Source organism: Scardinius erythrophthalmus (assembly GCF_964197995.2).
Source record: "Scardinius erythrophthalmus genome assembly, chromosome: 21".
NCBI lineage: Eukaryota > Metazoa > Chordata > Actinopteri > Cypriniformes > Leuciscidae > Scardinius > Scardinius erythrophthalmus.
Genome location: NC_138241.1, coordinates 18,364,569 through 18,415,475, shown reverse-complemented (window position 1 = coordinate 18,415,475; position 50,907 = coordinate 18,364,569). Strand labels below are relative to the sequence as shown.

The following is a 50,907-nucleotide window of genomic DNA, read 5'->3' as shown; positions in this document are numbered from 1 at the left end:
AAAAATCTTAAAAAAAAAAAAATATATATATATATATATATATATATATATATATATATATATATATATATATATATATATATATATATATATATATATATATATATATTATCTCCAAACTAAGTCAATAATCCTGTCAGATCTATAATTTATCGGGAGGCCCCGCCCTCTGACTATACTATTGGCTGCCGCAGACGTTCTACTACAGCTGATGACTTGCCAATGGTTTATTGAACTGTCAGTCAAGTCCGTTCAGACGTCTAGTAGTTAACTGATATAGTGAGAGCAGCGCGCTGGAGAACTGAGTGGATGTATGTGTGTGACTTTCATCTCATCTTCTGGAGATCTTGCGGAGAAACGAATCACTTTGTATGGCTGGATTTTTGTAGCCGATGCATATATTGGTTTTCTTTTTTTTTTTTAACCATGTCGTATTAACTTCATAGGAGTCATGCATAACTATTTTGGAGCTTGTTTCTCAATAGTGTTACTAATTTTGACGTTTTGGACTGAGGTGAGTTAAATTTCCTTTAGCCTTTTTTAAGTCCACTTTTTCCTTCACTATCTGTAAAGTCCGTAGATTAAACAGCCGCTTTACACTGAACTGAAACTCATTCATTTTTGTCAAATTAGATTTTGGGATTCTTGTCCTAATAGAATTATCCTTCTGTCAGTGGAATCATGTGATCCTCAAAGTTTAAAGCGTTTTTAAACAAGTCCGCGTACACTGTAATGCACCGACTTTGAAACTTTAAGCATTGCATATATTAATAATACGGTAAAGGATTTAAAGTGCATATTTCATTATTGCACGAGCCTGTTTATTGACGTTTGCTGCGAGTGCATTGGTATTTCTGCAATACCTGTAGAACCAAACAATCATTTCTTAACCACAAATCAACGCACTACTGTAGGCTATCCGTTATATTATTTTGTGTTGCATGTGCTGTTTTATTATTAGGAACAATACTCATTATACTGTGCAATAGTGTTTGTAATTCATATTTTAACTACTGTTTATGTTATTTTTAGGTGTGCCAGTCGTCGGGTTATTTAGAGCTCCAGTTGATCAGCGTGGAGAATGACATGGGTGAGCTCGCGAATGGAAACTGCTGTGACGGCGCGCGGAGCGCACGAGACGGTCTGTGCGACCGGGACGAATGTGACACGTACTTGAGAGTGTGTCTAAAGGAATACCAGGTGGAGGTCACCACATCTGGCTTTTGTACGTACGGCACTGGACGCTCGAGCGTGGTCGGAGGGAATACATTTCAGTTGAAAGGATTCAATGGAAACCCAAACCAGGCCAATGACCTCGGGACCGTTATCATCCCCTTTCAATTCGCTTGGCCGGTAGGTGTTTACCGATACGATCTCAACTAAACAAACAATTTTTTTGTGATACTTATACTGTGATACTTACTACATACTGTGATACACTTTCTAGATAGGCTATAAGTACTTTATAGACTGTTAAAAAAATATGCTCGATTTTGTGAACTTTCTTCAGTAACCTAGTTAAAAACAAGGGTGTCAGAAAAAAGGTTGACTATTTTAAAGGAGGCATATAAAGGTGTTCATATTGGAATTGAAAACACATGGGCTTGTAACATGACATTTGGTGTGTATCAAATCATACGTAGGCTATATTCCATCTTGTGTTAAGGGTTTTCCCCTACGCAGTATATTGATTTTGCATATTATCCACCTTAAGATGGTTGGCTAAATGTGAAAATATCGCTGGTTTAAATGGTTATTAGGTATTTAGGTAGGCTAAGCTATACACTTTACCACATTAAGATTATATAACCAGCTGGAAGCTTGTTTATTGATGGTCCAACATGATCTACTTACCTTGCACTGGCTAACGACCAGTTTAGACCAGTTAGAAACCAGCTACCATGAATTTACAGCAGATGGCCAAGACGCTCAAGTGAAACATGCTTGGTCTTAACAACACCAACTGGTAGCCTGCGCATTAAACACTCATTGCAAAGCAAATGTTTGACTCGGTGGAAAGAGGAGAGCTAGGTGTCACCGTGGTCACTGGCGTTAATCGTAGAGATGATGAGAGTAGGGCTTCTCCGGTTACGGCGCGCGTTTGGCTGCGCGAGCGGCGGCTGGTGCGTGTCTATCGCGCGCTGAGCATACAGTTACACGCGTAACTGATGGTGTCGTATTTATAGGACGTAGTGTGTTTTACTTCACGGGGCTGCATGAAGACCATCTATCTATCTATCTATCTATCTATCTATCTATCTATCTATCTATCTATCTATCTATCTATCTATCTATCTATCTATCTATCTATCTATCTATCTATCTATCTATCTATCTATCTATCTATCTATCTATCTATCTATCTATCTATCTATCTATTAACTAGATCAGGCTGCTGATTTAAGTTTATTCTCTTTTTTCCAGCAGGGGGTCTGCAGCAATTTACATTTACAACAAATAGTTGCTACAGTTGATTTGACTGTAGAAAGGAATCATTAATGAACCTGCCACCCTTTCAATAAAACACATCTTAGCTGCATCTTTTTCTTTCCTTAGTGAAAGAATCATAAGATATGATGAAGGGCAAGAATGCTGTTTTGGGCAAAAATGAGATGAGTATATTTTTTTTAAAGAAAGGCACGATTTACACAAGACTGAGTTCTTGACTAGAGCTGGCATGCTCATGGAGTGATATCACAACCCAGGAGATAGAGAAGAGAAAGAGAGAGGCAGTGGGAGTTGTCTGCACGATCATGTTTCAGATAGCGGCATTGTCGCTAAATAGACCAGAACAGATAGTTTGTAAGATAACGCAAGGCACATTACTGTGGGTAAAACATTTAACTCAAACCACACAGAGTTTACATCAGTGTGAGTTTTTTTTTTTTTTTTTTACCTGGTAAATCTGTTTTGTAAGTAGTGAAAACCACTGAATCGCTGCATTTGAGTCTTGTTTGCTTCCAGATTTCAGCCATGGTGATAACAGTTGCATTTGGTGAGAGCTGTCAGTGTATGTTATGTACACATGCCTTTTAAAGTGGCTTTTAAACATGCAATAATTGCCTAATTGATGATAAAATTGTGATAGAATTGTGACTATGCATGAATATTTTTTATATATCCGCGGTGGCTCTTCAGTTATCTATCTATCTATCTATCTATCTATCTATCTATCTATCTATCTATCTATCTATCTATCTATCTATCTATCTATCTATCTATCTATCTATCTATCTATCTATCTATCTATCTATCTATCGTTCTATCGTTCTATCGTTATATCTCATTCTAGCTACTATAGCATGCTCACAAGTTGTTTATTTTATTTTGTTTATTTGCTTGGTATGCTGAAGAACATCTGTGTTTTTCCAATCACCATATGACATTTTTTTCTATTCAATTTAGGACTCTATCACAGGGGACAAATTCTACCTTTTGAGTCTATAGGTTTAGTTTTAAGTGTAAGCTGTGTCTCAGAACCGTTATCCGGTCACCTGCTTACGAATAGGTCTATAAGTGCTGTTTCAACAGTCATTTGAGCAACTGATTTCACATTCAGCTGGTGCACATTTGAAGATTCTTCTCTACTGTAACTGTTGAAGTCTGTGAAGTCTGCAGTCTTGTGTTACTGTAACAACTCTGGTGAAGACAGCCCATAATAGGAAGGAAATCCTCCTGCTGTGATGTTTTATAGTTATTTCTGGAACTGGCAAACCACAAAAATAAACACTTGCTAATGGGAATAATCCTCCCATAATGTTCTTCTCTGCAGCTTGTCTGCCTTTAGGTCCTCATAAATTATTCAAAAACGAATAGGAATGATGGCACACAATATACTGTTTGATACAGTTGCATCAACGCACTCTGCACATCATCACTGTTATTTAGATCAACATCAGCTGATTTGAAATCTGCCAAGACACTTGCATCTGCCATTGTCCATAGTTTCTTAGCAAATCTGGTGTGCCAAGGGGAGGGACGCAGTTTACGGAAGGTGATGTTTATGGGCCTTATAAGTCCTGCTGTGCTTGACGTCCTACAGCTGTGAGATCTTTGATTCTCTTCCAGCATACAATCTTTTGTTTTTGGATAAAAAAAAATCTTGTCCCACTGAGCACACACACACATACCACTTTTTTTTTTTTTTTTTTTTTTTAGATTTTCAAAGTAAGAGCTCCCCAAGTTCATGTTCTGTTTTACGATTATGTTTTCAGTCTTCAATCTAAACCCTGAATACACAGTCAAGAAAAGAGATCTTTTTACAAACCAAACAGGAATGCACAATAACAATATATCTTTACCAAAGATAACATTAGCAGTCAGTGAATCTGGTTGTTTTGAGATATGGGGGTCAGGCCACTTTAATACTGTGTCTTTATCATTTATGTCTCTGTTTTATATCGCATAAATGTGGACCTGGCTGCCAAGAAGCTGCATTGAAAGTTTTACTGAAAGAGAGAGGGATGCTAGTGACAAAACAAACTTGATTCTATCATTCTTGACAGCAGAAAACGTTATGAGGGTCTGCATGACTAAATACTGGATCTCCTCTACTTTTTATTTTCAGATCTTTCCTGTCCTCCTTTCACCCCTTCCTGCTTTCTTTAAATCTTGGATGAGTGTTGGGTCTCTTGTTTCACGACTGTTTCTTTCTCCTATTTTCTGAGTGCTCTGTAGTTGGCTGAGCGTTAGAGCAGGTGTTTGATGCAAACCTGCATTGGGTTCTTCTGCTTCTATTTGACTATCAGACTTATTAATGCAAACATGTTCCTTTCTGGGTTTTGCAATTATGTAAAAAAGTATAGTAATGACAACTTACAGTAGTAAGATGAATAAATTGTATACTGTATCCACTGCAAGTATTGTACTGAATATTGAATAGTAGGCCTGTCGAATGTCTGTATATTCACCACTTGCATAATGTGAAAATACAGTGACCCAACTGCAAAAGCCAAAAAGGTTACAGTAAAAAACTCTAAATGAAAAGCATGTTACAGTAAAGTACACTCAGAAGAGTTGCGCAACTGCAGAATCAAGGTCAGTGAGAGAGATTTTAGTCTGCTTCAGCATCATGTCTTCATGTTGGTCCGGCCGGAGGAGTTTCTCCACTTCTCAGACAATGTCATCTCTGCAGGCAAAGGGAAAAACCCTAGCAGATCCAGCCTTGACAACACTCTCCACACCTTGCTCTTCCTCATCCTCATCCTCTTCCTGCGTGTTCACCTCCTCTTACTCATCCTCTTCCTTCTCTCCCTCTTGTATTGTTTCCATCCATTGTTGGTATCACTTTTTGAGTCGTTGTGTATAAACGATGTCAACTGTGTTGTAGTTGTGTTTAACTTTCGCCTACCTGGGCTGTAACATGATACAAATCAGTTCAGAGTCCCAAAATTTTAGCATTTTGAAACATAAGTGCATCACAGTGCAAAATGTGTTTTAGTGAGTGAGAATGTGTTTAGAGTTTTGAAAAAAAGAGTGCATGAGATTTGCAAACAGTGTTTTAACTACCTGAACTTGTTTAATGTTTTACAGAAAGAGTGATTTATTCGACAAATTGGTTTAGACTATTGAGAATTTGGTTCAGAGAATGTGTTTGAGCAATTCAGAAAAACTGTACGTTTATATCAGGGCTCGATAATATTTTTTAAATAATAAGATAGTGATGATATTGTGTAGTTTTGCAAACTTCAAGTATCGGTGGTAGACTGTGTATACATGTAAAAATGTACATCTAAATGTCAATAAAATACACCAGCTTAACTTGGCTTATTGCTAAAAAATAACCACCACCTCTTTCATTGAAAATTGCACACAATGGAATTGCATTGTTAATTCTGTGCCATGGAAACCCAAGCACATTGGGTATGAAGTGAATTTAGAACACAGGTGTGTTACCAACCTGCACATATCACATTCAGCTTTTAGGTGAAACAGTTCCTGTATGTGTGTGTGTGTGTGTGTGTGTGTGTGTGTATGTGTGTTATTGTGCATTGATTTGCATTTGACCTAAATCCTAGAACGATGTGTTCACACCTGGTGCGAGTGTTTCCCACGCAATGAATGTTAACGATGAAAGGCACATTCAGGCTGGACTCTTGCAATATACAGTACAGTACGTCCCCCTCACTGTCCTCTGATGTGTAAAAACTGTGGCACTGCCTGCTCAGTGTCACTTAGGAAGTGTAATTTATTCATTGCCTGTGTGTGCGTGTGTTCCTGTGTATCTGCTGGCATGTGTATATGCATGTGGGTGTCTTATTTCCCTCTAACTAAGGAAAGATAAAATCTTCCCCTCTCCTGCTCCTCCCTAGACTGGTGGTTGGTGTCTGATGGCTGTCTATGGAGATTAGTAACTGTGTTACACCACTGACCAGGTGCTTACATTAATATGCTCATGCTGCAAACTAATGCTACACAAAACCTTTCCCTTTCTTTAGTGTGCTGACACTGATTCCTCAACATCCTTACACATTTAATGGGGTTTGGATCTTATTCTGGATATTATAAAGCTGTACGCAACTCCTAGGGGGTCTGTGGCAGTACTACAGGGGGTCCGCCAATTATTGTTTCATGTCAAACAAAATGTTTGTGAAAAAAATGAATTGAGCATTAAACAAAGATACAATATTATCTTAACTAAACCAAAGATAAGTAAAAAAATAAAAATAAAAATAGATTCACTGTCCTTTCCAGTTCCCACAGTAATCATTATTTTATATTGTAATGTAAGCATCATAACAAAGTATATTAATACATTAATATGGCAGTACTGCATACACATAGTTGATTTTATTTTGTAAGATGATTATGATAGTGTGTTAACACATTTTGATCAAAAGAAAAAAGACATTTATAATGTTGCATAATATTTAAATTTCAAATAAATGCTGTTCTTTTGAAATTCATCAAAAAATTCTTAAAAAGTGTATCAGGGTTTCCACAAAAATATTGAAGTTTAATGATCAATAAATCAAAAAGTCAAGAATGGAGTCTGTTTGAAGTTTTCAGCAGGATGTGATGATCGCAAAAAGCTCCAGGTTAAATGGAATAATGAACTTGGAAATATTTTAGAGAAACAAAACGCAGAAGATCAGTATATATATATATATATATATATATATATATATATATATATATATATATATATATATATATATATATATATTCTTTTTTTTTTAAAGCATAGCCATGTACCTTTCACTCATTTCTCTAAGACATTGAAATTATGAACCCAACAAGACAAGAGTGATGGCATTTCTGGAGCAATATTACTGCCACACTCTTAAGTTTATATAACAGGACTTGATCATATTTTTATATTAAGATGATGATGGTGTTTTGTAGATGACCAGTAGTTGCCCATTTACAGTGTTAAATCTTTTCTTAATGAACATCCTTCAATCTCTACCACCATTATAGTTGTGCATACTTTACGTATCTGTTGTAGCCTGTCTACAGTATATACAAGTAAAAATGTACATAAAATAAATGTCAATGAAATGCCAAAAAGAACAAAGGATTGGTAAGATTTGTGAATTTTGCTTAGAGGTTTATTGAAAGGTTTGAAGCCATGCCTGCATCAGGAGTCTTTCCTTCTTTCCATTTACTGCATGCACCTACAAGTTTGAGCGGTTTGGCTTCACTGATGTTAGCGTGCTGATTCATGCTTCCAGAGAATAGATGCATGAGTGTCAGCACACAAAATCCATGGGCATGTTTCTCATGCCGTGCTGCTGCAGTAAACCTGATCTCTGCCCAAACCAAAAAAATTTAACTTCTCTGCAAAACATACGTAGACCTGCTAAAAACACCTCTTCATAAAGGTCCTCTGCAGTGGCTCTTTGAAACATAAAAAGCTGTTTCCTTGCATTTTCTGTCTCAAAGTATTGGAAATCTGGGATTTTAAACCAATTGCAAGACATGTGTACAGGCTTAACCCCTTAACTGTCACCTCCCTTTTTGAGAATAGTCAAAACTTAAATGGTTGTAAACCAAGAATGCTTTGGAACATAGGTCTAAGTTTGATCTTGTTTTAAAGAAGACACTCAGCAGATTATTGCCGAAGTGAAAGCAAAAATTAAAGAATGAAAAAGTTATGGAAGTTTAAATTTACTGTAAATCAAATTTACTGTAGTAAACATTTTTTATTTTATATAAAATATATATTTTACAAAATAATTTTTACTCTAAAATTACTATAACTTCAAAGCCATTTATATAACCAAGTTGTGTTCCAAATTTGAAGTTGATATCACAAAAATTTAAGTTCCTATGTTTTCCGATGCATTCTCCTGTAGCAAATTAATACATTTCTGTCTAAATATCACTTCTATCACAAAATTGTCTGCAAATATGGAACCTTGAGACTCCAATCATCCAGACCTTTCCAACGATATGTGTTTTGTAAGATTAGAAAAGGTTTTGATTATAAAGTAGTTCAAATTAATTTTGTAATATGAAACCTGACACCGCCCACTAGGGGAGGAGCCTGCTAAAAGAATTTAAAGTACCATTACCACAGTAAATCAATGTCCAATTTCAAAATGGTTTTCACAGGATGAATTTTGAGTTTGTAAACTTTCGAATTATACCTAATTAATGATGATTACTAAAATATGTGATACGAAAAAAAAGGAAATAAATAAAAAGAGCGCCCACCGTCACGCTTAGCCGGATGGTGACAGTTAAGGGGTCCTACAGAAGCTTATTACACGTATGCTATTCTGTCTTATGTCTGTGCCAGAGATTTCTTTCCAATGTTTCAGACATTTCCTGAAATGTCCATCCAGGACAGTGTTTGTAATCCCAAAAGCACTCAGGTTCTGTCAGATTAAAGGAAAGAAACGCTACTACCCCTTATTTGAGAAAGAACATGACCTCTCCCTCACCTCACAGTAAAATACTGCTGGTTCAGGAACCTTCTGAAGTCATGTTGTTAATCGACTTGACTTAGCAAAACATTTTCCCACGCAATGAATGAACTAAAGAACATTGTTGAAGCATGTGCAGTGTAGAAAAAACATGCATGCATAAACATCACACAATCATTTATGAATGTGTTGACTGCGGCAGTGACCTGATGCACACTCACACTAAAGTCCTTACATCTTCTCATTGCTCATCTGGTTTATAACCGGGCTAATCAGTCACCAGACTGTGGGAACCAGGTTATTCACATTGCTATTATGACTTGCATCCTGTTAAAAAGGTACACACACATATTCACATGCTATCTCAATGGACATAAAAAAAATTGATATTGTTTTATAATGGCTACAAACTAACCATATCCCTAGAGTAATAGAAAAAAATCCCTAGATATTATTATACTTGAATATTTTATTTCTTTTTCTTCTTTTTTGAGGATGTCTTTGGATTCCCTTCTATGTTTTGTGAGGTTAATGTGAATACATAAACATTGAACTTTTGGATGTTTGTGTAATCAGTCTTTCTTTTATTTTTTTCTGTGGGCAGACTTATAAGTACTGTGTATGTCTGTGCTTCTTGTGCCATAGTTTTTTATTTGTTTGTTTTTTGGACTGCGTATTATTTCATTGATATTTTCTGTTTGTCTTTTGCATAGACTTTGACTGTGGAGACCTATATGTCTGTGTATATTAGCTAACCAGCTCTTTCTCTCTATCTCCTAGCTAGCGTACACTTTGATCGTGGAGGCTTGGGACTGGGACAACCAAACGATCACTGACAGCAGTGAGTAATGATTTCCCAACACCTTGACAGTTGACACATACCACCATGCATTACTGAGTACACAATCTTTAAGTCATCAGGACCTGCAGTCCCTCTTGAGCATGTTTACATCCACAAATGACACAGAAAGTCAGATTTGTGCAGGCTGGCTTTGACATTTGACTGAACATTCTTGAATTAGCCTGGGTTTTGCAGTATGTTGTGCTTTATGTGACTATTAAATTATCTGTAAGTCTTTCTCAGACAGATTCATAGGCGGAGGGTGAACCAACTCCAGGTTAAGACTAAGGAGATGTACTTCCCCTTTAAAACATATTTAAATAGATTTACATGAAATGGTTTCAAGTTACGTGTTGCCGCACAACCTACAGATCTCAGCATAAATGCTCCTGATGAATTGTTTATTATTAAAGCATCTATGTAAAGCATCACTGCTAATTTTAACAGAAAAAAAAAGCATAGTGCAGGTTTTGGCATGGCAGAAAGCGTGCAAATTGCAAAAAGCTGTCACTCATTTTAGTTAATTGTGATCTCACAAAGTTCCGTTATAATCAATAGGCGCGTTTCCATTAACCGATGTTATGCGACAAAAATTTTTTTTTTTTTTTCTCACGATAAGTAAAATCATTCCAAAAACCATGGCAACGGTCGTTGGTTGGTTTATGTACTATATCCCAGCCACTGCACTAGCCATTATTATTAATCGAAGGGGATGTATGTGTGTTTTACTAGCATTAATGGTAAGGAATGACCCTTATTATACTTGTGAGCGGCACATATGAGGTGTTTCTGGGTGTTTCTCCTTCATATCTGCTTCGAGGTCTCTATTGTGGCATTTATTTGAGGTTTAGAATCCATTATTCCTGTAATTCTTTTGTCTTATATGAATTTAATAAAGAACTCTGTCTCGTATTCTGTCCAAATATACCACGTCAGGTGACCTGGAAATGTTTCCATTACAGGTTTAGGAAATATTTATTTTTCGAATTGCCTGAAAAACCACCTCTTGCGAGTGTAAAAACCTTTTTGCGATAAATGGGAGTTTTTACGAAATTGACGTGTTTCCATTGGGTGTATTTTCAATTCGCAATTTCGCAAATTTGAAGGGTAATGGAAACGTGGCTAATGAAGCTGACTGCACAATGAGTCTGTTATGTACAAAATGTCTGCATTTTGTTATAATGAGAAGATTTTGTGAGTTTGCAGAAGTCAGCTCTGAACAAAAACTGGTGGACTGAGTGGATTCTAACTTAAACGCCTCTGATTGGCCATTGCGTTCAAGAAATCAACAGACATGTTTGTGATTGGTTACATTGCTTAACGTTGCAAAACCACATTGTAAATAGAAATCTTTGACACTCTCCAGAGCGCAAATACTGGATCGCTTGCCAAATCTGTTGGCACATATGAAATGGCATATCAGTGCCATTTTGATCAACATGACATAAGCAACTGATAATTAATGTAGGAAACAGCAGACAGTTGTACATAATAAATTACACGAGTGTACCTTTTGCAATTTGTTCAAAAGAATGAGAAATTGCTTTTACGATGTGCACAATTGACTAGATGATGTAGAGGTTGAAGTAGTTTTGAGAATTTCAAATGTGATCTGAGAAAAGCACCAAAGCGACTGAGAAAAACTGTAATAAAAAAGCAGGTGGACAGGGTGGGCGATCAGAGTATTAACTCAGAGCTGGATTCCTGTGGTCTGATGTGTCTTTGAACCATTAAGAGGTACCCGCAGGCTCATGAAGAATGTGCATGCACAGAACTCAGCAGAAAATTACACAGGTCTCTGCAGAATCCGAACGCCCATCATTCACTTAATTCCAAATATACCCATGCTCACGTTTAAATATTTTGGCTAATTTGATCTACATTATTTTAAAAAGTAAAGGTCTCCATTATAGACACCATAGTATAGGTTTAAAAGTCTTTTTTTTTTCTCATTAAAAAGTGTCAGACATAAACAACTTGTCAGCGAATGGTTGAAGCAAAACAAAAATAATGAGCTGGATCGAATCGCAAAAAGTGTATTTCAATGAAAAACACAAAACTCAAAAAGCATTTCTCAGGCAAAATAGGAAACAGAACAACCTCTATACATGGACCATATCAAAGAACTAAGGGGCCGTTTGCACAACACCGTTTTCAACTGAAAACAGAATACATTTTACGCATTTTGGCCGTTCATTTACAGGCGTACGACAACAGCGTTTTGGGGGCCTGAAAATGCAAACTTTTGAAAACGGGTTTCAAAGTGCAAGTTTTTGAAAACAATGCTGTTATAGTCTCCGCGTAAACTACAAAAACGAGAATTTGTGAAAACTATGATGTCATGTGCATGAGACATCGTGACATCGGCAACTATTGGCCTGGCAGCACAATACAGCGTTTTTAGTCGTTTTCGCGGATCCGTGTGAACATGGATCGTTTTGTCAACTTTGTCGCCTGAACTCAAAAAATGCAAAGGTAAAACTTTTGTGGTTTTAGTACATCGTTGTCGTGTAAACGTACCCTAAAACTGAAGGCCATATACACTCACCTAAAGGATTATTAGGAACACCATACTAATACTGTGTTTGACCCCTTTTCACCTCCAGAACTGCCTTAATTCTACGTGGCATTGATTCAACAAGGTGCTGAAAGCATTCTTTAGAAATGTTGGCCCATATTGATAGGATAGCATCTTGCAGTTGATGGAGATTTGTGGGATGCACATCCAGGGCACGAAGCTCCCGTTCCACCACATCCCAAAGATGCTCTACTGGGTTGAGATCTGGTGACTGTGGGGGCCATTTTAGTACAGTGAACTCATTGTCATGTTCAAGAAACCAATTTGAAATGATTCAAGCTTTGTGATATGGTGCATTATCCTGCTGGAAGTAGCCATCAGAGGATGGGTACATGGTGGTCATAAAGGGATGGACATGGTCAGAAACAATGCTCAGGTAGGCCGTGGCATTTAAACGATGCCCAATTGGCACTAAGGGGCCTAAAGTGTGCCAAGAAAACATCCCCCACACCATTACACCACCACCACCAGCCTGCACAGTGGTAACAAGGCATGATGGGTCCATGTTCTCATTCTGTTTACGCCAAATTCTGACTCTACCATCTGAATGTCTCAACAGAAATCGAGACTGATCAGACCAGGCAACATTTTTCCAGTCTTCAACTGTCCAATTTTGGTGAGCTTGTGCAAATTGTAGCCTCTTTTTCTATTTGTAGTGGAGATGAGTGGTACCCGGTGGGGTCTTCTGCTGTTGTAGCTCATCCACCTCAAGGTTGTGTGTGTTGTGGCTTCACAAATGCTTTGCTGCATACCTCGGTTGTAACGAGGGGTTATTTCAGTCAAAGTTGCTCTTCTATCAGCTTGAATCAGTCGGCCCATTCTCCTCTGACCTCTAGCATCAACAAGGCATTTTCGCCCACATGACTGCCGCATACTGGATGTTTTTCCCTTTTCACAGAAAAAAAACGAGGTAAAACGAGGTAATTGATTAAACACAGGTGTGACACATGAGAGTAAATCAAATGATATGACAGATTAACAGAAACCAAGAAAACTTTGAATATCAGCAGATCCCATCTGGGCCTTGTTAACTCTGCATTTATTATTGTCGGAGAGACTAATTTACTGTTTTTTTATCAGAAAGCACTGTAGTCAACTGTCATGGTATGGGAACCCAGTGCACAGGACATGGTAACACATGGTGTGAATGTTGATGTGTGTGTGTGTGTGTGTTGTCATACACAGATGTGTCCTGTTTTCCTCTTCTCCTCCTGTGGTTCTCCTTTGCTCCATAATAGAGGATGACTCTGACAGGAAGTACCATTAACGAAGGAATTCATGTGCTAAATGTCATTGTAAAGTGAGAATTATAGATAGGTTAATCTGGAGGTTACCGCCCGATAGTGATGACTGGTTATTACAAGTTATTACAAAACTGAACTGCTCTATAATATGCAAATCCTGATCCATTATAACTAATAATGTCTTACTGGATAACCTATAATTATTTTAGTAAGAACAAAGTCTATTCTACTGCAGAGTAGAAGAAAAAGAGAATAAACGTAAGCACATGTCTCCTTCAATCTTCAAGCACAGAGTATCGTTTTAAACCTTTCTAGACACTTAACAGCAGATTTGAGTATTTGTAGATGTTAGTTTATGTTTATTTGTGTATGAATATCTTGTGTGGCTGTTTGTTGCCAGTGTGCTAGTGCCCTTAATGGGGAAGGGAGGTCGTTTTAGCATGCAAATGGAAACTGTTTATATTCTGCGTGTCATGTTTAAAGTCCCTGGAAAGAGTTCGGGCCTAAACAAAAAGTATGAGGTCATCGCCTCGTTAAGACGTTAATTTCTGTTACTGTTACTGCTGCTCGTTATTTTCCACACATATCTGAGCAGCTGCAATGCTACTATTCTTCACACGCATGACACACACGTACAAACAAATACACCACCGATAATTAATCATAAAGCAAAGGGCTACTGACTGGCATGATTATTCACTCTCACAAATACACACAACACTAACAAGGCACTGATATGTTCACATACACAACTTTGTCAGACAAATGTCTGACTCTCTGAAACTTAGCGCAGGGCTTTGCTTGGCATTTATTTCAAACAGACTAGATCTCACACAGCCAGACAATGAGCAAGATCTAGTCTGCATTTTTTTTTTGATGATCATCCAGATGACAAGATGTTGATGTTGAGACATGAACTGGTAAAGAGGCAGTGTGAGTTTGTGAATGTTCCTGATGCATTACTGATTACTGATGAGTAATTCAGATGAGTGAAAAATAACTTAAGTGTTAAAGGAGACATATTATGCACCTTTTTACAAGACATAATATATGTCTCAGGTGTCCCCAGAATGTGTCTGTGAAGTTTCAGCTCAAAATTAGCCTGACTACGTCAGACTTCCTACTTCCGCTCAATTTCATTTCGCTTCTGTAGTCAGTCTGAGATAGCATCCTATCTTTCAGTTTTCCAGCGGCCTTCGGACGGCCGGGCCAATCAACGAACAGAGGGCGGGCTGAGAGCCGTGACGTAGACGCTGATTGTACCGTGGATGTGTAGATTTACTTCACATAATCTGCAAAAGTCTTTCACAGCCATGTTTACTCCGGTATTTCGCTCGATGGTTTTGTTTTCGCATCATACATGTGTTTACAGTGGAAGTTAGATGCGGCTGAGCATGCGCATAACACACGCCATAACCAAAAGTCATGTGATTGGCTTACGGGTAACCAATGATTTTAAACTTCAGACAAGCGACCCCCCTGCGAGAGAGAATACACTTCTCATTCCAGACTCTGTATACGAAGCAAAGTGAAGTAGCAGAGTTTGGTATTACCAGGCTAGCTCAAAATACCCCTTAGATAATTTATTATACCATGTTGTAAATGCCCACTTTTGAGTGGAAGGAAAAACATACTGTTTTCGTGCACGTACTGTATCTTTAAATGCAAATGAGCTGCTGAGTATTAAACTAAGTTCTCTTTCATGGATTATGGCACTTAAACTGTCAAATACACAAAGTTGTCAAAAACATACAAAGTTCACATGAACACAGTTATGTCTGTGAATGTAAACATCAAGTAAAGAAATCGCCTGTGTATATTATATCTGTGTATTTAAGAGAAAGCAGCATAATATACAGTACCTGCTGCTAAATATGCTGTTAATATGAGTCAAACAACAATAGAAAAACAGAAAATCACTCACTGCTCTTGATTGAATAACTTTAGTCACTTTAATAAGAATACATTTCTTACTTGAATGCTGCTGTTAAATGCTCTGACGAGGAGATAAACATGGCGGACTGTGTACAGCTCACTCAGTCCATCAGTCGTGGGTGTGGCCTAAGCATTTGTGATGTCACATTGCATAGAAACTGCAAACGGCTTGTTCTGAGACACTGTTTATGATTAATGGAGATTTAAAAAGAGGAGTAGGTGGATTTTTACCATTATAGGGTGGTTGTGTACGCACTGCTGACACAAATTTATGTTCAAACACCATGTAAAAGTGAATTTAGCATATTAGGGCCCCTTTAAATGTGGTTGTAATTCCTTGAAGGCATTTGTTTTACTACCATTTTTTCTATGCATAAACATTTTTATTAATAATTTTGTAACATTAAATTAAAACTACTTAATCTTTAACATTATTATTTATTGATTGTTTATTATTATTATTATTGTAATTAGATTGTTTTTTTAATTTAATAATTAATTGTATTAATTATTTCATTATATATTTCATTATAAATTATATATTTAGTTATTTTTTGTAAAAAAAAAATTGACACAATTTACTCTTAACTGAACATGAAGGCAGGTGCGTTTTAGACCAAACATATAATGGTAATTGAGTGCGACCTGAAAGCATCAGTGATTGGTTAGATGTTTTGATGAATAAAATAAGAAGAATAGCGTGATAACTTTATGTCTGTTCCATCTGTATCATCTCAGTGAGCTTTTATAAGGTTTTATACATGCGCAGTAAGGTGAATTTAGCACTTTCCGACGTCTCAGTGTGGATATGAAACTTTTGGAAAATGCTTAAAAAGTTAAGCAGATATGGTAATAGGCGTTTCATTTCGGGGGACACTGTAAGCAGTAGACCAATCAAAACAGACTGGGCCATCTGACCAATCAGAGCTGAGTAGGCTCTCAGAAAGGAGGGGTTTAGAGAGACTGAATCTTTAAACATCTTAAATCATCTGGTTTCTATTTATATCTGTGAATGTTTTTGTTTCCTGGACACCACACATAGGCTATATATCTGCTGTCAGCAAGAGATCAGTTCGTCATCATTGCGTCATACCTGCCTCACAGTTTAATTTCTTTTACAGGTGTTTTTTCTACAGTAAGTCTAGTTAGTTCAAAGGTGTAAATCGGGCCTTGAAGTAGTAAAGAAGTCTGGCTTTAAATGCAAGAAGCCGGTTTTGCTGTTTGCAGAGCATCAGGTAGCGGAGGCCCTTTGGAGGAGAGGGTCCTGTGGGGCTGTTTACCTTTCAGGAAGTCCGTCTCTCCAGCTCTGCGTTTGGACTCTAAACAGCTCTTTCTGGCCAGCAGGTCAACTGCATTGTTCATGTATCGTCAAGGGGCAGAGAAAGGGGCGTTATTGTGTTTCACTTGTACTGTAGTGCTTGCTGGTAGATCGCTGGATGGTAATAAAGTGGATAAGTGAAAAAATGCAAAAAGGAAGTGGAAGTTAAGAAAGGTGGGGTACATTATAATGGAGGAAAACTTAGAAATGTGTGAGAGAGAGAGTTGTGTAGTTTTAAGGGAAATTATTTGGCCTTGTCCGATTCTTTGGTCTATTGTTTGTGATCTGTTATCGCCGTGGCAATAGGGGCCAAATCGCACCCATTGTGCTGGATGCAGTGAAACAGAGCAAACTGGAGACAGACTGATGGAGAGATGTAAATAGGACAGAAAGAAAATAATAGGAAAGAAAAGAAACTAAGAAAAGACGCTTTGTTTCTAAGCCTAACAGCAGCCCTCATCTGCATTTCCTGAGGTTTTTCTTTATCTAAAGCTGTTGTTTTGAGTTAAAGAGAGCCTCTCAGATCAAGGCTGAAGTTCTCGTGTTAATTGAGCTCACGGGATAAACTCGACTGATTACTTCGAGAGCTGTTCATCTGATTACCTGTTTGATAGTTAGGGCTCTTATCCATGTGTGTGACTGTGTTCTTGAGCTGGCTTATCTTTAGGGTCTCTCTCTCTCTCTCTCTCTCTCTCACACATACACACACACACACACACACACACACACACACACACACACACACACACACACACACACACACACACACACACACACACACACACACACACACACACACACACACACACACACACACACACACACACACACACACACACACACACACACACACACACACTACTGTGACTCTACCCAGTAACAGTCTCTAAGTGTCTCCTTCAGCTTACAGAGAGGGAGTGATTGGTGTGTATTTTTATAACTAATTGCAGTAGATGAATTAGGAGATGAGTACTATTTTTTTTTTAGGTTTATAAGTGGGGGGAGAGTGAGAGGGGGAAGAGAGTACAGCAAAAAGGGGGGATGGCACATTTGATTTGAAAGAGCTTGACAAATTCCTTTTTTTAGTCAGAAAGTAGGAAAGTATGTCATAGCTTTTGTTCCACTTCTAGAAATCGTGTGTCCATTTAAGGAAGAGAGCAAGTGGACTGAGATGGGGCGAGAGGGGTGATTTCGGCTGTGGGGAAGGATTCGTGAGGGAATGTGCACAAGGACGATTTATAGAGCACCTTGGCTAGCGGTCGAACATAACGACCTGTCAGAAATAACACTGCTATCTCTGATACATCCTCAATTTACTCTGGCTTTTTCAAATATTTTCTGCATTCCTGTGGGAGTTATATTCAAATTCTATATATATATATAAATTCAAAAGTTCGCCGTCGATAAAAGTCTCTTATTGCTGTCATATATAAACACATACTACCATTTTTCAAATGCAATCAAATTTTAGAAAAATATAATTCTTATGTGTTTGTTATTAATGATTTATCTGTGCACATCATGATTTATTTTCCATTGAACACAACATTATAATGTACAGTTTAAAAAGATTTTCATTCGGAGATTTATATCTCAAATATGAATATATATCTCAAAATGAAAATCAGTCTTTTCGAACTGTACATTATAATGTTGTGATGCCTAAATTCACTTTTACAGTTTAAAAAGAAAAAATGTAGTCTATCGAGGAAAAATAGTATTGATAGTATCATACCACCCATTCGTAATATGCAAATGAGTCTCTGATTCAGCCATATCCCTATCCCAATCCCTGTCGTGTCCCTTGACGATGATATTGCTAATTCAATCAGGTGTGAATTTCTTGTATGGAATGGAAAGTGCTGCAATGTGAGAATCTCAAGCCAACACCCACCTTCATGAACAGCATAGATAAGATTTGAATCATTGTTGAAGTTGTGTTCTCTCGCTCTTTAAGACGCTGTTTGTGTTTTTCCCACACACCCAGTCACCCACACACACTTTTCCTCTCCCCTACATTGTGACTGTAGTTGTTCGCAAGGTCACCATGTTTCTCTTCTCATCTCGAGAGCAAGTTTGGGTGTGTTTGTGTTTTCTTGGAGGGAGGGGGGGGGGGGGTCTTCCTGGTCTGTTCCTGATTGTATTATTTCCTCACTGGCTCCCAAGCAGTCTGAGACAAGTGTGTGTTCCACTGAAGCAGGAAGACCGACGTGCTTCATAATTAGCTCACACACACACACACACACACACACACACACACACACACACACACACACACACACACACACACACACACACACACACACACACAGATACACACACACACACACACACACACACACACACACACACACACACACACACACACACACACACACACACACACACACACACACACACACACACACACACACACACAAACCAATGTTTTTGTCTCTGCCACAGGTGATGATCTGTTAATCGAGAGGAGTATAAATCGTGGAGAAATGAACCCCGGAGAGGAGCGACGGATCATTCAGTACAAGGGCCAAACTGCCAGCATCAAGTACAGTGTGTGTGTGCGCTGCGACCGCAATTACTACGGCAACAAGTGTAACAAACAGTGTAGCCCCCGAGATGATTACTTTGGCCACTACACATGCGATCACTTGGGCAATCAGCAGTGCATGGACGGCTGGACTGGGTCAGACTGCAAGAAAGGTGTGCAAGTGTATACATGTGTTTATGAGTAAACAGACAGTATATTGATTTTGGTACATAATGCATACAGAGAGAAAGAAAGGTGGTGACAGAAACAGTTGATGTTATGACATGTTCAGCAATGCACCAGGGTTCCGTTAAAGTCACTGTGAAATCACAATTTTTTTTATGGAACATTGCATTGTTGATTATAAATGATTTATCTGTGCACATCCCAATTGTTTTATTCACGTACCCTCATAATCTTAACTTAATAAACGTACCCTCCCCTTCACAACAACATCTCTTCGTGTGAGGGCACAACAATTATCCCTTCTCTCCAGCAACCTGTGACTCACATGAGATCACAGCAATTAGCAAACGACAATAATCCAACAATTATCAATTCCTCCCTAGTGAAAAAAACCTATAGCAAAATGTATTTAAAATACATTTATTTCATACTAAGTATACTACAAATCCATTAATATATTTACTGATATATCGCTTGAGACTTACTGATATATTATAATTAAACTTTATTTTGAGTACTTCTCAACTGCCCAATGCACATTTCTTAATATTAAGCCTAAAATGTGTTTTAATATCACTATTAGTAAGGATAGTTTGACCACTGTATAATATCAGTCTTTAAATGCAAGGTATTTAAAGTGTACCTAAAGTATACTTGCAATAGTTCCACTTTAGCACAATCAAATACTTCAGTATATCTTTAGTTGAACTTAAGCACAATTTCTGGATAACTAAACTGCATTAAGTACAAAATTACTTTTTGCAATTCTGCAGACTTTAAGTATACCAATTTAGTATACCAAAAGTACAATTGCAGGGTATTTAAGTACATAAATGTGTAAATGTATTTGTAGTATACTTGTTTCAAAATTTCAAATACATTTTGGTATATTTATTCAAGTTCAAAATCAAGTTCTACTATATTTTTTTTTTTGTTCAGGAACCCGTTTCACTTGGATATACGTCATCTCATCGGAGAGAACAGACGATTGTAACATTCATTTCATGCCAACTTTAATTATATATAAACGAATCCTTTTTTTGCGACTTGAATTCTTTGTAATATCAAACATATTGTGCTCTTTATTTAATCATTCGTCCATATATTAATATATTATTAACTTCAAGCAGTTCTGCCCTTTGAAAGTTGTGAGGATATATTTACATACCACAATGTAATCAAAATAGCTAAATCTCTTTCAATTGACACTTGATATTGTTAATTGACATTTACACTCAAATATTTAAGTTAAGTCCAGTTACAGAATTGAGGAGTAAAAACTACATCCAACAATACAACTGTAACGCTGTGGTGCTGAGCGCAACAGAACAGAAGTACAAGGAAAAAAAATAGTCTTTAATATAATTCACAAAACGGAAATCTCAGGACATAGCAGGAATTATTACTCAAACACAACTACGTGCACATATACAATAACAGACAAAGAACTAAGGAAAACTCAGGGCTTGAATGCATGGGGATTAAGGAGGATACAAATTAGACAACAGGTGAATGAAATCAGCAACTATGGGAACAAACTAGTGGCTGGAAAATGAGAACAAAGGAAACAGGAACTAAAACCGAAACACAATGAACAGAACGTAATCCTGACAACAACCTCTGGGTAACCTCCTCCAGCAATAAAATCATTATATGTGTGAACACCTTATTAGTGCTGTCATCAGTCTCTGAATGTAAATCACATGTCTCAATGAAGGGAGAGCAAAGGAATATAATAAAGTTCATTCATACTTCTCTTTCTTTCAGCTATCTGTAAGCAAGGCTGCAGTGAGGATCACGGAAGCTGTGACGCTCCGGGAGAATGTGTGTAAGTGTTAGTTGATCTCTCTCTATTCTCAGAAGAGATGAATGAGTCTGTCTGTTAGAGTAAAATTGTTTCACACACACATTTGCTTGCATGCACAGCAGCTTTAAATAGTCCCGAGCAGACAACTGAAGGATAAAATGATAATATTAGCTCTGCCTCCCCTATGAATGTCTGAGCTGGTTGGCTATTTTCAGAATGGAATACAGTATATTTTTTAAATACATGAAAATGAATGCATAAAACACTTCAAAGAGTCTATTTGAGTCAAATGACCTCACTATGTTTGTCACATGAACTCTTCACATTTGCATGTTTAATTTGGCCAGTTATGGGAAAATGATTTAATGAAAAGAATTTCAATTAAATTAACTAATCAAAAAATAAAGAGATGCTCAAAATGGTAGTTCAAATTGTCACACTGGAAAAAGTGGACTCTGATTTACTGTAGTGTAAAGTGGCAAATGTAGTAGGTCATCTGAGTTGGACTGTACAGTTCATGCATACTGAAAGTTTACATAAAGTATGCTATACTGCAGAAATAGTATAGTATGTAGTTTGCTGTTTTGAATATAACCACTGATCCCCAGTTGTGTCTGAGTGATGTTTCTTTTCCTCTGCGGTAATTCAGAAATCTTTTAAAGTATGTGAGGTGGAAATGACCTTTGACCAGCAGTCTGACTGGAATTCATTGCTGTCTTAGATTAGGAAAGAGACAGAGGTCACGACCTGTGTGTACTACTGGAAAGAAGTTTACACTCCTCTCCCTGTGATACTCAGACTTCCCTCCCTCAGAATTACTGGTGTGGTGTACATGTGCAATGTGTGACAACATTTTCTCTGGAAATAGAAAACTTGTGTAAAAAAAAAAAGTTAAACACATTGTAAGTTGACATGATTTAATAGGTGTTCATTAGTATAAATTTCGTTCAGGGAGGCTCGTGCAGAAATATCACATACATTTTGACCCCATAACATATGGTTTACCAGGACCACACACACACACACACACTCCTGCTCATGCTCTACTGGTGTTGTAGGTGTAAGTACGGCTGGCAAGGTCCTCTGTGCGATGAGTGTTTGCCGTACCCGGGGTGTATGCATGGCACCTGTGTGAAACCCTGGACGTGCACCTGTGAGAAGAACTGGGGAGGACTTCTGTGTGACAAAGGTAATTTTTCAGCAAATATAGATGGAATTAAGCAACATATCATGTAATTGAAAAAAAAAAATTAAATATCCATTCAAAGCCCTAGTGCATCTGTATTAACAAAAAAGAAACACATACACTACTGCTCAAAAGTATTTTTTTTTTAAATAAATGTTAATAATGTTAATGTAAATAAATGTAAATCAATTCTTCTTTTCTGTTCATCAAACAATCCTAAAAAAATATTTTTTTCTAAATATTAAGCAGCACAAAATAATTCTTGTGAACCAAATCAGCATTTTATGATCATGTGACTGAAGACTGGAGTAATGACTGCTGAAAATTCTGCTTTGCCATCATAGAACTAAATTACACTTTCAAATATATTAAAATTAAAAAAAAAAAAATATTACTGTTTATATTGTATATTATAAATGCAGCCTTGGTGAGCATAACATATTTTAAATATTAAATATAATATATAATATATATATAAAAAAATTGTAGAGATGCCAAACTTTTGAGCAGGTAGATTACCCAAATATTTGCAAACATACACACTCACAAAAGAACCCTCTTACATGAGATTCCTGGTGCTATGACCTGAAACTTCTCATTTACTAAAAAATGTTTTGTTAAGATAGTAAATGAATGCTGTCGAGGCCTGTTCCCTCTCACATTAGACATTTACTGACATCCACACACATTTTTCTGCTCCGAATGGCATGCTGCAATTTTTACTGCCATATTCTTGCCTGTCGGAATAGAAAGATTGTATATAGTTTATTTGTTTGTTTCTGTACAGATTTAAATTACTGTGGCACACACAAGCCCTGTGTAAATGGAGGCACTTGTCTGAATTCTGAGCCAGATGAATATTTCTGCTCTTGCCCTGAGGGTTACTCCGGCAAAAACTGCCATATCGGTAAGAAAAAAGCTTGCAGTTGCAGTATATTTGATTTTAGGTATACCAAAACATGTGTGTGTATGTTTGTACCTTACAGCCGAGCATGCGTGCCTGTCAAATCCATGTGCAAATGGCGGGACATGTCATGAACTGGCATTAGGGTTTGAGTGCCAGTGTCCCCCAGGGTGGGATGGCCCAACTTGTGCTAAAGGTCAGAAGTCACTCGCTTTTTATCTAGTCTAGATGAAGTAGGTTCAATTATGGATATTTATTTTCATTCTGTGTACGTGTGTTTCAGACCAAGATGAGTGCATGTCAAACCCGTGCTCTCATGGGGGGACCTGCTTTGATCTGGAGAATGGCTTTGACTGTTTATGCCCCCCGCAGTGGACTGGCAAGACCTGTCAGATAGGTGAGACCTAGTATGTGTGTGTGTTTACTGTTATTCATATTACTGATTTTATACTAGGGCTACAAAACAGCACCACGTTTAACTGGATTGTATCACGTCTAAATAGGATGCCTCATGGCACCTCTCAAATATCAGCAGTTCTCTTGAGTGTGCATAGTGCTTGTTTAATGTAATGAGGTGTGTAACTGAATGTCGCGTTTACATCTTACATAACGAATTACTCACAGGTGATTGTGTTACAGCGCGAGCGTACTGTATGCTTGTGCCTTTGATTGTTTTTTGTGAGTGCATGAGCGTGTGATATGCCTGTAAATATGTATATATGTTGGCATTGCGTGCTTGTAAGTTGATTTAACCTGAGTTTGCGGGCATGTACTGTATGTGTGTGATATGGAATTTCGTCCAAGGCTGTGTGGTCATGGCACATAGCTGAATATTATCTGTAACCAGACCCAGGTGATTTAAGTAAAGCTAAATATATCAACGGGCCTGGCAACTGCCAAGACGGGGACTAAATTTATCTTTTTGTGGGACTATATTAGAGTGATCATGGGCTGGAGAAAGAAGCTCAAAAGGGGTGTGGTGGAAGTATTTTACTGATAGTGCGACAGGAAATGCGTTATAACCTGTAAACAAGTGCAGTGTGGAATTGTAGCTGTGGTGTCTTGTTATAAGGGCCGGGTCAGGTTTCCCGGTAGTGTTCCAGTCTCAGGTGTGGAGCAGGCACACTGTAAAACATTTCAAGTCTGTTAAACTTAGAAACGAAAGTTCACCTGCTGCCTTAAAAACTTGAGTTAACTCAACTTAAATATATTCTTTGTTTCAACTCAAAATGTTGTGTTTTACAAGTTAACTAGCTAATGAACATTCGTTGTTTCAACTTGATTCTCTGAGTTTAAACAACTTTGTCAAATGTTGTTTCAACTTGATTCTCCAAGTTAAGACAACTTACTAGGTTACATTATGAACATTCGTTGTTTCAACTTGATTCTCCAAGTTAAGACAACTTACTAGGTTACATTATTGAAAACTCATAATCAACAAATCATCTGCTCAAATATTTTTATTGTAAATAGTTCAATGTTGCATAAATTTAACATTGGTTTTATGATACAATTTATGTCAGGAAAACAGGTTCTAAGTAAGGAATTATTATTAAACGGTTTCATTATGTTACAAAATTCCACAACAATTTCATCTTTCACATACTTTCTTATAACAAAGAGTCTTTGCAATTGTAAATGACAACACCAGCAGTTAAACACTTATAATCAGCTAAATTAAAGAACAGAATGCAAAGTAACAATAAGTGTCCCCTCAGCAAAAGCTTCAGAAATTCTCAAAATTAACAACCTTGCATTAAAAACACATCTAAACATTTATAATTCTGAGATTTTTCAGCAGTACTTGGGTTTTACTTGAAATGGTCGGTAATATCAAAATTCATGTTAGGAAAAAAAGGTTTTAAGTAAAGGATTATTATTTAACAGTTTCATTATGTTACCTATTGTATAACCATTTAATCTTTCACATACTTTCTTATAGGAACAGAGTCTTTGCAATTGTAAATGACAACACCAGCAGTTAGTTAAAAACACTTATAATCAGCTAAATTAAAGAACAGAATGCAAAGTAACAATAAGTGTCCCCTCAGCAAAAGCTTCAGAAATTCTCAAAATTAACAACCTTGCATTAAAAACACATCTAAACATTTATAATTCTGAGATTTTTCAGCAGTACTTGGGTTTTACTTGAAATGGTCGGTAATATCAAATTTGAACAGTGTCAAGTAACTGAAGACAAAGACTGCAAATGTAACATGTTCCCTCCGATGTATGGTTTGAGACCAGTCTATAAATGATATCTCAGCAGTTTGTTTCTAAGTCCATGTATCTTGGCAGAACAGTGGTCAGTTTTAATCTTCATGATTACTTTCTGCAGGAATTCGAAGGAGTACCTCATACTGCGGGGATATTCAAGGTTAAGGCAGTAGATTGTGCCCATTAACAGAGCAAAGCCAGTGGGTATGTCTCTGAGATTATGGAGAACAATTGTCTCTTCTACCACCACAGCCACGTTGGAGACATCAAGAGGAAATGCATCATTCAGGACACCTTCGTGTCCAATCAGTAGTCCAACACGCATTCCCTTCATAATGACATCCAGGGTTTCACCATGAACCTTTAAACAAATGGACAGTATCAATCCTAATTCAAAAGGCATGTAATAGATTTGGTCTATAAAATTATAGAAATGGTGCAATAAAAGAATGACAATTGCACTAAGCCATATCATGATTTTACTTCATTTCAATATATGCTCTAAAAGGCTGGGATGACAGTCAAAACAAGCCACTGGAGAAGCACAAATTAGGCTAAAAGCCACTGTATGGGCAATTATTTATTATAAACAAAGACTAAAATGAAGCTAATTAATTATTTTTTTATTTTTTTAAAAATATATATCACAAAAACAAAATCATGACAGTTAAGAGAATCATTTTTTTCTCCATCCCTACTACTCTGCAATGAATTCAGTATCATAAGTGCGTTAACAATGTGTAAATATATTTTCTTACATCACACATCTTGATTATATCCGAAGTATCCTCTGTAAAGAAGTGTGGAAGACCAAGTAAGGCAGCTGTTCTTCTGTTCTGATTTGTGTCCTACGAACAATTGTAAACAAGACAGAGTGACTGGCATTATACAAATTAGAATCCATATGTTAGTAAATATTGATTAGGGTCAAATATCAATTTCAAAGATTATTAAAAAAGTAAACAGTTATTAATTAAAAAAGAACAAATAATTTAATAATAATGAAATAATCAGTGATTTTCAGGTAGGCCTATCAGTATTTTTTAGAAACCAAAATTGAATTAAGTAATAAAATGTAAAATAATTAGTTCATTGTTATTCATACCTCCTTATCAAGGCACTGCATAACACTGCTAAGGCTCAACCTCCTGCTTGAAGATACAGCTACTTTGTACAGCTCTAAAAGACTTGGCACCAAGGCATCTAGTCCATTTAAGAATGACTGCAGTAGATCGGTGGTGACTAGTCTATTGAACTCTCCACTTATCTGAAACAGACACATAAGACAGCAAAGATTGAGAGAGGGAAAAGAGCGACAGAGTAGTTAGGGACAGCACATACAGATGAAAATTATTTCACAGGCATATGTGAACCTCAAATTCATTTAAATCAGCCATGTCACTACCCATTTAAGGAAATACATAATTTCCTTGTAATTTATATTGCTGTGAATGTCTGAGTTGGCACTGGTTACCTGTCTCTCATTGAAGAGTGCAGGCCATCTGTCCCTGACTACAGAGATGAGCGGCTCGTCACCAATGATTTCCTTTCTTCGCTGAGAGAATGTTGCATTCATCAGTTCATCAAGAAGCTGCAGGTCTGGATCACACTTTTGGACCTCTAAAAGCATGGTCTTCCGATTCTCCTCTAAAGTGACTGCAGATTGTCCTTCAGGTAGATTTGGCAAATAGTGGATTTCTCCCTTCTTTGACTTCTTGACTGCCTTGCAGCTTGTCTGTCCAGGCTTTCTTTTATTTACAACAACTTCAGGGCATCCAGCTGCCATCAACTTCTGACGGTAATTGCCCATCTTGAATTTTAAACTGAACACCCAGCAGTACCATCCTTTGGCAGAACCTGGCTCTTGGAGACAAGGGTGCTTTGCTACAAGAGCTTTGGCTACACTTTCATACTGATCTTTACTAGGATATGGAGTGTATTTTGATATCATATCAGCTAGTTTGTCCAGTATTTCACTCTTAACACCCTTGGAGATAACAATGACTGTTCCATCTCTGGCATAGGAATCATTTGCTGCTCTCAGTTGAAGTTCAACATCATGGGAGAAGTCAGGAATTACAAAAGGATCAGGCCAATCCACTGATGAAGCATTAGCTGAACTCAAGCTTGCAGAATCTAATGTCGGGTGAGAAACTGAATCAGAAAATGTGAACAAAACTTTCAGTGTTGCTCGATCAGTTGGAAGATCTTTGATATCTGTCAAATTGCAGAGTTCATTTCCAAAATCTGGATCTTCAAACTGTAGAATGAAGTTTCCTTGCAAACCCAAACTGGTGCGTAGTGCTTCACATAATTTCTCAACGGACTCAGGCAAACTCTGTAGGGTAACACGCCTTATTTCTTGAGGTGACACAATAACTCTGAGAAGCATCTTGGAGGAATCAGCAGCTGTAACTAGATGACAATACAATAAAACAAAAGCAAAAGGTTGTAAAAGTATAGATAAAAGTAGGGATGGGCATTTTTAAAGAGTATTGTACTCAAATTAGTTTATTTAAATGACGTTTAATGAGAAATACTTTTTTTAATGCATCAAGTTATCCAATTCTGAACAAGCTTATGATGGTTAGTCAATTTCACATCAAGCTTACATTATATCTTCTTTTAGCTGATAACATTAAACAATATGTAATCAAAAACAAAAGAGCCAAAGTATTAAGCTCAAGCATAGTGAGTGGGGAAAAAAATGCTAATAAAGCAGACGTCGACATTTATCTTACAGAACGAACATATATACTCAAGTCGGTTATTGTGTTTATAGTTTCACGTTCAACAATATCCACATGCTCGGATGAGAAAACATGCTCCTCTGACAGACAAAAGCCATGAAATTGTACAATGAATAAAGAACAGCAATGACTGAATTAAACACATTGGGCCCTATCTTGCACCCAGCGCAATTGACTTTGTACACCGACGCATGTATCATTCCAATTTTGCACCCACGCAAAGCGCGCTTTTCCCTCCACAGAAGCACGTCGCTAAACTAGGGAATGAACTTGCGCTCCCTGCGCAGTTCAGCGCAAAAGAGGCGGCGTGTTCCGGCGCAAACGTTCCCTCATGCTATGGTTTATAAAACAATTGCGCCACTGGCCGAAAAAAAAAAAAAACAGTTTAAAGTCAGTGACGTATTGCGCATGTTATTCATGTGCTATTTTAAGGGCGCATGCTGGGCCATAATCAATCACTTTAATTCTCTCATCTACACACAGACGCAGCAGTTATTTTTGCAAATCATACATTACGATAGATAGATAGATAGAGTTTATTATAAAAGCATACATCTAGCTTACACATTTACCCAAATTATCATACGCCTGTTTCACCGAAGTTAATTTGGGTGCGTTTCTCCATCCCCAACGTCCCTGACGAGAGCGTTGCTCTCCACGGCTGTGAACCGCTCCTCGCGTGCGCCTGGCAAATAATAGGAATCCGCTTTAGAACAAGCGCGCCTGCTCTTAAAGGGAATGTGAGATGACGCTCTGATTGGTTTATTTCACGTTACGCCCAAACCACACCTATGAATAATGAAGCTACTTCAGACCAACACATTTTAGATTTGCGCCGGGCGCAAGAGTCATTTATCCCGCTGGTATAATAGCAACAGTGCCCGAGACCCGCCCACAAAGTTACTTGTGCTTTGCGCTTGACACTTGCGTTTCAGATCGTTAAAATAGGGCCCACTGTGTCATTGTATTAGGCCAGCAGTGAGTACACAAATAAAACAGTAAAAAATAAAAATATTTAAAAAAGTTCACCTTACCTTATTTTATCTTATCATGAATGTCCTTCATATAGCTTCCTGGCTGGCTCAGGAACACTCTGTAGGGTGACACGCCTTGAGGTGATAACTTCGAGGAGGAATCAACAGCATAACTGTGAAAAAATAAATAAAAACAGTAACAGATATCAGAAGCAGCAATATAAAGCCCATGAAATTGTACTCAAAGAACAGCATGGTCTGCATTAAATTTGTTGCGTAATTGCATTAGGCTTGGAGTAAGTAAACAAGTTAAACAGCAAGATTTTAAAGATTTATGTTTACTATACCTTATTGTAACATGAATGTCCTTGGAGTAATGAGCAGCTTTCCATCAACAAGGTATGCGACGAGGGGGATGTAGTCATTCAGCTCTTCAGGTTGGACAGCCACAGTTACTGCAGGGTCTTTTTTGGCGAGCTGGTAACACCTTAGATGTTCCAAGAAGCCAGCTGTGAACAGTTCAGTAATGAAAAGTATGCGACCATCCACTAAACAGATCTCGAGTACTTTCCCAAAATCTGGTAGTCCGCTTGTGTGCCCAACTGAGATCACCATTCCTTTGGAATATTTTGTCCCATTTAAATACACGGTGGATGTGAATGAAACAGTGTCCAGGCCTTTAAACTTGTCCCATATTGCCACCCTGATAGTAGCATCCAAGATGTCCACAGATACAACAGATACAGGACCAGTTTCAATGCTTGGTTTAAAAACACTTGGCATCTCCAGATAGTATGCCAACATTAGTTGATGTCTTGTGGCCAACGTATGCAGAACATTTTTGAAGTTGCCAGCATCACGGACCACCTTTTTAAAGAAAGAATGTTTTGCCTCAAATCTTAGCGTCCAAAATTCAATTAGGGGACCAAATTTTTGGATTAACATAGGATAATGTTCCAAATAATGATGTTTAGGACGCAATTTAGTACATGGGAAAACTTCTAAAAGCAACTGTCGATGGTCAGAGATTTTGGCTTGCAGGTAGCACAGAGTTTCAGTTGTGAATGAGGAGCTGGATAACAACTCAACAATGTCTTTTAATTCAAGAATTATATTCCACGTTTTTTCACCCTCTGGAATACAGTGGCCAACCAACAGTGGAAGAAATCTCAGAAGTGCCCAGTTCTCGTGTCCATTGCCACCGATAGTTTTGTTTTTTTGAAAGTTTTTTTGTATTGTCTGGGGTCTGTTAGTTTTGTCATAGAACTGAAAGGGGAATGTTTTTATTCTCTCATTAAGGTCATTCAATGTAAAATACTTCTTAGCAATCAGATCTGAGAGGCATATGCAGAGCTCCACGGGTACAATTCCTTCAAATGCATCGTGTAGAAAATCCGGTGGAAATCCTTTTGCAGCATGAAAGTGAGCCAGTCTGTTTAAAGGACAGTCTCTCTTTATACCATCAACACAAGAAAGATCACTTTGCTTTAGCACATTAATGGCTTCATCGAACAATCTTGGTGTTCTCAAGGTAAAAACCCCACTTCTGACATTATACTGCTGAAGATCTACACGATTTGCCGTACAAAATCTGCAAAACTTATCAACATTGAAAGACTCTTGAAATCCAGAAAGTGAGTGTGCACCCAAATTGTCTGCAGATACATACAAAACTGTCCCTTTGAGATTAGAGCCAAGACTCTGAACAAACACACCTTCTCTCTCAAGGAGCTCAAGATCCCTAATTAGAGGCTCTAGAACCTTGCTGTAACCATATTCTTTTATGTGTACAGTTTTGCACAACACAGCTAGATAAATTGATGATAATGTTGAGCGAAGTTGTATGGGTAAATTGGCAATCACCCAATATACCCCACAAATTTTGTGCTTTTTTTTTGAAGTACCTAACGGATTACAAATTTCAAAATCATCAATATATAGTCCAAGAGCTATACCCTTTTCTTCAGAGAGAATCTTGTTTTCTTTAAAATATTCTCCATCTCGAATTGAACCGTAATTACCTTCAAGTTGACTGGATCTTTCTAATGTCTGAAGTACCTCTTTTCGTTCCAAAAGTTTACTGAGCAAATCTAAAATAGGAACATAAACAAAAGTATGATTTTTTTCTTGTGCATTTAACACATACTCAACTGGTTCAATAACAGAAAAGTTATTTTTATAAAATGACTGTCTTTTGCGCTCCGTGCCAAGAGGCCCCTCCCTTGAGAGCAATCTGAGTGGGTTCAAAGTTTGTAATTCTTCAGTCAATGAAGTTACAACAGAGGGATCAACACTGCAATTGTTGTCTTTCAAAATGTTATCAATGACAGTCTTTATGTTTTGATGAGCAAAATCTCCAATGTCAAATAACTCATCAACTATTTCCTGTACTGCTGAATTAGATACATGTAAAAGTGTTTGCATGCGGAGAAATAGAGATCCCAACTGATTTTGGATGGCCTTGCCATTTTCAAGTCCAGATCCAGCCGCCTCAAATACAGACTCAGTTTCAAGTATATCTTCAGTGTCTGAAACAAAGTCGTCTTCAACAACAGGCACAGAAACAGCAAGCTCTGCCACAAGCTCTGGTCTGAAATTTTCTAAGGTGGAAGGCTTATGATAGAGACTTCTATGAGAAGTAAAAGTAGATAGCACACTAGACTTGAAAAAACAACCTGCAAATGGACAATTAACAAGTTCTCGGTTTCTCAAATGAATCTTCAGATGGATGAAATATTTGTAAATGTCACAAGACTCTGAGAATTTACATAAATCACAGGATAATTTGGTTAAAATCCTGTATCCTTTTTTATGTTCTTTTAAATGATTTTTAAGTTCGGCTTGGGTTTGAAAAGTTTTTAAACAGTCTTTATGAATACAGGTGAGGCCTGAACTCCTACGATGATGCCCATGAAACTCTTTGTAGTGCTGTAGTATTCTTCCCTGATGATTAGTAGAGAATGCACAAAACTTACATTTCCACTTCATTAAGGGAACATTCTTGAAATCTGTCAAGAGGAAGAAGAAGAAAATTAAGAAAAAATGTATTGCACGTTCTCAATGAAGGTCAGTGTAATACTTAAAATCTAATATACCCAGTTTTATATTACCCAGTATTATATAGATGGAAGGTAATATTTTAAGCACCTTTGCACTGCATTACTAATCTCTACGAAGATACAAATAAATCCAGTAACAGTTTAAAAATCAAGAGAGAGAGAGCAAGACAGTTTGAAGACGGTGAGAGGGCGCGCGCGAGGCCGGGGCTCTCTCTCTGGAGTCTCTGCTCGTTCTTTCAGTAATGCGCCTTTAGTAAGGTGCGCCTTTATTTCGGCTGTCACAAGCGCAGCAGTCAGTCATCTGTCACTTACCGATCAAAACAGGCCTTGGCGGGATTAAATTCGCTTTCGCGGCCGACCAAAAAAAATTAAATGCCTTATTAAAAACCTTATTTCATCATCTCTCTTATTAAGCCTTTTAAATTTCGCGTGATAATCAGCTCCCTGAAAACAGGTCGTGCCACAACCATTAGCAGCTATTTGCACTCGCTCCCGAATATATTTTTAGGTCGCACAGATTAAATTTCGGGAGCATATGCGACCAAATGGTCGCAATTTCGAGCCTTGTATTATGAATATATCATGGCATAGTTTTAACATGCTGAATGTCGTTAACTTACCGAACGCGACGCGCCGTTTGAATGCTGTAGCAAGTTATAGCAACGTTAGAGAATTATCGACAGCCGCAGCGGAGAGAAGACGAGTTTCCATGAACTTGAATTAAGCAATGTCAATATTCGTCTCTAACGCGCAAAAATGAACCTTCAGCTGGCATGATAAAAGTACTCGCGCACAAATTCAACAACCGAGAGGTGTACAGGTAGCTGCGAGCGAGCGCCTGCCATATTAATTTTCTAGGCCGGAAAAACCCTGCAGTATTTTCGGATTGTTTAATTCATATTAAGTCCTAACCTTACACTAGACATATAGGCCTAACCCCTCAAACACGATCATCACCATGTGATTTCCACTTAGATTGCCCAGAAATTAACTGTAAGCTGTGTAATGTTTATAAGTTAACTAACTTAGCTGGCAACGGACATTTGTTCAAAGGCAAACAATGATTTTCCGCTCCAGTAACGTTATAGCAGCTACGCGTTTACTACACACCCACCAACTAACAAAAAATACGGTATAAGCTGTGAACCAAAGTTATAAATTAAATTATTTTACCATTTGGTGTTCTGGTAAAAAGGTGAACTGGTGAGGGAAAACACCATGGTGTCATTAAATTCGCAGAGCACGGTCAATGTGCTGCTTACAAGAATTAAAACGTAATGTCCTTCATTATAATTACAAATTAAAAAGAAAAACTAACCTTCCACGGATATTTTGTGTTTTTCAGCACGAATTCACGTAATGGCTCCTGCTGGCAGCTGCGTCAACTCAAAATGGCGATAACTTCTCTCTGTGTTTCGCGGTATTGCTCTGTATCACCCCTCCCCCAACGTAACTTACAGCCACGAGTTAAATACGAAAAAATTACGATATAAGCACGAGTTAAAACAAAAAATACGGTATAAGCTATGAACCAAAGTTATAAATTAAATTATTTTACATTTGGTGTTCTGGTAAAAGGTGAACTGGTGAGGGAAAACACCATGGTGTCATTAAATTCGCAGAGAACGGTCAATGTGCTGCTTACAAGAATTAAAACGTAATGTCCTTCATTATAATTACAAATTAAAAAGAAAAACTTACCTTCCACGGATATTTTGTTTTTCAGCACGAATTCACGTAATGGCTCCTGCTGGCAGCTGCGTCAACTCAAAATGGCGATAACTTCTCTCTGTGTTTCGCGGTATTTGCTCTGTATCACCCCTCCCCCAACGTAACTTACAGCCACGAGTTAAATGAACTTTACAAGCCAGACAAAAATCACAGGTAGTCAACATAATGTATAACTTTAAGTTTAATTTTAGAAAACTTATACACTTGAGTTCAATTTCTACAACTTACCATTGCAATTTGAGTTAAAGACAAGGAGTAAGTTCATATAACTTAATGGGGCTCTCATGTTTTACAGTGCAGGGTTACCTGTGCAGGATTGAAGAGGGAGTCCGATTTCATCCAGGGCACAACATCGGTCCCATATAGCCACACAACTTTAATCTGTTCACTTAATACATACTGTACCCTCCTGTACACATTAAACCCATTTTCCCTGTTTCAGAGTAAAGCATGCAGTGCATTTCATTATTATAAATATCAAATACTATTTTTTTATAATACAGTTGTAATTACAACAGAAATATATTTCTATCTTTATTTTTTAGAGTTAAATTAGATAAAAAAATTGAATTACTACTAATAATAATACATTTATGTTATTATATATTATGTAATGTTGTTTTATTATTGTTTTATAAATTTTATGTATATTATTATGTTGTGTTGGTGGCCCTGTGTGTAGTGTATAGTGAAGCCAAAGACAAATTTCCACTTGTGGACAATAAAGGAACTATACTTAACTAAACGTATTATTATCGACATCAGAGAACCATGGATATACAAATATGTCATTAAATTAAATTTAAATTATTACCTTAAAATCTCAGCAGGTACTTCAAGTAAATATTTAACATCTAAGGGGGTAGGCTGACAATAAAGTTTGGGAACCCCTGTTTTAGGTCAGCTTTTTTCTTTTACTCCAAGGCTTCACCATTGTCCACAACAGTATTCAAAGGCCCCATGACTTTTTTAGTTGTTCATGATTTACTGATTAAAGATTTAAAGCCACACCGTGGACTTTGTGACCTAAAGAGTTGACGCATACGAGTTATTTTAAATGATTCCTCAGGCCAATATACAGCGTTTGACACTATTAATGCTCCGAGCGGGGCTGCCCTCTTGAAATACCGCCTATGTAAGTTTGGAGGAGACGGACCGTCGTTGAACAGGTCATGTGACCTGGAGAACGTATCGCTTTACGGCCGTCACGTGACCATAGGCTCTGATATACTGTCTTCTAGACTTTTGCGACAGTGCTGCGGCGCTTGTGGCCTCTAGGGGCGCTAGACGTGAAAGTTCCAGGTCTAGTGCCCCTAGCGCCCGCAAAAGTTCCGCGGTGTGGCTTTAAAAAAAAATATATATATATATTCACAATTTCTACTCTATAAAATATTTTAGAGCTTGTCATAACTAGGAAAATATAAATGTAATATTAAAATGCCCATGAAGTTATAAGATTTTATTTATTAACTTGACTTTTCCAGGTCTACAAATCACACATAAATACATTGTTGAGGGGGTTAATTAAAATTAGAAATATCTAGATTTGACTTGTTTTAGCTTATTTAATGGTAATGTCATGATGAGGTCTTCTGGTTGAACCTCCTTTTTCTCTTTCTATACTGTCATAACAACACACACAGGGGAATTTAAAGGGGTGGTATAATGCCCTTTTCACAAGATGTAAAATAAGTCTTTGATGTCCCCAGAGTTTGTATGTGAAGTTTTAGCTCAAAATACCCCACAGATATTTTAATAATAGCATGTTAAAGTTGTCACTTTTTGAGGGTGAGCAAACACGCACCGTTTTGTATCTGCTCCTTTAAATGCAAATGAGCTGCTGCTCCCGGCACAGAGGGCGGAGCTTCAACAGCTTGCACTCACACAGACATGCACTGAAAATATCAAAAACTTTTAGCCTTATGTTCAAACCGGATTCCGACAAAGATGGAGAGACTCAAGAAGAAGTGACAACATGTAGAGCAACAGGACATGTCTGAATGGTTAGTTGATGAATTTATGTAGCTTATGTGTAGTTATCTTCTAGTCATTGATTAGCATATTCTGATATTGATAATCTATAAATGGCGTTACCGGGGGCGGGGTTTATGCAAATTAGGTTAGTGATGTCACTAACTTTGGAGGAATGTCATGTAGTTCCTACCAGCCGTTTGTTGTAGTCCTTAAAAAGCAATTTCTTTAAAAGAAAATATCTCCCTTTGCTTTGAACTTTGAGCATTGTAACTTTGTAGATGTTGTTTATGCTCAAAAAAGTGAAATCATAATCAACCACCCCTTTAAATGAAAAGCTGTCAGCACAGAGGATGTGTATATATGCCACAGTGCATCATAAGAATCTGAGTTTGTTTACGGGGCTTAACACAACCGAGATCTTGTGCTTGGTGGTGGGGCTCGATCTTCCATGCTATCTCTAGCTCCCCTCATCCTCCTTTTCTTTCTCACACAGATGTGAATGAGTGTACGAGGAAACCTTGTCTAAACGCTTATGCTTGTAAAAATCTAATTGGTGGATATCATTGCAACTGCTACCCGGGCTGGGCGGGACCGAACTGTAATATCAGTCAGTATACAAACTCTATAAAGTCTATATCTCTCAAACTTTTCCCCCCTTTTTTGCAAAGCAGCAAACTTTTGCTCTTCTTCCTATTCTCTAACGCTGATTAAAGCTGCTTTGCTTTTTATTAAGCAGAAAAAACTGCTTTAAATGAATAGTGCACCCAAAAAAAAATACAATTCTGTTATAATTTGCTTATCCTAATGTTGATCCAAATCCATGAGAATGTTTCTCTTACACTATACAATAGCTTTGAATGGCAAATGGGCTGATATTTAAGCCAATTTAACTCAATATTTGCTGATTTTCACATACAGTGTAAATTGTTGTGACTGAATCATTGAGTCAATGAGGTTTGTGAACAAATATTTTAGACCAATTTTGTAAACTGGATCAAACAATTAATTTAACCGATCTTGTTCATAAATCATTTTGTAATTCAGACATTTTTCTGATGAACGTTCCAAGGAAAAGCACTTCAGTCTGCTCCAATTTGCTCTGATCATCACACAAGTTATCATAGAGCTATCAAAAACCACTATAATGATGCCTTTTGTTGTCTTTTTTGAAAGTTTTTTTTAATGCCATGTTAAAAAAGTGACCAGCACAGACTTTAAAATGTATGTATTCAACAGAAACAAGCCATGAGCACATTGTAAAGGAAGTGATGTATTTTCTGTCTTCAGTTATTCTGTATTTGTCTCTTAAAAGTTTTCTCCTAACTGTGCATGTGTTCTGTAATGCTGCCTGCTCTCGCATGTCTAACAGCTCTGAGTCATTTTAATCTCTTGTTTTCTTATTTTTCTTTGCTTTTACACATATTGGACCAGAATGTTATGTTGATTGTGTTAATGATTATTTCACAGATGTCAACAGCTGTTACGGTCAGTGTCAGAATGGAGGAACCTGTCAGGTGGGCATATTCTTGTTTTATTTGGCATTACTTTCTAGACATTCTGGGTTGAATCGGTTGCACAGCTTTTGTGCACTGTATATCGATACAAAAACCTGCATCTTTTTCATTAATCATGCACAATCTGGTTTATTTAGGCGCAATACTGTTTATTGTTCTTCTGTGGAACATAAAATAAGATATTCTGAGAAATGTATTTTTGGCCACACAATGGAAGCCAGTGGGCACCTAAACTTTTTAGTTTTAGTTCTAACATTCTTCAAAAAATCTTTTTTGTTCCGCAGAAGAAAGTAAGTCACTTTCTTTTTTCAGTTTTGGGTGAAACTTTTGGGATTATCCCTTTAAGAAAAAAAAATGCAATGACATTTATATCAGAGTAGATCTTAATATCTAAGTTTTACAAGCTTGCTTGGGCCTCTGCCCTGCACACCTGCGAATCATCTCCACCTTTGTGTGTATTTGTTAGGATGGTCGTCATGGTTATGTGTGCCAGTGCCAGCCGGGATTCATGGGAAGACACTGTGAAGTGCAGCAGAGCAGGTGTGCAAGCTCCCCATGTCAAAATGATGCACGGTGCCGTTCGCTAGCCATGGGCTATGAGTGTGAGTGTCTGTACGGATACACTGGAACCAACTGTGAGGTGAGGTCAATAATTCCATGTGCACACAAAAAACGTTTTCTCTTTCTCAATCACTAATTGCCTCTCTCATTCTCTCACTCTCTCTGTAGGTGCAGGTGGATCTATGCACTCCAAACCCGTGTCAGAATAAAGCCCAGTGTCGCTCTTTACAGGGAGATTTTTACTGCGCCTGCACAGATGAATATGAGGGGAAAACATGCAGTCAGCTACGAGACCACTGCAAGACCAGCACCTGCCAAGGTAGACAAATTACCTCACTGAAGGTCTGATCAAATTTATGTTATGATGTGTTCCTGTACCTCAAGTAGTAGAGCATGGTGCTGGCAACAACAAGATTATATTTAAGAATTATTCTTTTATTTTACTTTATATGATCTCTTTCAAAGATCCTGTTATTACACACAAACATTAATGACAATCTTTGTTTAAAGGGGTCATATAATGCCATTTTTGTACAAGCTAATATGATTCTTTTGGGTCTAAATTAAAAGTTTGTAATATACTTTAATTAAAAATTCTCATTAGTATTGTAAGAAAACACTCATTTTACCTGGTCAAAAACAGCTCTGTTTTCAGCACGCCGTTTCAGTGCATGTGTCTTTAAATGATAATGAACTTTGCTCACCCCGCCCCTCTGTTCTGTGCATACACCGTTTGTAACACAATAACCATAACGCGTTGTTCATTATAAACGTGGGATTATGAATTATATTGAGAACGTCGTACATAGAAAACATGCCGTAATGTACCCTGAGTGTAAACAGCCGCATTCATCGTGAAGCAAGCGATTTGCAAAGATTAATATAAAAATTAATATAAAGGTTAATAAAACCTCACACTCACTTCACTTCTTCTGGAGGTGCAGCAGGAACACGAATAGTTGGTGCCGATCCTTTTTTCAGGAGCAGCTTCTTAGCAAAACCAGCTTTATAACGTTACTGACCCTCGTTTGTAAAGCAGTCTGGTGTGTGAAATGATTCGCGCAAACATGAAAGCATTGACGTTGATCGTGGGGAATATTCCCTTCGAAAACAAACTCAGCCACTGCGTCTTCAACGGTTCGGATTAAGGAACATCAAAATGACTGCTGTGTTCCTTATTGCACCCAAGAACAGAACACCACAATCGCTTAGACGCCATTCTGCTCATAGACAGTGCTCCAGCGTATCAACAATGACCGTGCCGGTCCGCGTGGACTATGATTGACAGCTCAGGTCTGTGTTGAAACGCTGCTGTCAATCAACAATTGTGGGAGGGGCGTCCGACCGTGTGACGTCACAAGATCGAACGGCTTGATTTGAGATGGGGGAAAACATATAAGGAGATTAAAAAAAAAAACACTGGATTGATTTTTATCATTTTATGATGGTTGTGTACAGGCACTGCCAACACACATTTCAGTACAATCAACTTGTAAAAGTGCATGTACCATTATATGACCCCTTTAATCTTGTTTTGCTTTTCCTATTAGTGATTGACAGCTGTACTATTGCCGTGACGACCAATGGCACAGCAAAAGCGGTACGGCACATTTTATCGAATGTGTGTGGTCCGCATGGGCGCTGCATCAGCCAGTCAGAAGGAAACTTCACCTGTGCCTGCCAACCAGGATTCACTGGCACTTACTGTCATGAGAGTGAGTAATATTACACACATCCACATACACACATTATTATTAAACCTTCAATATAAACATACAAGCAACATTCTTTTCTGCTTTCTCTCTCAGATATAAATGACTGTGAATCATCACCTTGTCACAGCGGAGGAACATGCATTGATGACATCGACTCCTTCCGCTGTGTCTGTCCTGATGGCTTTGATGGTCAAGTCTGTGAGCTGGGTAAAAATATCAGCTCTATATAACTATTGTCTCTTACATTAGTGGAGTAGTGTAGCAGTCCTATGAGAGAGAGAGATTTATTGATTGATTTAGATAGTCATTTGAACACTGCCATTTAAAAGTTTGTGGTCAAAAGATTAAAATAATAATAATAATAATACTTTTAATCAGCAAGGACACATTTCTATTAATTTCTATTAAATTTCCTATTCATTCAATTAAAAAAATTCTTCACAAATATATCAGGGTTTCCACAAAAATATTAAGTTGCACAACTGTTTTCAACACTGAAAATAATAAGAAATGTTTCAACATATTAGAATGATTTCTGACTGAGGAATTGTGTGACAGGTAAATTCAGCTTTGCCATCACAGGGATAAATTACATAAAACATTTTTTTGTAAAATTATATATTTATTAAAAAAACACTTTTAAGATGGCAATTATTCTCGTTATAACTATGTTTTATGCAACAAAAAATCTGTGGCAGCTTATTTTAGTGTGGCAAAATTTAAAAAAGAATATTGTAATAAAGCGCATTTTGAAGGAGTGGAGAAACAAAACAGTCTTTAATAAATCCAAAATAGAAAACTCAGGAGATTGCTGAAGAATAACTTAACAAAACCACATTAACATTAACGATACTGGTCAAAGAACTGAACAAAACACGGGTTAAATACATAGGGAATGTAATCAAGGATAGAACGGAACAGGTGTGGTAACTGATAAACAACCAGGGAAACTAACTAAAGAACTAAGGCAAACAGGAACAGATCAAACAGAGTGAAAACAAAACCAAAACAGAACATAACAGAATATACACACAACAGTATGCGCCCCAAGAGGCAGGAGAAACCAGGGTGGCGATGATGGTGCAGGAGCCAGACGGGGACCCAGAGCACAGCCAGGAAGAAGGCCCATGGCAGAGTCGAGGGAGGGAGGAGCCATGGTGGTAATTGGGCTGTCGACACCAGGGGGACGACTGATGGAAATGTAGCCGATGGTGGTGGAGCCCAAGGCGAAGACGGAGAGCAGATGGAACCAAACGACACGGATAGCTTAGGCGACCAAGGCGGAACCGTAGCGACGTGCGTTCGAGGTGGAGCCAGGGTGACAGAGGACTGAGGCGGAGCTGTTGGGACTGAGGACCAAGGCGAAGCCGGAGGGAAGGTGGAGCCCGACAGCTCCGAAGGGGTGGAGGGACGAAAGCATAGCTGAAGGCCCGTAAGTCTGTGGCACAGGCTGGGTGACGTCTAACCAAGGTGTAGCCGGAGGGATGAAGGAGCCATCTGGTGGAGCCGAGGGAGGGAGGAGCCATCTGGTGGAGCCGAGGGAGGGAGGAGCCAAGGTGGAGCCGACAGGTCGACAGGCTGAGGTGGAGTGACGGGAATGACAGTTGGAGGTGAAGCTAGGGAATCCTCTTGACTGGGTGGAGCTGGAAACCGGAAGACCCTAGGCAAATTCACACAATAGAGTGGTATCAGAGGAGGAGTCGTGGGGCTGAAGGGAACCAGCAGAGGCGTGGCCAAGGAACTGGCTGATTTTGGAAGAGGAGACGGGAGTGAGAGGCTTGGTGGGAACTCTGGAGACAGAGGAGATTTCGAGCTGGGCGGGACCAGCAGAGACACAGGAGACTTGGAGCTGACCGTTACCTGCTGGGATGGGAGAGTTAGGGAAATATCCTCTTCCAAATCATCAAAATGATATGCAAAGGCCAGCTGCGTGTGGGCGGTGCTTTCCTCCATGCCCTCTTTCTCCACAAGCAGTCCCACGGTGATGCACAGTGTTCCAATTTTCACTAGTACCCACTCCACAAAAGCGGTGGAATCCTCTCGAGGACCGATCCCTGGGAGGTGTGCCTTGGACTAACCGGAGCACTCACTCTGCATTTTTGACATCATCAGCCTCAGCGAGCAGTCTGGATAGTGTGTTAGGCACGCCAAAATGTGTGATCCTCCAGAGAACGGTCGTTCTGCTCCATAGTAGTTGCATGGCAGGTAGGTCTAGTTGTGAGGGGAGAGGAAAAAAAGAAAGAAAAATGCCGCAAAAATCTGTCCAAGGTCCGGTATTCAGTCATGTTTGGGTGTAATAAAGTGCACGTAGGAGTGGAGAAACAAAACAGTCTTTAATAAATCCAAATCAGAAAACTCAGGAGATCACAAGAGAATAGCTTAACACAACCACATTAACGATACCAGACAAAGACCTGAACAAAACACAGGGCTTAAATACATGGGTATACAAACGGAACAGGTGTGGGACTAAACAGAACTAAGGAAAACAGGAACAGAGCAAACAGAATGAAAACGAAACCATAAGGGAACATAACAAAATATACAGTACACATTACAGTCTTCTATCCAGGTTGTTTGTTTTTGTAGTGAGATTTGGCAATATTGATCAGAGTCCTCTTGAATTTAACATTATTTATAATGTTCTATATGTAATCTTATATATCTTACATCTTATAATGTTCTCCTTTAGAGGTGAATGAGTGTAGCGGTGACCCTTGTCTAAATGGAGGTTTTTGTATCGATCTGTTGAATGATTTCTACTGTCGCTGCACTGACAACTGGAAAGGAAAGACGTGTAACTCACGTAAGTGAATGTATAGATGTGTTTTCATTTTAGGCATCTAACTGTCCGTGCCTGCACTCAAAGTGGACTTGTTGTTACAGGAGACAATCAGTGTGATTCCAGTACATGTGCTAATGGAGGAACCTGCCACGATCATGGAGACTCATTCCGATGTGTGTGTCCTTCCGGTTGGGGTGGCAGTACCTGTAACACGGGTGAGATAGAAACCAAAACACCTCCATGCTGAACTAATTTAGTCTGTATCTTTCTCACTATCTCTCTCTTTCCTTTTAGCCATGAACAGCTCGTGTGAATCTGGTCCGTGTCTAAATGGCGGGACTTGCATTGGAGGGGGCAGCGTCTTCACTTGCGTCTGTAAGGAAGGATGGACGGGGCCTATCTGTGCTCAGGGTAAGACACTTATCTGTTTACCTCTAGCTTACTCTCTTTTCCAAAAATATCAGCTAACTAAAACCTTGAGCATGTTTAATTGTGATTTACTCCCACATGTATAGCTGTGATTGGGCTTTAGGTGTGCTGGCAGGCTGTGATTTGCCCTGACAGGTCTAGTTTTGATATATCCTCTGGTAGTTCTGCCTTCATGAGATGTTTTCATTCTGTTTTCAGATGTTGATGACTGCAACCCTCATCCCTGGTAAGTGATGCAATAGATAAAGTAAGTGAAGAAAAGTACAGAAAGGAGAGCAAAAAAACATAACAATCACTCACGCAAACAACTGAGCTTGTCATTCACAAAACTTTGGCAGAACTTAGTGAGTCTCTTAGGGAGATAGAATATAAATGTCTAAACGCCTGAGGGCCTACTAGTTAATGCATCTGTGCATCTTTATCTTGGTAAGCTTGTCAGTTAAGATCAAGTATGTTTTACTCAGATGCCATCTCTCTGTCCCTCTCTCTCTGTGCAGTTATAATGGGGGACAGTGTGTGGACGGGGTCAACTGGTTTCGTTGTGAGTGCGCACCTGGATTTGCAGGGCCTGACTGTCGCATAAGTGAGTGAATACATCTGCACATACTGTATCTGTAAACAGGATTCAATGATACAGCAAGAACTATGAATATTCATGACAGGAAAAAAAATCCTTAAAGTGTTTTATTGTTAAAAATGTAAGATAAAGTACTTACTATCAAATTATTTTACTATTTAAATTAATAAACAGATATAAAAATATTAAATATTAGTTTACAAGTGGAATGTTTAAAATAAAGTATATCTCCTTATGCTCTGAAATACGTAAATATTTGCATGTATAAAATATTTTGCAGTAAACTTAAAATATATAATAAATAATATTTTTATATTTTACCATTGTTTTTAATTTGATTGTCATTCACAATACTTCATGGGATCGCAGTTCTTTCCGTCAAGTACACAGTTGGTCCGTGTGGGCCTAGAAAGGTTTTTCTTCTCTATAGCCATGGGTTACCTATATGTGCCAGAGAAATATTAGCTGATTATTTCAGAAATATTAATGTAGGCTACCTCGCATCTGCACTTACATTACCCATCAGCCTACTTTGGCACACTGCTAGTTTTATTTAGTTTTCCAACTATCAAAATCTGTCTGGCAAAGCTGTGTGACCCACTGGACAGCACGGAGCGTATCCTAGCACTCCTAATTAGGGGTAATGTTAAATAGCAATTATATATGATACAGGTCCAGGAAGTGCTCTCTCAGCTGCGGGAAGATATCCAAACCCTGAAATGACACCTTCAACAATAAAGCCAGAGAACAGAAGAGTATTTTATATGTATCCTCATCTAGCAGTATCAGAAATTAACTTTCCTATTATGGGGCAAATTCGCCCCCTCAATTGTTCTTTTTTCAGGGGCATATTTTACCTTTACAAGGGCAATTATTCTAAGCTTTGCATTTCTAAATGCATTTGTCATCTTTATGCTAAATTCTTAAATTTAATTCAATTAGAATAATAAGACAATAAGCTGTTAACTATCAAATTAAATCAGAATCAATCAACAAAAAAGTATTGAATTCCCAAAGTGGTATTTAGATGTATTTACAAACTGTTTAATGCTGTGGCTTTAATTTGCAATAGCATTAATTAATTTGATTTCAGCTTCATCCCTTGTTCAAAACTCAGCGTGCTGTCTAAAATAAAAGTTATGACTGCTGTATGATGAGCCGTTTTCTCATTTTTCTACTTTTAATATTAAATCGAAAAACTAATGAACCAGGTAAATGTACACAGACCACAGTCTTGTAACTTTGTATTTTTTCAAATACTTTTTATAATAATAATATTCGAAAATATTTCCGTAACCAACACCGCTTCAAAAGTGAGCGTACACTAATGCGCTCTGTTCCATTTAGTGGTGCAAAAATCACACACTTAACCATTAAAACTTTAAATGGAAATTAAAATCTATTTTCTAAATGAAAAAAAAAAATAATTCACTCGGACGTATGTCACAGTACGGAAGAAAAGATCTGTCACTACTTTCGTTACATTGCGACTTTAACACACTCTCTGTACTTCTGTCTCTCACTCGATCTCAGACATAGATGAGTGTCAGTCCTCTCCCTGTTCGTATGGAGCCACATGTGTGGACGAGATTAATGGATATCGCTGTCTGTGCCCAGTAGGACGAGCTGGACCGCGCTGCCAGGAGTGTGAGTTCCCACTGACAGACCACCCTACTTGTTTGCATTATGAGAAATGAAGTGTTGAAAATCTTTGCTGTCTACTCATGCTGTGTGAACACACCTTAACTTGAGCCAAACAAAACTGGACCAGACTAAATTGCCTGTTTCAACAAAGTTCAACAAGAGTCTGTGGTAGTACTGCAAGTACGGCTCCATCAGTGTTTGTGGGGAAAAAAATGAAATATGTGTTCAACAAAAACACATTGATACGTCACTGATACATTCAGCGAAATGTTTCACTGTCCCTCCCACATTAAGAAAATGTTATGATTATTAATTAATTAATTAAAATCACTCAATTATGTACAATATATAACAGAGGTCTACGGCTCCATTTATTTGTTCAAAAATACAGAGTTATTTAAAATGTTAACTGTTTTCTATTTTAATATATTTTTATTCCTGTGATGGCAAAGCTGAATTTTCAGCATCATTATTCCAGACTTCAGTGTCACATGATCCTTAGAAATTATTCTAATATGCTGATTTCCTGCTCAATAAACACATATTATTATCAATATTTAAAAGTTGTGCTGTTTAATATTTTTGTGGAAACCATTATACAATTTACCAGGAATTTTTGATTCATCGAAACCTTATAAATGTATTTTACTGTCAAGTTAATGCATCCCTACTGAATAAAAGTATTAATTTTAGAAAAAAACAATTACTGACCCCAAACTTTTGAACAGTACTGCAACTTTGAAGATCTGATCTCTCTTTCTTTCTCTGTGTTCCTCTCCATCTCTTGTCATCTGTAGTCATTGGTGTTGGAAAGGCATGCGATCGCTCAGGGTTGCAGCTTCTTCACGGTGACCGTTGGGAGGATGGGTGCAACAGCTGTCAGTGCATGAACGGAAACATCAAATGCACTAAAGTGAGTCCTATGATCTACCTCAGACTGTGCTACTGTGCCAACCTAATCTTACAGTCCAATTGTAGTCACATTCAGTGTAAAATGTTATTGTTGGAAGGAGTTAAAAAGGTTCAAATGCATCTCACAAACTTAAAATATCAGTCTCACCAACATCATTTTTTTTTGCATAAAGAAAATGACGCCTCCATGTAGCTCCATGAATTATTTTATTCATTATTTATTTTTATCTATGTATAGATTCTTCATTAAGTTTTTTTTTTATTGTGACCGCAGGTGCGTTGTGGTCATAAGCCCTGCATGTTGCAGTCAGACTCTGGTGAGCCACAGCGCCCCCTGTGTCCACTAGGACAGGAGTGTGTAGCGCATCATTTCCTGTCTTGCCTTCGTCCACCCTGCAGTCAGCTGGGAATATGCTCCACCTCTGAACGTCTACTACAGCCCATCAGCACTCAGTGCCTACCCAACAACGGCTACCGAGATGATAACTGTGCTCATGTTACGCTTGTATTTGACTCTGACAGTGTCCCGCAGGTAAGAGGTTTTCATTTAGTAAATGCTGAAAGTATTGAAAGACACACACATCTTATTAACTCACATAAACATGATTTCCAACCAAAACACCAACATGTTCGTGGGGTTGTTTAACAGGGCACAACTGCTGAAGGTGTTTGCACAGAGCTAACGTATCTGCCAATCACACGAACCCTGGCCAAAGACCACACCCTTTCCATTCTTTGTGACCAATCACCGTCCAGCCATAATGCCGTGGAGGTTGCTATGGTGAGCTCACTCTCTTCAACCATCAGTCTTTAATCCTATGAAATGACCTCATCGGGTGTAAACAAGCCCGGTACCCATGTTCAATCTCAGAGCTGCTAAGAAAAAAAGCAACTCGTCTTGAAGTATAACATAAAAACACTGGTAACAAGCTAAGGAAAAATGTTAACAATGAAGATTTTAGTGACATTTTAGTTTTCACATGACAATAAATAGATAATGCACTTTACTGTATCTTTTGCACTTTAACTGATGTTTTCTGATCTGTTTTTTTTGACTTGTGTGCCACAGAAAAAAGTCTAAATGAGTAGTATGTCGCAAGTCTGATCTCTATTCTTAAACAACACAAAATGCATTCAAACTAAATAGTAAAAGTTTTTTATGATCAATTAGCATCTGCTATTAATGGACACGCCTCCAACTTGGAAAGTTGGGCCTGCTTAAGTTTCCTTCTGCTAAACACAACTGTGGTTACATTTATGTGGACTCGTCTCGTATAAGCAATCACTCTGACATTTCTTGCATAAAACAGTGTGTATGAACACACTGAAATTTTCATCCTGTAACACGTTCTTCCTGAAACCATAACATCTGTTTTCCTTCACTTTGGAGTGTTTATTTCTCTCTTTCCATCTCGTTTCTGCTTTAAAACATTTCCCTGCCTGTCTTCCAGTTTGCATTCCTTCAAAAAATGCACTTTAAATCAGTCAAATGGCTTCAAAAGAGTGCTTGTAAAAAAATTAAATCAAGACTTTATCTAAATGTTTGTTTCACAGCAAAAAGAAAAAGAAAATCGAGCTTTTCATCTTTAACATACCTCACCTGTCCTGCTCTACACCCTCTCATCTTTCTCTCTCTCTCTGTTTCTCCTTCACTCGCTCTGAGACCATTGCTGTAGTAATCTTGGGGAAAGGTCTGGTCCTCTACTTTAAGCCCTTAATGGCCAGAATCTTAGTTCTACTCTTTCTGTGATGTTGTAATGCTCTCAAGATTTATGTTGTAACATTGAAAGATTTCCGGAAAAGGAGCGGTAACCTTTTATGGTTTGAGCTCTCATAAGACTTTGCTTTGTGCTGATGTTTTAAACTCAGCACTGGGACGTCCCCTGTTGAATCCAGTGTGGTTATACTCTGACTATTACCACAGAACAATTACATGTGGCTGGTCATGAAATTTAAGGGAAAGGTGAATAACTTGCTCAGTCAGGTCTTACTTCTTTCATTTCTGATTATTCAATTATTTCATTTCAATTATTTTTACTCTAAATTCCTCTTAGCAATCACTCTGACATAACTTGAAGGCAAACAGTAGGCTACATAATTTATGCTTTCTTCCTTAGTCATTCCAACATGTCCCCATCATTCCTCCTCTTTTCTCTGACTCTACTTTTTCTAGTTATTCAGTTTAAATTTTAGAGTGCTTTCTTATGAAAACCAAAGAGGATAAAAAAAATAGTATTACTTTGTTTATATCCTGGTTCAAATTAGATTTTCCCTTAGTAGTTATCCTAATAGGATAAGGAATTTTTGGTAACACTTTATTTTACAGTGTCATTGTTACATATGTTACATCTACTTACCATAGTAATAACAGTAAATTATGCATAATTACATGCAACTAACCCTCAACCAAATCCTAATCCTACCCTAACCCTATAGTAAGTACATGTAGTTGATTCATTTTACTCAGTACTTAAATATATAATTACACTGTAACAATGACACCTTAAAATAAAGTGTTACCGAATTTTTTGTTGCGTGTTACATAATCCTATGTGTGTTTTATCAGTTTAATTTGCGGTTGAACATTTTCCTGGATGTCGCAATCTGTATTCTGTGATTGCCTGTTTCAATAGTAAGGTTGTGTCTGCTAAATCTGTACCTTAACTATGTGGCTCTAGTTGTTGTTTTCTTTTATGTGACAATGTAACTATACATTTGTGTACTGTCTTTTTAGGGCCAAATAGCATTACATTGACTGTTGTTGTTTTTGAGTTTCCCAACAAGTGATCTAATTATGTTTAATTAGTGTTGTAATATGGTTCGGTCTAATTAGTTTGACAGTGCTGTTCTGTTCCAAAATGGGTCTCTAAGTAAAACATCAGGACTAAAGCTGAGAGAAACGACTTGAGTCTGCACATTTTCATTTGCTCTTTTTCATTCTCTCTCTTTTGTTTTCCTCAGTCATATGAGCAAAACAGCTTTGTTGAGGGACGAGCTCATATACAGGATGTTGTCCGCTCCATCATTGATGTTCTGTCCAAACTTCACAACAGCACGTTACTGTTGGCTGTGAGAGAGGTCAGAGTTGACACTCAGGACCCGCGTCCCCAAGCTGGTGAGTGAGATCCCTTCTCTTTTCACATGCTCATCCTTTATCACTCATTCAATCCTTTTTCTTATGTTGCCATTCAAAATTTTAGGGTCAGTATGCTTTTTTTATTCAGCAATGATGCATTAAATTAATCAAATGTGACAAAGACATTTACAATGTTACAAAAGACAATGTTTTCAACATTGATAATAAGAAATGTTTCCTGAGCAGCAAATCAGCATTTCTGCAGGATCATGTGACACTAAAAACTAGAGTAACGATGCTGAAAATGCAGCTTTGGCATCACAGGAATAAATGACATTTTAAATGGGAATAATATTTAATATTTTTTACTGTATTTGTTGATCAAATAAATGATTTTTGTCTCTCTCGCTACAGGTTACCTCATCCCGTTGCTGTGTGTGTTGTTTGTGGTATTATGGATCTCATGTGTCATCGTGTGCGTGTGGTGGTTCCGGAGACGCAGGAAAGCGAGACAAAGAGAGGACACGCAGATGGAGGAAAGCATCAACAACCAGCGCGGGACACTACTCAGCGCTCGCACACCTCACAGAGACAACACGGACCCGCTGCAGGAGAACAAGAACCTGCTTTACCCTCTGGATCGGGTTGGAGACGGAGCTGAGCGAGAGGAAGAGGAGGAAGAGGGAGATGAAGAGAGCGACAGAGGGGTAGTTCTGCACAAGTGCTCATCTCTCGCGTGCTCTAGAGGGGACGCAGTGTACACTATTCACACTACAGCCCAAAGTCAGCCACACAGGACACACTACAGCAGCAAAGACAACCGCTGCAAGAACAATGTGAACGAGAGCTTAAGCGAGCACATGAAAGATCACTATGTATGAAAAAGCCAGACAAACTGGAAAAACATAAGTATTTTTTTCACTCACTGATCTGAAAGCATCTGGGCTGGTGTGATTGGTGTTTTTCATCCTTTTTATCATCGTGCAGTCAAATGAAACAGGGATTTGTGTCACATAAATGCAGCAAATCAGACTTTCAAAGAATGGTTTTCAAAATCCTTTTCTTTTGTTTACACTTGCACTCACTTTCCTTAAAAAGAAGGACATTTTTACACAAGGCTGAACTTTGAGATTATGTCTGTGCACTGTGGCGAGACCTTTGACCCTTGAGGCAGCTTTAAAGTGTTTTTGATTATGTCCAGACCTGCCCAAAGTCAAGTGCTAGGAGCCGTTAAATCTTCCAGAGGTATATATATATATATATATTTAAGTGCCTCATTGAACCTTCAAGACCGTTCTTACACCTTTTATATACATTTTTAATGATGATACTCAGATGTTGGTTCTTATTGTGTTTTTTTTTTTTTTTACAAATGCTACATACACACTTAAAGCCAGGGTTAGTTCACCCAAAAAAAGGTCACCATTTAGTCACCTGTGTGTCACTCTAAACCCATATGACCTTCTTTCTTCTGTTTAATACAAAAATTAACATGAGTGTATTAAGTTGCTCAGGAACTTTCAAGCTTCAAAAGGGCCGCAGAAACAACATAAAATTATCGTCAAAGTATCATAAAATACATTTGTATGGTAT

The 50,907-nt window shown here is 37.9% G+C and overlaps 1 protein-coding gene across 4 annotated transcripts; it reads left to right on the top strand.

The window, feature by feature from the left end:
- Positions 1-295: 295 nt before the first annotated feature.
- On the top strand, positions 296-50,351 carry jag2a (jagged canonical Notch ligand 2a). 4 transcript variants are annotated; one of them, XM_081350390.1, is made up of 27 exons: positions 296-514; positions 1,033-1,353; positions 9,651-9,711; positions 12,849-12,905; positions 19,232-19,486; positions 21,267-21,327; positions 22,365-22,495; positions 23,280-23,399; positions 23,479-23,592; positions 23,680-23,793; positions 36,595-36,708; positions 37,569-37,615; positions 38,082-38,255; positions 38,345-38,495; positions 39,727-39,891; positions 39,985-40,098; positions 42,584-42,697; positions 42,778-42,891; positions 42,971-43,087; positions 43,304-43,331; positions 43,603-43,688; positions 45,216-45,329; positions 46,124-46,239; positions 46,513-46,770; positions 46,888-47,019; positions 49,200-49,353; positions 49,729-50,351. In XM_081350390.1, the coding sequence occupies exons 1-27, from the start codon at positions 452-454 to the stop codon at positions 50,193-50,195; spliced, it is 3,762 nt and encodes a 1,253-aa protein (XP_081206516.1). In that variant the 5' UTR covers positions 296-451; the 3' UTR covers positions 50,196-50,351. The 4 variants fall into 4 exon arrangements, with proteins under 4 accessions (XP_081206516.1, XP_081206517.1, XP_081206518.1 ...); XM_081350391.1 differs by lacking the exon at positions 12,849-12,905; XM_081350392.1 differs by lacking the exon at positions 36,595-36,708.
- Positions 50,352-50,907: the final 556 nt, after the last annotated feature.

Bases quoted from the DNA above. Each gene is read 5' to 3' on its own strand.
- jag2a (XM_081350390.1), top strand. From the start codon at position 452: ATGCATAACTATTTTGGAGCTTGTTTCTCAATAGTGTTACTAATTTTG. The intron at 43,689-45,215 runs GTGAGTGAATAC...ACTCGATCTCAG, and splicing joins AGGGCCTGACTGTCGCATAA to ACATAGATGAGTGTCAGTCC. The intron at 49,354-49,728 runs GTGAGTGAGATC...CTCTCGCTACAG, and splicing joins GGACCCGCGTCCCCAAGCTG to GTTACCTCATCCCGTTGCTG.